Genomic DNA, 72,089 nt, shown 5'->3' with positions numbered 1-72,089 from the left:
TATTCTATTTGCTATAAGTTTAAGAAAAAGAATCTCTTGGAACAACAGTTCCATACTCCAGTCTCTTCTTAATACCTACTCTTATGGTTGGGAGACGATTAGCTAGTATTCCCATGCATTATATTTAACATTTATTTAATCCCTGACTTGTATAACATAATCATAATAAAATAAATGTATTGATTTTTTCCTTCTTCTAGCCCAATTTGATAAAGCTCAGAATTTTATAACATATTGAGAATACCAAAACAAATGCTAAATAATAACAGTTAATCTCTGTTCATTGGGACATACCCCAGAACAGATTCAAAGGATGGCCAAGCTCTGTTATCATCCTGAACAGCATGAAAATTAAAGATTTCTTTTAAGTACCTCTTCTGCCCTACAGACCCATTTTCATTTCCTAGCTAGTCCTCTTCTCTCATATGATCAAAAGTCCCATGACTTTTTACAGATGCAGATTAGCTATTCCCAACCTTTGTTCACTTAGAGGGAAAGATTGTGGACTATCCCAACATCTCTTTTAACAGGACCTAAAAACACTGAGGTTGCCACAGGTAATTCCAAGTTTTCCCTCATTTGTTCTCATTATACTGAAATGTAGGTTTCGAAAAGATGGGATATACAAACCCAATATTAACAATCAGCCTACAAGCGTTTTTGAGGTTATCTATGTAACATGTTCGTAACTAGTCCACAGAGAGCACAATACATTGTGTGTTAAATATGAGGAGTCTCCAACCTATAGGAGAAATAGTCAAAATGTGATAATCCTTGTTAAACTGTTGTAGGGTCACTCTCTTTCGGCAGCATTTTTGGACTTTGTGTTACGTAAGACATTATAGCAAGAAGTTATTCCCTCCCAGGTCATGCACTTTCTGTCCAACAGTGTGTGTTTCTTGTCCCACCATTGCCTGGTTTCCCATTCCCAAAAACTTGAAACAAATGTGGTCTGAGAGACTAAATTTCACTAGAATCAGTGGCTGGAAAAATCTCAAGGGGGAAACCACCCATCTTGTAAGCAGTAAAGTAGTAAGTCATGGCAACTCAAGCATTTTTTTTTTAAAGGAAGTGACACATGGTAGGCCTGTTTCTGTTGCATTTCTTCCTGCTTTTTGAAGTGTGTTAGACAACTCTAAAAATAGATATGGATATAAATCACCAGGCATTTGTAAAGGAGCCTGTTTGTGAATGCCAAAGAGATTTGAAGGTAGATACACTTTGAAACAAAGTTGAGCTGGAATACTTCCTTTTCCTTCATCCCATGGGTTGTTTGTGGGGATGCGACAGCAGAGCACATGTCCATACATGACAGCAATCCAGAGCAAAAGGTATGCAGCCAGTAGAAATGGTGCTGTTTCATAAAACATGTGCCACCATTTTCAATACAGAATTTTCCTCCAAAACACAAACACATTTTGGTGACGTTTCAATGCAGTGGTGTTTCAATGCTTATGAAAGCTATCAGTTGCAGATACTGGTATAGGCTGTCACAGCTTTCCTGAAGTCAGCAGAACTAAGAGAATTTTATAGTTCTCTATTTGTTCTGAAGAAGCAGAAGAAAGCATGCGCCTTGCTACCTTCTTTTGCCTCAGTTTGATCCCGATCTTCAGAAGTCACTGTCATGTTCCAGAAAGACAGTGGAAGTGCTTCTCTAGTTCCACTGTACTTGCTGCCCCTATGTCAATCAGCCCCTCAATTAAAGGCAGTAAACAGGGTTTGCCAGATCCTAAGCATTAAATGAAAGCATAGAGTTGTTCACAGTGGTTGTAGCTGATGTTGGCAGAGTTGCTTTAGCTTTAAAGTAACTAGCTTGTGTGCTGCTGATGGCATGGGAGCCAGAGCAGCTGAAGTGCAAAGTCTGCCTGTGAATACTTACGCAGTTAGGACATGCACACCTTGAAGTATGCCACAAATTGTGTAGTGTGAAGGGTTGCATAAATGACCAATGGGTAAGCAAGGCTTATGAGAGGGTTACTTCGTGTTCTTCACTACCATACTTTTGCTGGGATTGGGAAAATGATCATTCAATAGCCCCAAGCTGTGACCACTCATTTGCAGTGTGGAGAAGTGTACCACTTGGATCCCAGGCTGGTGATTCCCCTGCCAGGCCTGTTTGGTGACCTGAGACCTAGACTGACTCTGAACAAGCCTTTCACCACAACTGTGGTTAAGGAGCCTATGATCATTTTCATAAGTCACCAGATTATTTGATTCAAAGCCTCTAAATTAAAATTTTCAGTTGCAAGGCTTTTAGCATTATACCTCACAATGTACTTCATTCTCAGTTCTCAAAACAGGGAATAACTGCCACAGGAAAAAAAAAGAGAAAAGAGATGGCAAGGGAAAGGAAAGAAAATGCATTTCCAGTCAAGTTTATGCTTGTTGTATATGATGCTTCTTAAAATATATTGCAACAGCTTTCAAACTCATCTTTCTTGAAATAATTTTAGGCTCACTCTTTGGAAGATTTGTTCTTTGAAGATTTATAATGACCAAAAATGTTTAGTTTCTTAGTGAATTATGCGTTTCTTAAACAATAATAATTATGTGTACTTAGGTGTGAAACGTTTTTTGACACATCCCAAAACACCTTACAAAGGAGCACAGAGTGCAATTCAGCGTTGCACCATCACCGTGTCAGATGACTCAGGTTCTTTTTAAGTCATCAAAGGATATTTAAAACCAAATTCCATTGAATTTCAACTCTTTGCTGGGCTATCTCTGAACACTTACTAGCATGGCAGCCAATATTGTAATGAGTGTCTTGCCTATTTTGGAAAGGCAATTACCTCCAATTAGGAACTGTCGTCTTTTTGTGTGGTTAGCTTTAAAGGCAAAGACGCCTTGTGCAATCCGAATACAGTTTCTAAAATCCGAAAACCTCCACATGCGATTTTGCTTTTCTTCGAGCTGGGCAACAGTTGAGCTATCGAATTTTATTAAACTGTCCAAATAAACTATTACTCTTCTACTAGTGGTGTTGTATGCCAAATAGTAGCCTGAAGCAGAGCTGCTTGGCACTATTAAACCCCTGAACTAATAGGCTCATAATGAAAACAACAATTCAAACCAAACAGTAAGAAGCATGGAAGGGCCTATGCACCCCTCATAAGAATGAGCATGTTGTTTCATTACTGTTCCGTGGTAACAGCAGCAGTATTTCAACTCACCCTCAAAAGGATACACAATATTTGCACATACAACCTCTCCACGAAGAGATAGAGTGTTTATGAAGTGCTGCCCAACCTCTTCTTGCATGTTCCTAAACATAAGGGACAGGAAACAAGGAACAGGATGTAAATCTGTACTTGACTTGAGAGTGAAGAAAAGATAAAGATCTCACCTCAGTTCTATCTTGAAGGCTTAAATGGAAGAAAATTGCACAGGCCTCCCTCTGCATCAGGGCGGATGCTGTTCTAAAACGTAGCACAGTTTAGCATGCCCAACAGGGAACAGCAGTACACTGCTGAAAGAATCTGTTTCTTTGTAGGTCAGATACAGATACATGTCTTGACTCACTGATGACTAACAAGAACTTCAAATTCAGTTCTTTTTTTGTTGTTTTTTGTTTGTTTGTTTGTTTCCAGTATCCTGTTCCAGATGAATTAAAGAATTTCTTTCCACCCTGCTCTTTTACTGAATCATCTTATTTCCCAGATCATGATCTTCTCAACTCATATATATACAGAGATCTTTCCATCCAAATGTTTCAAACGCCCATCTCCCTCAAATTCATTTTAACACATATTTTCATAATGCTTCTGTATAATCTACAGAACATTTGTCCTAAAATGGAAACCTGAAGTACAGCTGACTCTTCCCTGTTCTCCTTGACTTTTGAAATGGGTCAGTCTTTGATTTTAGATGAATAATGCTATATCAGAAATGTCTCATTAGTAAAAACAGTAATGTAGTTGATGTTTTTGTCCTGACAGTGTAAGATCCATATATAAGATCCGATATTACTGTAAGCCGAAGAAAATGCATCATCACTGGACAATATTTTTGCCAGATGAAGGCTGTGACTTTGCCCTCTGAGGGTTGTCTGTAATACTGTTGAACTAGACAGAAGGATTTACAATGAAACTCTTTTTAATTATCATTCGTAACTCCAGGGAGCTTTTGAAAATGGTCTCTCTTTGAGTAATTTTAATATGTTTCCAAAAGACTTAAAGTGATATAGGTTCAGCAACAGAATAATATGTATGGCTAATTTTAAATGCTAGCGTAAAATCCCAGCTGCAAAGCTTTGTCTGTATTCATATTTTATTAATCAGTCCATTTTAATGTTCTCACTTCTTTCTCATTATCTTCCTCTAAGTCCCTGTCCAGCTGCTTCCCAGAGACCACTTTAAAATTAATTCTAATGATTTTAGGCACTTTTAATATGACTATCATCACAAGACTGTTCTCTTAGTGAACCAAGTTGTTAGCTGACAGTAGTATATTTGGGGACCTTGTCTCACTGTTTACCCCAAGCTGACAAGAGTCAGGCCAAATCCTCGGTCTAATCCTGTTTACTTATTTACAATTTAAATTAATTTAAATGAATATGCCACAGGATAATTGACTCCCTTAAAATATAATAGGAAAATAAAGAGGCTCTAAGCTCCAGCTGTTTTTCAGGGAGGGAGAAAACTCATTCCCTGCAACCAGAAAACCCTGCTACCATGAGGTATTTTTCTCTGGTCTGTTGGGCAGCTGGAGCAATTATCCCCTCTGTTTAATGATCAGGATGACTAACACCTTCAGATACTCCACTGAGCCTGAAAGAATTCTTGGCAGACCACTGATTTTAAGTGGGATCTAATGCTTATTTGGGTTAAACAGTCTGGATGGCAGCCTTTAGTGCCTTTCAACACAATAGTTATCAAGAAGGCTACTCAGGATTTGTGTACTTGACTAGTTAAACAAGAGCAGAAATATCTGATCTTATTGACAGTTGGAAGAAATGAGCAACTATGCTTCAAATATGTGCTTCCTTGAACTTTTGTTTTACTGTTGTTCTTCTGGATCACTATGTTATCTATCAAGAGTCAGTAACTTCAGTTTTGGCAATTTGCCTAAAATTGGTGCCTTGTAACAAAAAAATCCCTTAGTTGGCTTCTCTGCAGAAAGTCATTCTTGTCCCACTTCCTAAAAAATAGAAAGGTTGTGTTCATGCTTGTCATTTTCTCCTGAGCTCTGGTTCTTACATGGTGCTTTTCCATTCTAGTTGTACTGGCAAAACATTAATTCAATGGGGGTTGCACATTGGACTGTCTTCTGTGGAATTCTCAAAAAAATGAGACTGGTGAAAAGTAAAAGTAATTATAAGAATCACAAACTATGTTAAATCTCCATCAGCTTCTTTTCAGAGTTCAATTTTTCAGGGGGGTGGGGGCAAGTGCACATCTTCTTAGGATTTCAGTCTTGGTCCTTTCTGATGTTCCACAACAAAGAGTAGTAACAAGGGATGTCTGATAGCTGAGAAGAGAAGAAAATCTTCATACATAGCACATCTATATATATATGTTGCTACAGATCATGTAATTTCCCCTATACTACCTCTTATTACACCATAATCTATTTTTCTCTAACATAACACACCTGTTATTACACCATAACATAATTATCTCGTGAGACAATTTCAGGGAATATGAAAGTACTTTTTTTTTCCAACAAACTGGCTGCAGAAAAACAATAGCTATCTTATAGTAATAACTGCTTTTATGTCGCACTTTTCATCTTGTGAGTAAGATTTACACTTAAAGTAAATTGCATATACCTTCCCATTTTATCTAGGTGCCTAAGCATGAGGTATCATTTAACCTATATATTTTGTTGTCCCAGTGTGTCTGCAGGTATTGTTAAAAGTGTCAGTCAAAAAAAGACTTAGGCACACAGTTTACTTTCAAACCTTTAAAAGACTCAGTAGGAGTCAATGTCAGTACTCTTGGTGCATAATATTGAGTAGATATGTAAACACCTGCAGGATTGGGATCTTAGGTTGGCAGTTTCTTTGGGGCACATCATACTTCTGTTTCTATTAATGTAAAATACCATGTAAATGTATGGCAAAATATTCATGTTCGGTAAACACGCACAATATCCCAATGAATTTGGATAACAGTTTTCTACATAATAATAATAGACACAATTTTAAAAATTTAACCTGAAACCAACCAATCAAGCTTAGTATTCTGAAATACTCAAGATAGCAGATCCTTGGTACCATGTGAATTCTTCCAGAGCAATCAAGTTTTATAAGTTATCATGTTATTGTACATAAAGTCAGAAATATCTTCAATATCTTCTGAACAATGTCTCAAATGTGCACGTCTCAGATGGTTGAAATGAATACCTGTTATGTTATTGTTAGTTGTTGCTGGACTACTTCTTAAAAGTCTCCTTTTTTTCTGTTTTAGGAAGATAATAAATCCTCCAAAACTTTTCATTTTTTGCCCAGACACCCTGCAAACTGATTCTGTGATAGTGCTGGTCGTTTCTTAAATGTCCCATCATAAACAATGATTGTTTATGGAAACTTTTTTCCTTCTGGCTGTTAAAAATGATAGCAAAGATTATGCAATAGAGGATTGGCTTGGACAACATCATTTGCAGTCTGTCCATACACTCAAAGACACAAGCCCATTTCCTAAATAAAACTGTAGTTTAAGAGAAACCTGTGATAAATCTGAGAAGAATATCTTGATGAGCTGAGTCTGTAATGTGTCCTTTTCTCCTATCCTGCAGCAAAAAAAAATATCCAGTTTCTGTGAAAAGCATTATATGAAGCTATACCTCCTGTGATTTTGTGGGCTTCCAGGTGCAATTGTTTTGAGGGTCTGTAATACCATGGTAGTTCTGTTTGTTTATAAATATTTTGTAGTGTCACACTATTCATCACACTTATTAGTGATTATTACAATACTTATTTTAAGAGTATATTATTCAGAGGCATTAAGTTGTAGAGTTGTAACTTACCATATACTGGTATAATACATGTACATGACACATGTACATGTGTTTTCTATCTTGTTTCACCAGTCTGAGTGAAATCCATGACTCTCTGTGTAAGAGGTTAATAACAAGTTATCACTAATTATGTCATTCTACACAGAGAAACAGCTAATTTGTATTCATTCAGTAATGGTTTTCCTGGATGGAGCCACTTGCACCTTGCAACCACACCAAAACACAATGGTGTGTTTATAAATGTTTTGCCAGAGAAGGTGTTAAATATCCAAGTTCTCATGCAGGCATATTGAGCACCCTCACCTGTCATAGCTTAGGCCTGGAAGTCTGCAGAAACCTGTTTTGAATAGGGCTTTTCCATGACCAAGCTGTCTTTCTCTCCAGTAGTTCTGGCAGGAAGGGACTACTAATGGCAGAGGCTGGGAGGCCAGATCTCTTCTATTAAAGGCAGGTACGTCTGAGAAGTTCTTCTGATGCATGCAAGACAAAGACCTTCCAGCAACTGTCAATATTTTGTGCAGGTATATTTTTAAATTTTTGTGGGAGATGCTTGGTTTTTGAATTTTCAGTGAGTTTGTCTCTCTCTGAGCAATGGCACTGGAGACTGTTTGGTGCTTATGACTCATGGTGTAGCCATGTGCATCCCTGGGAGCCCTTGAAAAGCAGAGGTTGTTGTTATGTACAAGTTTTATATTTCCTCACAAATTTGAGGCCAAGAGAGATCATCAGAACATCTAGTCTGTTCTGCACATAGGTGGCTGTTAAATTTCTTATGTGTACAGCAAGGCTGAGACAATTCCTTTCATTAGCCCATAGTATTTTAGTCCTTAAAAAAAGCAAACTGTTATGTGTCTAAAGGAGCACCTGAGCACCTCCAATACTTGAGAACTGACTAGGCATGACATGAACAGACAATCACAGAAAAAATCCATATATAATATAATACTGGCATCCTTGCTAATATGAGCTATTAAAATCTCTACTGGTCACGGCCTGGGTTTAATTCAAACCCAAGCATCAAATGTCTAAGATAATTTTTTGTGTTGATTTGCTCTCTTCCTGGCTACATCAAGATAAATAATAGGTTCAAGGGAAGAGAAAAAGTTCTGCTGCAGAATGTATGAGGCCAAATACCTCTCAGAGGAGTAGGGAAGAGATTCTTCCTCTCTGCTGTAGGCAGCCAACTGGAGCTCTCAGGTATGGGATTTGATTATACTTATTACCCTAATGCCAACCTGATGATGTCTGAGTGTACCAGGTGCAATTCAAGCCATCTTTTTTCAGTCATAATGGAAGAAGTTGCACAGCTGCATTGTTCTAATGGATGTAGGGCTAGAGGGATCACCAGGGGATTTAGCCTGATGTGACCCTTCTTCTCTCCCTGAGTCTGCTCTGTACATTAGAAGTTCTCCCAGAAGTTGAAGCACAGCTGTATCTAGGAAAGACAGCCATTTTTTTAGGACAAGATAGAGCAGTGGTGAGTGCACCACCTCCCTTCATAAGCTCTCCCAGAGTTTAATTACCTTTACTGCTAGGAAATTGCATCTGATTTCAAGGTTGATTACATCTAACCTTAAACTTCCAGTCACTGGATTTAGTTGTGCTTTTGTCAGCAAGAGTGAGAAAGCTGTTAACTATTCCCTGTATCCTCTCAAGCTTTTCTTAAGTGGAATATGTCCAGCTATTTAAGCCTCCCATCTCAAGACTTGTACCAGACATGCAAAATATTTGGATTTTTTCCAATATTTTCTCATCTGCTCTAAAGTGCAGGCACCAGAACTGTGCTTGATATTCTGGAAACACGCAAGGACTCTGCTGAGTCCTTTCCACAGCAATGTACTGAAGACCTCATGTTAGGGATGATTTGGGTAATCACTTTTTATCATTCCACAGGTCTCTGCTCTCTGACACAGTGTCCATTCCTACAGTTTTGGACTGTAGTAAAATGGGTTTAGTGTGCTGCTTTTTGGACAGTGATCATTCAGGCAAATCAAATCACTGCAGAAGTAATATATCTTCTTTATTTACCATGCTAAAATTGTGCCATATGTAAGCCTCTAAAGCAAAGATTTTATCTCATGGCCTGAATTGCTGAAAATAATATAAAACAGTATTAGGTGAAGACTGTTTCTGATTCTGCTGGGAATGCTCCCCATATTGAATTAAATCTCCCCATTAAAAGGCTACATTTTGAAATTTGTCAGTGAGACACTTCTTAATCCTCACAATAGGTGACCTGTTAATTCCATGTAATGCAAGACTTGAAATCAAAATGTCATGTGGTATTAAGTTAACTGCTTTGCAGAAATCCAAGTACATCCTATCAATACAGCTGCTTTTCTCATGCAGACCTATAATCTTTTACCTATAAATCTTCAAAATAACCAAAAATTCTTCAACAAGTATATCTCACAAGACCCAACTTCCACTAACCAGTTTTGACCAGGGTTAAATATATTTATTCTCTGGTTCTTTTTCCAATATTCAAGTATCCCAGAAATGCATGCTATTTTGAGAGAAGACTAAAACCCAGTTTCCAGTAGTGGATTGCACACAGAAAAATATACTACTTATATTGTTCTCTAAATCAGAGTTAGGTGGTGTAGGAGCTGAACTAGTCGAGCTTATTTACAACCAATGTTTCTCTCTCAGAGTTAATGAATTACTGACAGTCTAAGGATCTTCTGTTACTTAAACCAGAAACTTTCCTCTATAATTCAGTTCATCTCTTCGCTACTTAGGAAAGGGACTAAGTGCAAGACCAGAGAGAGCTTTCAAAATTACAGAATCTGCCAAATACAGGAACACAGAAACCAGCGGTGTTCCTCTCTTGCAGGGAGTGTTTAATGCCCAGTCCTCAAAGCCTTGTGAGAGTAGCAGTGTTTATAAATCAAGATGGTCTGTGCATTGCCAGCACAGGGCTTAAGCAAGATTAGGAGACACAAAGAATTTTTACTGGCTCTCCCCAAAGATGACTTTTATTTATTATTAATCTTCTCAGGGCAAAATCTCATCACCTCTACACGCAGTAGCAGTACCTACGGGCTGAGAGGAGTATAAAGACTGTTGGTACCATCCAGCCTAGAGACGTAGGTATCTGATTTAGGAATGTGGCTATAGTTGAACACTGTGGTTTCTGTCGCTTTTAGTATTCCCAGGATGAAAAATGTAATGCTTTTTGCTTTTCTCGTGGCTCAACACAGACTACTGCTCTGAGACCTGCATGTGTCGTTCCTTGGAGTATGGAGTAATCCCAAGAAGAATGTGCTGCTGACATATCTTTGCACTGTTCTCTACATAAAAATCACACTCTGGCCCATGAACACAATATTCCCTCTAAACTCCTAAGCATATGCCACTAGAAGTAAGACCGTTGTGAGATTTAGTTCTTTAATGTACCTACATCTAGAATATTAATTTCATACCATTGCTGGCTATGAAAAGAATTGATGGTCTAGTAAAATGAATATTAGTCAATGGATAAAGAGGAGGTCACTCAATTTATCTCAGCAGTGAAAGAAGTGGCATTCTTTGCTGATTTTTGTACAAAGCTATTAGTATCTGGGAAGCTTAAAGGAATACACAGTAACAGATGAGTCTTTAATTTAGCAATTGAAATATTTTGTTAATGTTTATAAATTTGAAGGATCTAAACCTGTAAAGTCTTATTAGTATAAATAAGATTTACTCACAAAGTCTCACTGAATTATGTAGAGTTTTTTTGCATTACAAAAAAATATTTGTGTAAAGGTTGGTAATACTGAGTCCTAAGTATTTATAAACACCTCTCAAAATTATTTTATGAGAGAAACTGAAGAACTATCTGATATCCCCTGTTATTTTATGCTCCCTAATTTTAATAACTATATGTAGAAGTCAGCAAGTATTAGCATTTTCTTTCTTATCTGGGGGTAACCAAATCACCTTCTCCTTATCCTTTAAACTTATACTGCTTCCTAAAACAGGACTAATCCTTTCACTTCTGCTTATGTAAAATGGACATGCGATGCCAGTAAGCTAGTCAGCAAATCTGCTTGCTAGTGGATTTGTTCTAGGACCTAAGATTCTTCCACCTAGAATAATAATATAGTCTTTCTACTGCACCCAACAATCATGACATCAGCAGTATTTCAGTTCTTAAAAATCTCTGACATTTTTAACAGCAAGTAGCTGTGCATCCCTTTACAGTAATTTTCCTCCAGAAAAAGTACTTTCTTTCCATTTCAGAGATATACTGAACACCCATTAATTTCAACTGAAGCTGTAGATGCTTAGCTGCTCTCAGGAGTGAGTCTTTGAATACAAGCCTGCAAACCAGCTACTCATGGGCAGCTGCTCAAAAAACTTTTTATAAGGTGCGATTTCCACAACAAAAATAAGTATTTCTATCTTCATGTGGGGTTCTTTTTCCCTTGATACAAACAATCACACTCAAATCAATACGATGAATAACATCATGGCTAATGTGGTAAATTAAGTTATGCAAGCTAAGATCAGTTGTCTCTTACTGCTGTGATAATTAACTATGTTAACTATGCTCATTCCACAAACTACAACTAGAGGTTCAATTTTAAAGGGAAATTAGCACATTTTTATTCAATCTCCTTTTTTTTTGTTTGTTTGGTTGGTTGCTGTTGTTGCTGTTCTGTGGCTGTTGTTTTTTTTTACTGTTGAGCCAAATGAAAAGCAGATCTGCTAATTTTTTTTTTCATTAAAAAATACTTAAGAATAGTAAGTTGCTCCAAGGAGGTTTGCAATGCTTGTCATATGGTGTATTGCAGGGATGAGCACCATGCATCCATTTTGGGTGCTATACCCAGTTGTCAGATACCTATATACCGAATAGTATAAATATGAGCACAAACTTAATTTTAAGAAAGGGCTCCTGCACCTTAGATTTTGAATTTGGGTTCTCAGCAATGATTAATACTTTTCTGCTGCCTTAAAATGAATCTGAGTCGGTTTCAGCTAAAGGAGTAAAGCTCACAGAGCCTGAAAATTGTTTCCTGTTGCAAATAATACAAGGCTGGCAGTTCAGTCATGGCTTCTTCTGTCTGTCTTCACAGGCTTTGTGACACAATCCAACATACTGCACATAGAAATGCATGCTTATGTACTATGTTTTTATTTTTTAACTGATTAGGTCTTCAAAGCTGGGTTGAGTCAGTGAGAAAAGCGTAAGGAACTGATGAAAGCAATTTTTATCAAGTTTCTTTGCATTTTTTATTTCTTCTTACACTAATAAGAATGTAAAATGACAGGCATAGATGAAAGTGTTCATGAATCAATTTACAATTATTCTTAGGAGCAAAAAGAGCAGGGTTTGATATGATACAAAGGCCTGTTCCTGCATTATCTTGCTAATATGATTCAGACATATTACTCAGGGAGGTAAATATTTACTTATGTAAAGACTCACAGGACTGAGGTTTAATGATGGAAAATGGTATTTAGCAATGTATCAGTTTCAAGTTTTCCTCCCCCTCTCCCCTTCCAAAGACCACCTGTACATGGCCACAGCACAGGTTCTTCTGACCTAGCAGTTTCTTTTTAACAATGACCTATATGGAGATAAAACACTTTGTGTAGTTAGAGGTAAACCCAAACCAAACCAAACCAACAAACAAAACCAACAAAACAAAAACCCAAAACAAACAAACAAAAACCCCAAAACTAAAACAAACAGAGGAAATACAAGCCAATTAATTTTCTGTTCCATGCAGCATTTTAGGCAGCTTTCTCCTTAAAGCAAACCAGCTACCAAGCAAAAACGGATCTTTCTAAAACCCATCTACCCGGGTGCTTTCACCTGGAGACAGGCAACAAAATTCTTTGCTGCATGAGATGCATAGGAAGTTTATTTTGCAGAGCCAGAATAGAAAAGTGCACAACAGAGAATGCACGTTTGAGTGAGAGAGGCAACCAGCTGGTGATGTTTCTTCAAGTCTGTATTTTGACAGTCCATGCAACTTGTGCAGCACAGTACATTTCACAGAGGCACCTCTCAGAGAATGAAGTCACCCCGGCAAGAACCATGGTGAACCCAAAGCAGGGTCTGAATAATTGGATCAACGCAAAAAGTTGGTGAGGTTGGGCGCAGAGTAAGTTCAGCTATTGTAGGTGAACTGTGCTACAATACACAAGTCTGCCGAATCAAGGATTATACACTGGCAATGACAGCTGTTCATTCAGATTGGCAAAACAATTAACCTTATTAGTATTTTGCTGGGGAACCCGGCGGGCACAGGGGGGAGCAGAAGCACTCTCTTTAGGTACCCCGCGCCCGCCGCGGTGCTCCCGGGAGGCAGGGCTCTCTCCCCCTCAGCACCCCGCAGGAGAGAGCGCCTGTACGCGCGCAATGGCCTCCACCGGGCGGCCCCGACTCTGCCCACGGAGCTGGAGGGTGAGAGCCACCGTCAGCCCCAGCGAGGGACAGGCAGCATCACCCGCCCCGGCCAGCACCTCCCCGCTTTGCCGTGGGAGCGAGAGGGAGGTCTCTTCCTTCGCTCCCTCCCCGCCCCGCTCTCTCCTCCCTCCCTGCCCGCAGCCGCAGCGGAGGGGCAGGAGGGAGCGGCGGCGCGGCAGCACAGCCGCCCGGCGGAGGCAGCAGGGCAGGGCGGGCGGTGGCCGTGCCCGGGCCCCGCCGCCCCGGCCGCGCCGCCCGCAGGCTCCGCCCGTCGCTCCCATGGCGCGGCGGCCCCGCGCCAGGTGAGGCTGCGCTGCCTGTTGCGCCGAGCGGAGCGGAGCGGAGCCAGGCGGAGCAGCCGGGGGCAGCAGCCGGGAAGTTTTACGGAAAGGCGCCGCTCCGCGATGTGAGTTGCGGGGCCCCGCGGCCGCGCTGGGCGGGGAGGGGGAGCGGCAGCGCCGGGAGCAAACTCGACGAGGAGGGAGCGAGGGAGTAGGCGAGCAACGCTGCTGCAGCCGAGGGGCTGCCGCCGTGCCGTGCCGTGCCGTGCCGCCTTGCCTGGCACTGAACGGCGAGGGCCAGCGGAATGACTCTCTCCCCCTGCCCGTGCTGGCAAACCTCCGGTGCCTGTGAGTGCTAGGGGCTGACGGGTCGGAGCTCCGCCGAGGCAGCGGAGGATGGGGAGGGAATCAAGAGGCGGAGGCTGCGGGAAGGGAGCTGACACCCCCTCGCTTGGAAGCGAACGAGGGATTTGAGACCCGTGGCTCCCAGTCCCGTACCGGAGCGGCATCAGAAAGGGGGGAGGAAAAGAAAGCGCCCCCGCATATATCTCCGCTCCCGGGACGCCTGGCCGCTGCCCCCCTGCCGTGTGCGGGGCGCGCTGCCGGAGGTCGGTCGCGCCGATCAGTGTGCGGGCGGCGGCCCGGGGCGCGAAGCGGGGCTGGCGGGGAAAAGGCGGCGGTGGAGGTGGGGAGGGATGGGAAGACGGCGTGTGTGTTGCCGTAGGATTTTTCCACTTTGAGATCTACCAAGACCAGTTGCTACGGATCAGGCGGCTGTGGCTGCGATGGGGAGGAGAGGGCATCTCCCTCCGAACGCAAGCAACAAATGGGAGCAGCGGGCGGCAGCCGGGCTGCGGGGGCAGCGGCGGTGTCCGCTGCGCCCAGGTGAGCTGCGTCGCCCCCGCTGCCCGGCGAGGCTCCGGGCGGGACCGTAGCGGGTGGTGCTGGGGCTTCCCCGGGTGGCAAGTCCCGCCCAGGGGGGCGCAGCCGTGGCGGGGGCCGTGTTGCCCCCCGGCCCCGCGCAGGGACCGGCGGTCGGGGGTCCCGCTGCCGTCCCGGGGCCCCGAGCCGTTCACGGCCGCGACCTTAGAGCCCGGACAGAAATGTCACGATCGCTGGTAGCAACCGGGTGCTCGGTGTCTGTGGGAACCGCGGGCTCTTCCCGCGGCTTTCTGGCGAGCTACACAACCAGAATTTCCCTCGCCAAAAATTTGGAAAATGTCTCAGATGTGCCAATGAGAATTCTTCTTTCCTTTTTGGCTTCTGCCTTCATAAATTAGAAGATTTTAGAGTGCCTGTTAGAAAATGTCGAAGTGATTCAGGCTGCAGGTTATCACCCAGTCTTTCTGATTGTCCCTAGATAGCAGAAATGGTGTGATTACAGAATAAAAACAGCCAAATAACTTGAAGGCGTAAATAAATCTACTACTTAAAGACTCAGAATGAAAACCAGGCAAACAACATTTAGTGCTCTTCTCAAAGAAGTAATCTCAGAGGTATTTACATGTATATGAAAATGATAAAATAAACCAGTGCTTATGAGATTGTTGTAATTATTTTTAAAAAATTAATAGCTGTGAGAAAATGTTACAGATTTGGCAAGGAAGGGAAAATGACCTCTTTCCTAGGTGAAAACTCCAATGTGATAGGCTTTTCTGAAAACACCAAAAACAAATGAGAAAAAATGTCTTCTTGTAGTAATTTGTCTAATAATTTGCACATTTAAATTGCAAGGTGTGCGTCATACCTTACTGAAAGTGCTAGCTTGAAGGCTTTGATATAGAACACCACAATGTTCATACGGCTTACCCACTGATATTGTTCTTAGTAATTTAGTTAAAAAGGACAGGCACACAGTGGGCTTCTAGTTCGATTTAGAGGGAAAGAAAGTAAGCTGTAGAATGAATTTATTTGCAAAACCTTTTTTATGTTCAGAGTCTAATTTTCTAGTTTAGTTTCTAAATAGTAAAAATGCTTGGAATTATGACAGTGTGGTTGCTGCAGCCCTTACTTGTGCAAGTTGCTGTGGGTTTCTACGGGATTACTTCTACAGGTAATACCATAACCACTCAAAATAGACGGATCAGGCCCACTGTCAGAGAGTTCCAGTGCACGGCACAGAATGTGCTCATTGGTGCTAATGAGATGTCTTGGATTTTAGTAAGGGAAGAATGTGAGGTTAAGACCAGATCTCTTACATTTATTCAGCTGTTGCTGGTTGGGTCACTGAACCCTGATCTTACCTTCCCTGAGGTCTGCTATAAAATTTGCGCTGACTTCAGTCCAACTAAAATGAGCTTCTGCGTGTGATTGTAGTTTTCAATTGCCTTGGGAAGAGTTGAAGCTGCTCAGTATCTTGGAGACCAAGGCCCGAGTGAATGAGAAAAGAGGATTGTACCTGCAACTATCAAGAATCAATGAGAGATTGCCTCAAATGAGAGATTAATCAAAAAAGAAGTATAATTTAATAGGCATATAAGTCTGTGCTCTGGATCCAGTGCTGAGCTAATACAGTCCATGAGAGCTCTGCCATATATAAACTGAATAGCAAGACTTAAGGATACATTTGTGATTTGTCTCTTCCATGTACTTTATGGGCTCTATTTCAAATCTCTTGGGAGGTAGGAAATTCTTCCTCTTCACACTGAAACATTGTTAGAGTAACTAGAGTAACAGAGCAAGTGCATGATATGTCAGCTCAAGAAATATCCTCCTGGCAGGAGAACCAAAATTTATAAAATTCAGCTGTATTCAGAAGTGCTAACTCAGGTGTCTAAAGCTAGAGAAAATTTATTGCTTCATTACAAAAGCACCTTTAGATGTTCAGTTAAATAATAAGGTACTTCTGAGTCTTGCTTTTAAGGATATTTCCTGTCACTTCACTAGGAATATTTATGAAAGTAACACAAGGAATACATGGCTTACTGGCAGAAAGATTTTAAACTTTTTTATGAAGTGGGTGATTTAAGCAAGAAGGAATATGTGTAGAAATATTTGTTGTTGCCATTTCAGTTAATCAGAAGATGAGCTAAGGAAGGTACTTTTTCTCAGAGTGGAATATTACATTTGTGATGAATTAAAGGATTTGCACGTAACTACTGCCTTGTCATCTGCATACATGGTCTTTGGATCAGCCCTCATGAGAGAATGTAGATTAAATTAGTGTTCTGTGGCTAGCAAAAATGTGTAAATTTGTAAGTAAGCTTAGAGAAAACTCTTACGGAACAACTTAGAAACTTACAATAGTGTTAAACCAAACCTTATTTTAAAATGGCGGTATTTTGAGCCAAGAATAAATTATTCGAGTTCATGGAATATGTAGCGTTTACTTTGGCTTGTTTGGACAAGCATTTTAAAATTATATTTTATTTATTGCTAAAAGTAACCTCCAAAAAGTTCAATTTTAATAGAGCGCTTTGGTCTTGTATGTCTACAGAAAGTACAAGCAAAAACGATATAAGAATTTCTCAGCACATTCAGTAAGTATTTTTAAAGAGATTACAGTCTGTAAATACATGCATGAACAAGGTGTATCTTCTGCTATTAGATCCAATGTCCTATGGGTGAAGTAGCATCAGATTTAGGGTTGTTCTGGTGAATTTAATCTCTACTTCTAGTTTCAGTCCGGCTCTTTTCATAAGTAGTTTCTGTGCCTCCATCTTTCAGGTGAGTTTGTTAGTGTGGATGTACAGCATATTTGTGGGTGCATCCCAGAGGAAAAAAGAGTATAATGTGGTATCAGTTTTACTTGCTGCTTCATCAGAGCTCGTGGTTCAGATAAACAATTGCTGAACCCACTGTGGAGGAGGATCTCATTATTTCACAACAACTAAAGGTGTATGATTGAGCTTCATGGGGATTTCTGTGGGTAGCTGGTGGCTGTGTCTGTTCTTGCCATTGATGACCTGCACTGTTTACCCCTATAGACTTATCAGCATTTGTATCCAGCACTGGCTTGCTTTACACACTTGGTTTGAACTTTGAAATATAAAAGCAATGCTTGCTGTTACTGAACGAGAAAGTATCTTTTATTCCTCTCCCCCTGGATATTTAAATGCTCCATTGAGTACCTTCATCAAGCAGATCTTTTTAAAAAAATGGCTTATTTCTGACTGACTTCAACAATGAACATGGGGAAAACCTTTTACCATAAGGGTCAGCACAGCTCCTGGGTTCTGTTTTCCATCAGCAAGGAAAAGGCAGTGATTGCTGAATTAAAATGGTGTTTCTTTCTCTGGAGGGTATGAACTTTTGTAGGGATGAAAGAAAGAGAGGAGTCAAATGGGAACAGGTGAAAAAGGCCAGGTGCCCTCGAAATAGGGGAGAAGTAGAAGACAGCAAGGAGAAAGGCAGTGGCTGAACTGGGTAGTTTGAGTCTTGAAAGTTGGAGTGACTGGTGGGCTTGTACCATAGCCCTCTGGTTCAGCTCTGGCTGTGCCATCGGTTTGCCATGGGCCTTCAGAAAAGATGTTTTGGTTGATTTGAGTGGGACTAGAAGCCTTGATGAGGAATTGAATTTGGCTTCTTGTATCTCAACTCCGCAGACAGGTTGTAGCCAGGTGGGGGTTGGTCCCTTCTCCTGGGCAGCTATCAGTAGGACAAGAGGGCATGGTCTTAAGCTCTGCCAGGGGAGGTTTAGGTTAGATATTAAGAAGAAATTCTTTACAGAGAGGGTAATCAGGCATTGGAATGGGCTGCCCAGGAAGGCAGTGGATTCTCCGTCCCTGAAGGTTTTTAAGATGAGACTGGATGTGGCACTTAGTGCCATAGTCTAGTAACTGTGGCAGTGTTGGATCAAGGGTTGGACTTGATGATCTCAGAGGTCCTTTCCAACCTGGTTGATTCTATGATTCTATGAAAGGAGAAAAAAATGCCTCTTGAGGCAATGGGAATGGTAAAAGGCCTTTTCAGAGATACACTGACCTGAATAATTGGTCTTTTTACTTAAACAGAGATGAAAATTAGCACTACAGATCTTGATGTACTCGATTAAGACTTACCTTTGCTTTTCAGGGTCAATTCAGCTGGTTAGCATGTGTTTTAAAGAATTTGGCACTTCATTAATGACAGTTTCATCAAACTGGTAACTTACCCTTTGGGAAGAAGAAGAAATTTAATCTTTGCTTGCCAAATAGCACTATAAAGATATGCTAACAAGAGAAAATGAAAGATGACAGAAGTGAGTGATAGCACATAAATGGGATGCTACTCTGGCTTGGAAGCAGGAAAGCAAATGGAGCCTATTTAATTATTTAAGGAACAATAAATGAAAATTCCAGTTATAAAATGACAGTAAAAGGAGAGACAAACAGAATTTTAAAAAGTTAGAAAAGGGAAACAACGCATAAAAAAAGTAGAAGGTGGACAGGAAGGGATCAAAGGTCAGGGGATGGACTTAAATTTCCATGGAGTTTTCAATTGGAAAATATTATCTGTATGAATCTGTATATTGCGGTGCTTACATAACAACCAGTATTTTACTCAAATTGTGGAAGTCTGACACAGAGTGTTCTCCTGGGGGGGGTCACTTTGTGTTTCTGCTTCATCCTTTGGATGCACAACCTCAGTTAGTAGGGCATATACTTTTAAAGATGGCATGTCTTAGGTGGCAGGCTGTCTTAAGAGGTATACTTTGTGGATATTATTTTTTATGGTGTTATCGTTTACCTCTGTTAAAGTTGCTTTCTCCACCAAATCACGGCACTGATTTTAAAGGGAGTATTTTTTTGCAGTTTACCAAAACTCCGTTGTGTACTTTTGCAACTGTTCTAAGTAAAGTTACTTCATATGTAAAGATCGTGAGTATTCAGCAAGTCATTAGAGTGGTTGAATGACTGGGTGTTCAATATGCTTGCACTGGGAGTTAGTGGGACTTGTGAACAGTGTGTGAGGGCCGTTTCCCTCACCTAGATTACAGAGCACTTTGGCAGAATTTGCTTCATGCAAAGTATTCTTGTAATACTCACCTTTAAGAACAGAGGCAAATACTTCTTCCTCTTGAAAGGGGAACTGCAACAAAAATTGTATGTGAAGTTGCTTGCTAGGTCATATGTGGTTAAGCAAGCAGTGTTGGTTATATATCTTGTTGACGAAATTTCAGCTTATCAACATTAAAACCAAAATAAATTTAAGCTACTGGTGCTTTAATTCTTGACTTTTTAACCCATTTTTACTCTGTGTTTGATAACAAAAAATGGCACAATCTCTTTAGACTTCCATTTAAATTAATTTTATTTTTAAATCTTGTGGCGGTGTTTGTGTTTTGTTTTCAATACATTTTTACCTTAAAAAAAGGTAAAAGCTCCAGAAAACCTTTTCTCACACTTTTAAAAACAGATTCTGTAATGCTTCTTTTTACTCTGAAGATTCATTTTGAAATGGTAAAAAATTGTATTTGCCAAGAACAAAAATTGTAAAATTAGTATGTGCAAATTGTAGGAGCTCCAGAAGAGGGATGATAGGCAAAGGTGAGAGACTGTTCACAAGACTGGGAATAAGTAAATCCAGGGGTCATTCCTTATAGTAAGTCTAGCTAGAGTTGGGTTTGGTTTTGGGTTAGGGTTTTTTTCCCCTAGATGTGCTGCAAATGGTCTTTAAAATTTAGCTTGATTCCCATGTTTTATTAACATAATTTATTTTTATCAATCTCAAAAGAGAGAATGACCCTTAGTTCTTTTCTCCTGAAATGAACGTAACAGAGCACAACTGCCACTGCAACCTTCAGATAGTGTGTGTGTTTCTAAGAGTCCTTTTTGCCCTTATTTTCACCTTTGTTGACACCAAGTCATTGAGGTGAGAATTGGTGACTTTTGAACGGTCTATTTTTAACAAGGTTTGTAATGGAGTATTACTGTTTGCGAATATATGCAAGTCCCAATCTGCACAAGCACTTAAAGGGAAGGCATGTATCAGAGGTCTGCTTTTAAGTGCTTGTTTTCAGGTTTTGTGGTTCTCTGTGTGTGCCTGGTCCTGTTCTGTAGGTGGGAGTACCAATTTTCACTCTGCTGCTTCAAGGATATCCCCTCTTTTTTAAAGCCGAGAGATACCAAAGTGGAATTTTTTTCAAATAAATGATCCACATCAAGTTGTAAAATGAGATACAAGTGGGAAATTTATTGTTTTGTAGGATCTTTTAACTTAGAGTGAAAGAACTCCCCAAATTTTGGATCAGCGTATTTCTCAGACCTTTAAGTTGTCACTTCTCACACGCTGCGTGAAACCAAAGCACACCCATCCAAATAGAATAAGTACATCTCAGCTTTGACTGAAAAGCAGCACATGGATGACAGCCTGCAGTAAACAGGCAGTCCTCTCCCTGTGAGTGTGTATTGAGGCTGCAAAGCTGCCATGTCATGTTGGTACAGACCAGGTTGCTGATCCCATTCTTAGTTGTAAGCAAACTGTTGTCATTGAAAGGTTAATAATTTCTGTTGAGAAAATGTATTGGTCATGCTGTTTCCAGGGTATTTCACAGTTTTTGGCCTTTGACAGAAAATGTTGTATATGTATTCTGCTCATCATTTTCATCATTTACTTGGTATGCTTATTGGCAGCCCTGATGCATAGTGGATGTTAGGAATAATTTCTTTACTGAGAGGGTTATCAAGCATTTTAACAGCTGTTTGAGTCACCATCCCTGGAGGTATTTAGAAGATGTGTATATATGGCACTTAGGAGCATGGTTTAGTGGTGGACTTGGCAGTACTGATTTAATGGTTGGACCTGATGATCTTTTCCAACCTAAACAATTCTGTGATTCTATAAACAAGTATTTTGCTCAAGTAGGACTTGACAGGATTTAGATATGCAAGAAGCCTAAATCTTTGGCTCAGAAAACAATCCTGATGGATACAAATGGTATTTCAATAACTTTCGATCTAAAAATTTTTCTTGCAAAGCAGCATGACTGTTCTTCTTGCCAGTCATGGCAGGTGTTCCATCTGTACAAATAACACCTAATTTGAACGAGTCAAGCTTAACGGTTATTTTTTTTCCACTATCTGCCACATTTTCAACAATTTTTTTCTCAGTTCTTTAAACAAGTGTGAGGCAGCAGTGTGGAACAAAATTGACAGAGGCCAAACAAGTCCTTAATTATGGCAGACTTTTTTTTAAACACACTGAAAAACAACAGTCAACTGTACAGTGTCAGTAGCATTGCAACTGCCTTTGGTTGTGAGCAAAAACGAAAGAAAAATACATGAATCTGTTAAGAATTGAATGCATGCTGTTGTATTGTCTAATATCATCTCAGCCCTTCTCATTGTCATGCTGCATGAACAGCTATGAACATATCAGCTGTGTGCTGTTCTTTCAATTTGGTTTGTGCAGCAATAATTGATGTACCCTCTCTTATTCAGGCTTTGTTGTCTGAGAATGGTCCTTTCTCACAAGCTTGCCATAAGAATATTTGCCATTACACCTTTGTCATTGATTTCAGCTCACAAATGTGTATTTATTTTTTCCATACAAAGAGCTGTCATGCTGGGGATCTTTCTTGAGATGAAATCTGACCACAGGTCAGATCCAATAAAATATATTTTACATTACTTTCAGGACTAGTTTGTATAAAAATACCATTCTGATTTGGACTTTCTGTGTGGCTGTATCACCACAAACATACTTCTACAGACCTTGTCCGTTCTCCAGACAACTTAGTCTTACCTCAGAGAAACTCTCTCTATGCACTGTCATCTGAGTATTTTTTTCATTATGGCATGCGTGACTTGGCAAGCAATGCTTTGATGATATGTGAATTGCTTTAAAAAGTCATGGACATGTGAGTTAGCTGGGAAATCATTAGAAAAACGTGAGGTGAATGAGGACAGAACCTTTATTTTCCTCTTGCTGTGGAGTTGCAGAGCAGATAAACTCTCATGTTCTGTGGGCTGCCAAAAGGAGTCTTGTTGCCTGGAGTTAATGTGTCTTGGTTCTTGTTTCACTGAAGCACTTTTTAATCTGTGGGCTGATCCTGGTAGTTTTTAAATTCTGGTTCTAGAAGCTATGGAGTGCAGCTTTGAATACCGAGTAAACACTTGGGCATCTGCAAAGGGAGACTAAAATATTATCAGGCTTGCAGAGCAGTGCTTCATTAAGGTAAAGCACTGGGGGACTAGGGACTAGTTCTGTGACCACATGGGTTTTTCCATTCACTTAGCTACTCCAAGTAGCCTCCTCCATTTCCTATGCATCTATAGTTTCCTTAATTTATTTTTTTTAAGGAATATTATTACCTATCTTCTAAAACTGTTTAAGGCAAATGGGTTAAAAAAGATTGCTGAATTTAATAAATAGCTGTATTGTAGTAGAACTGACATTTTTGTAAATCCAGATGTGTGTATGAGGAGTTAATGTGACTCTGAAAGCATTTGGTCTCAGTTCTTCTGACATTTTTTCTTCATTTTGGACCAATCAGTTGCAGGTAAAGGGCGCTGACAGAGTAATGTTTTAGTGACCTTAAATACCACAGCTGACAGAGATTGAATTTTTAAGTATCAGCTATCAAGGAACTGCATTTCATTATTACCATCTAGAAAAAAAAATCATGTTTGTTTTTAATTACAGATATTGAGCTTGTGTTTAGTTGATCTAGAGGTGGGCTGACTGCAGAGGTGGAAAGTTTGTTGTAGTGAAAATTGGAGATTGGAGGGAGGTGGACTTCTTACTAACATTAACACTACTCAGGTTCACTGTTTTCACCCATACACCTGACTGTTCTTGGAGTTACCTAGTGGCATCTTGGATAGAAGAGTTGCTCCTGGAAACAGTTTCAATCTGAAAAATTAGCTATTAACTTTGACCCTTCTCTGGTATAACTTAGACTAGATGATTTTATTTGACAATTTAATAGTTGTACCTGAGCTGCTCTCTAAAAATATTTTGACCTTGGATTTTATTAGTCTTGAATATATTACTTTTTTGAAAGAATTTTTATATATCTTACTAAATAAAGAACGAACCTGGAAAAAGGAAATTAAAAGTGAGTGATCTGTGTCTTCACTTCCAAAACAAATGCAGTACAAATAATTGCATTATCTTTTCAACATTTTCACATCAGAACACGGAAGAAAAAAAGCTCCTCTTTTAAAACCTGTTTCCTGTGCTAAAGCCCGTATTTTTTCAGATTAGAGAGAAACACTGTATTCCTCAGGTGCCGTAAGGAGAATATTACTATTCAATGACTGTGCTAACAAGCAAAGAAAACACTGGGCTGAACATCAGCTGCCCCACTGCCTGACAGCAGCAGTGGGGCTGCTGTCTCTCTGTTAATGTTGTAGAAGGATGTAGGTGTCTGCAGGTTCCCTGTGAGCCTCCTCATTGCAAGGACGTGTCGTACCTACAGCCACATCAGACTGCAGCTTTGGGGCATGCCTCTTTACTTCGGGGGCTCTGTGGGACATTGTGAAGTTCACATTGCCTCCTTATGGTGTTGTAGGTCCCTGTAATGGTGAAAAGCCTTTAATTTTTCATTAGGAGTTTGACCCTTGGCTCGTTTAAAGGGTGAACTTGATTTCCTTGCCCATATAGAAAAAAATCCAAACAAACAAACCAAGCAAAAGCACCGGCCTCTGTCAGCACTAATTCATCAGATGTGGCAGGGGTTTGGGGTTGCGTGTCAGGCTTGGGGAATGGCATGAGAGGGAAGTGCTGTCTATAAAGAGCTGGCAGGGATGTTCCAGGTGAAATACCCATGTAAGAAGGCTCATCTGAAGAGATGAAGGGCAGAAAGATCAGAACATGCTGAAACATTTCCTGTAAGATTTGTGCTTTTGGTGAGAGGTAGAAGATAAAACATGCTGCTAATACTAAAGCATGTCCTTGCTAAGCCTATATCTACTTTCTTGGCAACCCTGATGGCAGAATTTTGCTGGGCCCTGAAAAAATGGGTTTCCTGGATGTGCACAGGACATAAGGATTTGTCAAGGCTGAGACATGGACACTGGTTCAAAGGGCAAGTCATGGAGCTCCTAATGCATCCCGAGAAGCATCTTGGACAGCAGCTCAGTCTCTGGGCATCTGTGTGACAGGCTTACAACTCTTAGCAGTAATAGGCTTCCCTTAAAAGTCTGTTCCAGAGCTGGGCTCTCCTACAAAAGAGGAGTTTCTTTATAGAATGGGTGGCTGGTCCAGGGTGTAAAAAGAATGATGGCAAGTTTTTCATACCTGCTGCTGCCAAATTTAGTTATGCTTACTGCACTCTGAAATGCCACTGTTTGATTACTTTTTTAAACATTGTTAATGTGAGTTGAGGGTATTATTAATTGCTGTGGTTTTCATAAAGCTTTCAAGGTAGTGATTCAGGACTACAGAAGGGCTTTTCCAAAACTGTACTGAGAAAAAAATACTCAGTTCTTCTTCCTTAGTGAGTGGCATGGCTTAGGGGAGGGTGAGTAGGTGAGATTTCAATGTTCTCAGCAATGGGGGAGTCCCATGTGGCATTTTGCAATGTAGTTTTAACATGTCTAACTTGCCAGACATTTCTCCCGCTCCCCCTTTTTTTTTTTTTGTTCCTCAGTACTTTTAAAACCTTGTTATCTTTGAAGAAGCTTAGGAGGTCTGAAATGGGAGCTGCATAGGTTTTTCCTTTCTCAGGGGAAAATGGTCGTTCTGAATAAGAAGGTAAAGTGTTCTCAGGTGGTAGAAAAGTCTTAAAAAGCCTTAAACATGTACAGCATCTCTGCATTTCTCAGTCAAGAGTGGAGAGATGTTTTATTATAGCATAGCACTGTAATGAGTTAATAAGAAGTAAACTTCATGTAATTTTCCATGCAAATATTTGGATACTAATGAGAATGTTTACAGTCCCTAAACTTTTTACTGTTTTCTTTTTATCTTACTGTCTTTCTTCCTTTTTCATTGCTTCTGCTTTCAGAAAAAGTTAGCTTAGCTGTCAGCTGCAGAGGACTCTTCCCTTGCACCAGCTTAACTCTTCATGTGGCTGAGGGTTACATGGAACAGGGCACCAAAAGACTTCCAATGAAGGTGCCTGAAGCTGGTCCAGGGAGAAGAAACCATGGGAATGTGCATAAGTTCAGACCTGAGATCGGGGTTGTACTGAGGTTGTGATTAGGTAGGTATTTGCTTTGGAGACATCAGTATTGTGGATTTTTTTTTTTTTTTTGCTTGAGAATCCTCATATTTAAAGACTTGAGGTAAACCCGCATCTAAGCTTGGTGAATTTGCTGTGATTTATGTGGGTGTAAGCCATAGTAGATTTACGTCCATAATGTGTGTTCTGTCTCAGTTTGTTACAGACTTATGCAAAATCGTAATGAAAACACCTTAAGAATGGATCTTATACATACTGATTTGAACACAGCATATTTCCACAGATGGGAAGTGAGGTATTATTCCTAACTTGCGGTACAAAAACACTTGAAATAACTGTTTCTGGGACTTCAGTATTATCTGTTGAATTCATATCTACCCTTGTCATCTGACAGGGTACTAAAACAAGATTCTGTTCAAAATGATAGAAGTGGCAGTCATACAATGCATTTCATTCCTGCTGAATCCTGTTATGTAGTTATTTTGGGGAGATTGGGATCTCGCTTCAGTCATTCAAAGGACAGTCCCTTGAAAAGGATTTGCAGAATTTGTAATTGTGCCCATAAATCTCCCTGTGCCCATAAAACCCCTTGCAAATAGGGTAAAATTTCTGTTACAACCTACCGTGTTGGGGAAGCAGCATTTTTTTATCATTTTTCTTTGCTCGTTCCCTCTTTTTTAAATCCCAGCAGCTGCGGTGAATTCCCTTTGGCGCTGCCACAGGACGTGCTTTCCTTCCTCTGCAGTGTTGTTATGGAGAATTGCTTCTGTGTTCTGTCAGCGTTTGACCCCTTACAGCTGGCAGTGAATCGAAGAAATCAGATGTACAGAGACCCAAACTCTGCCCTTAGCTACGCTTGTGAAAACCTGCGGCATTATACAGTTGTCTTGGCGAGGCTTAAGAAATCCCGTGAGATCCACTCCGCTGAAAGTTGCTCTGTAAATGTTATAGAGGGCTGTTGTTTTTGCGCTCGTACATTTTACTTTGAAGCTGTACCTGAGCTGCGGTTGATGATACTGTTTCATAACATCGAAATAAAGGGACAGATCTGGAGGATGAGATGTGCTGTGCTGTCAGTGGAGTTTGTCACTAAAGCTGTCTGAGGCGCCGTGAAAGTGTCTGTGCTGTGAGAAAGACGTGCTCAGTGGCCTTCTGGTTCCTGGCAGCGTTTAAGCCACTGCGACCATCCTCCTCAATAGCCTGATCTCTTCTGGGGAGGAGCCTGGCCCATCTGCTAGGAGGGTTGAGCAGCAGTAATGCCCAGCATCCTGGGTGCATCTTGGTGAGTCCCAGGCAGCAGAGGAGTTTGTCCTTCCCGGACCAAGAAAACCCTGTTTAGGTCTGACACGTTCCTACGACCATCCAGTATGGAGCAAGCACAGGGCTGAGGCTTGCTCTGGGGAAGCTCTGGGGTCTGGCCCGTGGTGTAGCTGACTGTTCTGAGACTGTCAAACATAGTGTACATACATCTCCATGTATGTTGGTGTATGGACAGGCCTATTGATCTTTTTGCTTCAATTTTAGTGCAGAACCACAGGAAATAATGTTCAGCCTGAAGACAGATACTGTACTGATCATAGCGTCTTTGACTCGTACTGATCTCTGTGAGTGTGAAGGATGCTTCATGAAGCTGGTCCACGAATAACCAAAGACCTGAATAGTTGTATAATTCTTCTTTTAAAAAGTGTTGCAGTGATAGACCTGCGCAGATTGAAGTTGCAGTCAAAAAAGCCCTACCCCGAATAATTTACTGTAATTCTTGGTTTCTGTGTCTTGTGATTGTATGGAGACAAGAAAACAAATTATGAGACATGAGGAAGTAAAGCAGAAGATATGAAGAGAGGTATTATACACACCACTAGTCCAATTGATGGGTATTTTTATCGACTTCTAATTTTTGGAAAATTTTCAAAAATAAGAGGTTTGTGTATTTTTTCCCAACTGAATGGAAATTTTTCCATTGGTTAATGTAGAAAGGAAGTTGGAAATATCAGAATTACATGTGACTTATTAATGTGTCCAATTTGCTGTGGTGAACGGAGGAACAAGGAATTAAATGCTGTGGATTTTATTGCACCAACTGTAGTTGTACTTGCAGGCCATACAGCCTCCGGAGGGTGACCTAGTGCCATGCAGTCTAAGGACACTTCTGGAATGGAGGAGGAAATGTGCCAAAACGCTCACTGCTGAGTGGTGAGGTTGCATCTAGATATTTTTTTCATGTTACTGGGGTAAAGTGATGTTTTTCCTTCAAGTCCTGAAGATTTATGTTTCTTCTGTCCAGAACAGAAAAAAGAATAGAACAAAAGTTATGATTCTGTAGTACTACATCTTCACATTTTTATTCTGTGCTTCCTATATTCAAGGGATTTCCTAGCAAGAATAGAAACATCTGCAATAACAGCTCCTATTTATGTTAATCTTTTCCAATCAGCATGCAGTCTGAAATAATTACAATAAATGCACCGTCTGCTCCAAACACTCACAACTTGCATTTATTTCAGGCTTCTTGGCTTCAGAAGTCTGAGAACATAATCCCTCATTCTGCTCTGCTTCATCTCCTTTGCATGAAGTTATTCAACAGTTCCTTTTGTGAACTTCATTAACAATGGTCACGCCATAATAAATTATATAAATTGAGAAGTTTTTAATTAAATACTTTAACCAAAAAAAAACCCCACAAAGCATAATAAACTTAATTAGGTAACATTTTCCTGTAATAAGTTTGCACACGAAGTGTGTAATGAAGTAGGCTAGAGTAAAATCTGTAATCTGAAGCTTTTTAGACTTCATAGCTGAAGAAATATTTTTATTTCTTTTTTTAAAAAATGCATTAAAAGATCATGTGTTAAACATATCTTGTTGTGCAAAGGATTATGCAAACTTGGCAGAAAAACAGTAGTTACTGTCAAAGGCATGACTAAGAGTATGTTTGAACCGAAGAAGACACATCTTCCAGTCTTTCTTCTGTTTCTACTAGAGCTGCTCACCCAAGTCAGGGTCATTTTCTCCAACTTGGCAGTGGTGCTTTAGCTCTGTTAATTTTTTTTTGTGCTGGGCAGAATTAATGGGTATTTTTGGTCAAATTGACCAAATTATGTGGTATAAAGAGCACATTTAGAGCTGAGTCTCCATGTCGGTGCTGTGTGCATTTAGCTTGGCTGCTTGCCCAGGCATGTGGGAAGGAAAAGTAAGATCAGCCTTGGCTCATGAGTGCAGTGCCATGGAGTGACTCCTCAGGTGTCCCTTGCAGCTAACGGCACCTGCCGTTGCTTCCTCTTTCCTAAACTTGCATCCAAAAATATTAAGATTGTTATGCCCTTAATATTAAAATTGTTATCCCCTGCCTGCTATTCTCTTACATAGCTCAGCCAGGCTGCTTTCTCATTGGCCATTAATGTACCCATCTTAGGAACTTGATTCAAAAACAAGATGTTCAGGATATGCAGCTTTGTGACAGTAAATGGTGCTCTGATTTTTGATGGTGAGACCACGAAGGGATTGAACAAAAAGCCGTAGGAGAGGATATAGAAAGGAAATCTTTAAAATTATGAATATTGGTTTGTGTTTTTCCCAGACTCTGCAGAGTCACAGAGAGCAGTGCAAAGAGAGTACACTGATACATCACATTCATTGTTTTGCTTTGGTGATGCATAAAGTCAGAGTAATGTTTTGTAATTGTCTTTCACAAGTGCAAATGACTGTGTATTGAAGGCTCTGAAAAATAATTACCAGAATTTATTATCTCTGTGAAGCATCTTTCCTTTTGATATTTTAATTTAGGGCTGATTTAGAGAGACAAGTTTGATGTCAGCGACATTAGTTTACAGTTTCGAATGGTTTTCTGGTTTTTGGGGCCCACTCGTTATTCTATGTATCATGAAACTCAAACCAGGGAATAAGAATTTTGGACATTCTATAAAAAAAACACAGCACCAGATCATTTGATTTGTGTGTGCATACAGATGGGGTTACAGGATGAGAAAAATATGTATGACGAGGGAGATAAGGTAAAAACAGCTGGGTCAGACTTTGACAATACAGCTTGTAGTGGCATTGACAGTGCTGCACCTCCACCCTCTCCCTAGTTACTGGTTCCTCATCTTGGGTCATTGCAGGGGTAGTGTCTGTTGCATTTTAATACGGAGTCTGCCAATATGATTCTGCTTTCTACAAGATTTATGAAATATTTAGCCAGGTGAGGTCTGTTGGGCAGATGAAACTGCTGTGTAACTTCTAAAATTCACCAGCAAGGTCGCAACGTTGTGACCTGGTGGATCTCTTACAGTTCTCTGGCTCACAGACTACAGTTAATTGTCCACCAGAAGATATTATAAAACATTTCAGTGTGTCCATATATCCTGTCTCTGTCCCTGCCTTTTTACAAGTGAGAGAGAAGCTGTTGTAATTCTAGGGAAGGTAGGAGGGCATAAAGTTTATGTAGCAAAAGCACATCTATTTTACAGAAAATACTCGACTTAAATTTTAGAGTTCTACCTGAACAGTTACCACACAGCACCCCTAGAGTTGTAAAGTATTGGACAGAAGTCATGACTGTAGTGCTTTGCAGAATTTGAGATGACTTCGTAGCATGCATGGTAGTCTGGTAGTAAAGGAAAAGAGGGACACATGGATCTGGAAAGCGAAACCAAAGAGTTAATAGGAATACAAGAGTAGGGGGAAAAACTGATGCACAGAAAAAGAGGGGAGAAACTAGTCAAGAAATGATAGGAATTAAAATACTAAGTGTTGGCTGAGAAAAGCAGCTCATTAGCAGTCACTTGCTGGGATGAGAACATAGTATGTCCAAGAAGAGACTCAAGCAGACCTTCCTCAGAGGTTTGGGAATCTTCCATTGTGAAGGACTTTGGGATGAGCAGGAAGACACTTTCCCTCTTGAAGTGTTACAAATTAGATAGCTGAGGCAGAGAAATTTTTAAATAGTATCTGGGAAAGAAGATATTAGAAATTAAGGTCTTGATGACAGGAGTGTGTCAAATTAATGCATGGTGTATTTTTGGAATTATACAATGTGTCATAAGCCAATTTTGTTCCAGAGGAAATGTGACATCTTCTCCCTTGTGAACGAGGTTTCCAAAGGGCTGAAAAGCAAGGAAAACCTGAAGTCAGATGGAGAAGAAAGGCATTGACTGTGCTATTTAAACTGTGTAAATCAGTGGTGATGTCTCCTGCCTCTCAGCCCCTTCTGATAGCTCTGTGTTTAGGCTGCTAGATCTGTTTTCCATTTTCTGTACATTTCAGAACAATAGATTTTTACCTTGACCTGTAAAGGCGGTCATACCCTTTTACATAGCAGTGACTTCCCAGGAAGCAGAAACATAAATATACACTGTTTCCACAAGGTACATGCTGTGCCTCACAGCAGATCTGGTTTTTAACTCACAAGAACAAGGATTTTGCTGGGCTGCTGAAAATATTTGAACTGCAGTTTTACATACTGAATTCTTGTTTCTTCTGCTTCCAGAATCTGTGCAATTTAGAAAGGAAATGTAGAGTAACATCTGCAGTCTGACATGGTCTTCCTTTTCAGAAAAATTCTGTTTCTGGCATTCATGTTGGGCAAGGGGAGCCATCCTTTCCAAGACATTAGGTATAGTTAAGAAAATATTCAAAGAGCTGACAGTTAATTATTATTCACTGCTTTGCTTCTAGTATCAGTGAACATATTTTTGGAGTAGAATTAAATCCAAGTCTCTCTAGGGGCTATTGGTATTTTGCTAATGCTAAACTAAAGTGTGCCATGTGCTGGGCACTAGAGGTGGTCAGTAGAGGCTTGACAGAACTTAATTGTGTGTGTGGCAGGGGTGCTCTGGGTAACTGCGTGGTAGGTGTGATGCAGCCACAATCTGGTGGGAAGACAGTCTTTCACAGCCCCTTGTGTTTTCATGAGCAGGAAGGAGACATTCCCAATCTGCTTTCCATCCTGCCCGCAGATGAGGTGGTTCATCTCCTGGAGTGGTTATCCTGCACAGACAGGTTTTGTTCCTTCTGCTCATCATCTATCCCTTTACTTTTTCTATTCCCAAACTGTGAGTACTTAAAATAGGAAATAAGCTAATTAGAAGCCATGAAACAGAGATGGAAAGTGAGCTACCTTAAAAAATCAGTAAGTGAAGAAGCAGCTTCAGACTGGAGAAGAAGACTTGTAGTCTTAATAATCTTCAAAATTATCTTGTTATTAGGTTGTTGAATCATGGGTTTGGAGGTATCAAAATAAAAATTTAGTAGTATTCCCTCTTTGGAATATGCTGGCATATGTTGCAAGTCCTTAAATGGCATATCATCCTGTACTGCCCTGTTTTGAGCACTCATCCTTTTAATACATTTTTGGTATTATTTTTCTTGGTAAGGTCCTCACCTTTCTCAGCCAGGTACTTAGAGCATGTTTGTGCTGCCCAGACTGATACAGTCAGTGCACCGTATGTTGCAGTGTGTCTGGGCTAAAGTGTTAGTAGGAAGAGAACCACCAAAATTAAACCTGTGAATCTTGCACCTGAGCCAGCAGTCACCATGTGGGAAAGTTTCCTGAAGAGCAGAGCTGAAGGCCCTATTCCCAGGCTCTCCTTCTTCCTGCTCTCTTTTCTGTCTCTCACAGAGGGCTAAACTGGCTCAGCCGATTGTGCAGTGGCTGTGGATAGGGTTTTCAGGAGAGTGGTAGGCATGATCTCTGTATGATGCAGTAACTTAGGGGGTAATTATTGGATGCAGTGGTCAGTGAGGTATAGGTGCAGGTGAAGGTTTTGGGGGAAAATACCCCTGATGTGTACTGCACCTACAGCGATCCTCAGTGCTGCTTTGGAGCAGGGAAGAAGGAACTGTGGTTGCAACCCAGTGCAGCTGCAGTGGCTGGTTAGGTGGAGGCAGAGCAGAAGAGTTCAGGAAGAGAGCAAAACATCTGAGGATTCATAGGGCTAGCTGTTTGGGAATTACTGTGTGGAGTGGTGGCATTTTGTTAGTTTATTTTGTAATCTGTGATGGCAGTAGCTGAATATTGAACAGCTTAAATCTAAGCAACTGTCATTTCATGCTTTGGTGAAGAGAGGGTGGGTGAGATAGTAGGGGTAAATTGTGAATAGGAGTGAAACCAATATGTGCAGCTTTTTCTGAACCTGCCCACCTCTTTCTTTGTGTAATATCAAGCAGCTGGGACTGTGCTATCTCAGCTTATCATCACTAATCAGGCTAGAGATCTCTGGGGACATGTTTTGCTTTCAGTTGCTTTGGTAGAAATTTAAACTTATTACCTAGATTATTTGCATTTAGACCAGCAAAACTGCATAGACAGATTTTGAGCGTTTTTTAGCCAGTGTGGTTCGTGGGACATACTCTCATTTTATGAGATTGCTGTCTTTGTTTAGTCAAAGAAGAAACCACTTGAACACAAAATGAGAAAGCATTTGCACTATTGTTTTTTTTCTTCTGTGAGGAAAACTTTACTGATCTTAGTAAAGTGCAAAACTGATGGAGTTCACTATAAATTAATTAGAATTACTTATTTTGTGTAAAAAATAAATTTTCCTGCTCCATAATCTTTATGCCAACCTGCAAGAACATAGGACACAAGACTTGACGAGGTTAGTTACAGAGGTGTATGCTGCTGTAATTGAATTTCTTCAACTGCTTCAAACGTTTTTTCAGGGAGATTTCTCCCCTCCATTGAGTTCCATGGAGTTTTTCTCGGAAGTGTCCCCCTGGATTCCCTACATGCTTTTTTATGCTGGGCTAGGCAGGTATGTTTATGAGTTGCCATCCTAGGGTGCTTTCTCCAGAGCTGTAATTTAGAACCTGGTGTTTCATTCATTACTATTCCTACCTTGGTCTGAATCTATGATTCTGTCTGTTGTTTAACTTGCAGACTGATGACTCATTCATTTGCTTCATGGGATAGCTGCACACAATCTTATCCCACTCTGAAATGAGCTTTGGGAGTGAGCTAACAAGAAATGTTTACAGCATTCAGCATAAATCACAATTCCACAGAGAACCTTATTTTGCAAAAAAAAAGAGTTTTTATAACTAGTAGGTGTTTCTATGTCTAAGGGAGTTGGTTTGTTCTCCCAGGTAACAAGTGATAGGACCAGAGGAAATGGCTACATGTTGCATCAGAGGAGGTTTAGATTGGGTATTAGGAAAAATTTCTTCACTGAAATCGTGGTCAGGCTTTGGAATAGACTGCCTAGGGAAGTGGTGGAATCATGATCCCTGAAAGTGTTCAAAAGGTGAGTGGATGTGACACTTGGAGACATGGGTTAGTGATGTACATGGTTGTGGACAGGTTAATGGTTGGACTCAATGATCTTAGAGGTCTCTTCCAACTTTAATGAATCTGTAATTCTAAACCAATATTTTTTATAATTTCTCTGTTTAATTATGGCTCACAGTATATTCAAAGGATGTAAGACTATGCTCTCTGCCCCCTTCTAACCTTCATGAGAAAAGTCAGGGTATGCAGAAGCAGATTGGTGTTCGCATTCAGGAACAGGGCGTAGTAAAACCACCTGTGGGAATCCCCATAAAGAAAGATATCTTAGTGGGATGTCCATTATATTTGCAAGAGTTTTCTGTAGAAGAGCAGTTTCCTGCATGACATGTCCCCACATGACTTAGCAGCATCCTGTAGGTGTGAATGCCTGTCTCTGCAGAGCAGAATATGCAGAAGATGAAAAGATGGGTGGTGGAGGTAGACAGGGTGACTAACTCTTTATTCCTGGAAGTGTACCCTCCGCATGGAGGACAGCATTAAGTATGTCCCAGATAGGCTTCTCACACTGCATCATTACTGTACCATTTTCCCCGTGGATTCTGTACTTGGCAGAAAACTCTACAGGAAGTGGTAGTGTGCCTCCAGATTTAAACATATTCAAAAATCAACACTTGCATAATACGTTTATTCTATTTTTTTTTTTTTTTTACCTTTTTTGTCTGTTCTGTGGCACGGGCTTCAAATACTGCACATGCTGATTTTGCTCCTTCTGCCATGTGGTCCCAGCACATGGTAAAGGAAGGACATTCAGACTTGGATTATCTTGCAGAATCTAGAAGTTTTACAATGTCACTTCACTTTGTTTTCTTCACGTAACTTTTCTGGTATTTTTATTTAATTTTTAAAATATCAAACATTGAGTTTAGATTGTTACCTCAAAAGTGGTTGTTCCTGTTCATGACTAAAGATGATTAGAGAACAGCAACCAAAAGAATTATCAGGTTGTAATTTGCCTTTTTTGGGGGGTGAGGGAGGAATTTGCTTACATCAATCTTTTCTTCTTTGCTAGATCTGTGAAGACTGCGAAGTTTCATTTCTCTAGGTAATTCTGACTTGTTCATGCTGATTTTGAATGAGGGGGAATTTGCAATAAAGATTTGCCATGAAATTTTAGGAGTACCTTTATGCTTAAGTAAATAAATAATCTCTTTCCACATTTTGGTAAAAGTCTCAGCCAGCCTCTTGCTGATGGTATCCTTTAGAACTAACCTGGGCTATTGTATTGTGCAGAGTGCAACAATGAAGTGACACCAGGCAATGTTTTAGTGGTTCTCTGCTTGTAAGGGATGCTCTTATGGTAGTTAAAGGCAGCATAGAGTTTACGCTGGACATGTTCAACCTGTCTTGCAAATGCTGTGTTCATCCTCCTTTGCTGTTAGCCACCTGGGACCTGTTTTCACCTAGTAAATGCTTCTTCTGGCCATTTGGAGGGTCTGCATGACCATAGCCCACAAAACCTTTCTTCAGCCTGGCTGCCAAACCGTGCTTGCACAAGTTAGAAGCCATTTGGTAAGGGTCAAAACTTGAATTTCTCTAAAGTCTGTGAATTAGGTTCCTTCAGAGCACAGGAAAAACAACCTTGCATTCAACTGGATGGTCGAGTATAACATACAAACACTTTGCTTCTCTGTTTAGTTTAATAGCCTGGCTGTTGTTGAGCTTTTGCAAGTGTGAAGTCAGTTGGATTCTTCTGTACCAGATTCTGCAGAAAAATTTTTGGCCAATGGTGACTGATATGAAAGAGAAACATGGACTAATTCTGTTTAACAGCTTGTGCAAAATATATGTGGGAGTGTAAGGAGGAAACTGTCACTACTGAATCTCAGAAGAAGTAAATGTAAGAAAAATGTTTATAATTTAGGGAGGAAGGAGAAAGTGATGTGCACGGATTGAACATGAAGCATCAAGTTCCTGTTCAAAAAGGGAAGCTATCGAAAGGCAGCTTGGGAAATGTGGGTAGTTTTCAGAGAGAATATTCTATTGTGTCTTGCTACAAATTAGCAAGTCTGTAAGTTTTTTGTATGTATCATAGTTTTACTACATGCCACTACAGCTTGCTGACTAAGGCTAGTGAAATTTGTTTTTGCTGAGGATGAGTATCCTCATAGGACATGCGCAAAGAGGTTGGCTGATTGTATTCTTCACCATTTGAGAGGGCTACAACATTCATTGCAAACAACTTGTAAAAAAGCAAAGAGCATTTCATCGATAGTGTTATGTGAACACAAATTTCTTCTGTCCTTTTATATAAAGCAAACAAAAAATAAGCACAGCAGTTCACAAGCAACGCCTAAAGAAAGGCTTTGGAAAAAAAAGACCCCACGTATTTGGCTTCTATCAACATAGCAAAATATTTGCTTAAATGACTGTGACTTCCATTTGATGTTGTAATGGAAAATATGTTTATATTTAATTTCTTCTCTTTGCCATAGTGTTTAATCTTACTTACTTTATGTAGCCATGCTAGAACATACTGTATTAAGTAGGGGGGTTTTTTTGAGTTACATTTGAATTTCTTATGCGTGGTCCTTTTCCACCATGAGAAGATCTGTAAGCAGTGGTTGCCAGTGCTCAGAATTAGTTACTAGGGGCAATGTGGTGGGGTGTCTTTTTTAGGCTTGGTGCCTAAGGGAGCTTCTCTTCAGCATAAAACAGAAAAAGAACTTAAACTTGTTGCCTTGAAATGGGAAACCAAATTGTTCAGGGCATTTAAAAGGAATTTGTCTGCTATCAGTGCTATCAGTCCATGAATTTCAAAGGTATTTCTGTTACTGTGAACTTGAAAATTAAGATGGTGCTTTTTTTTTTAAGGCATGAACTACATGATCCCATGATGTAGTCCCTTTACTTGTATGTAGAGGTGATCTTCATGGTTGACTCCTTCCATGGATTTGGAAAAAAGCTGGTAAGCAGAAGTGCTCCCATTCTCACCTGCAGATTGTGTGGACCTGTAGAAGTATTGAGCAGATGTGGTATGCCTTGCTTCTTTGGTGTCATGTGGTGCTCGAACTTTCCTTCAGAGCCTGGGCTTTTAGAAGCCCCTGGGATTTCTGGGTTAAGCAAATAGCCTGATAGAATGTTTGAGTGATACCAGGAGATGAAAATAGTTGTGCTGGCTCTGCTTTAAGGTAGCAAAAGAAAGCTGTGTGAATGCAATCACAAGATACCAAGCAGATCTAGGGGCTCTTGGTTTGGCAAGGTGGGAACCAGCATAATAATAGCCCTTTTTCCTTTCAAGGCTACAAAATCCAGTAAGAGGCTTCAGGGGAAGCCATGGTGGCTTATTCCTGCAGAGTTGGTTTTTTTTTTTGCTTTGGCACATGTCGCATCTGTGTAGAGGGACGTGAATTGGCCTCAGATTTTCTAAGATGGGATTGTAAATGAGGGATGGAAAAATGTATTTTGCATTACAAACCATTTGACTGATATTTTAAAATTAATAACAGAAGGTGGAATTTTAGAAAACTTGCTCTATCGTGGCTCAGTTCAGCTCTTTCTGAAATCACTGGAATAGTACTTCAGTAAGGAGAAAGTTCAGTGGGTTGGGTTTGCTTTCTTTTGAAGTCTTGTAGCTACACTTAGCAGGACCATCTTATGTAATTTGGGTGCAGAAAACAGAATGAAATTTTCCCCTTGTTTTCTTGCCAGCTTTTGCTGCCCAAAAGCATTAAAAAAAAAGGTTGAACTTTTTTTGTGTTTGGTGTTTTTGTTTTCTTTTGTTTTAATTGTTTTAAGGGCAGTACTTTTAAAACAGCTTGTATGAAAGTAGGCATCCAAGTTAGTGTTTGATGCATTGAATTCAGTTAATCACTTAATTGGTCCATTAGGTACTTAGGAATTTGTTTACCAAAATAAATTGACTGTGTGTTACTTGTTGTCATTTAAAAATCTTCTCCTTTCAAGAGTTTCCAAATAAGTTTATGCATATTATTGAGGATATTGTCATGCTATCTATTCAGTAATTCAATTTGTTGACTTCAGTTGCAAAATTGAATAGATATTTGAAATTTTGGTCCTTTGCTTTTGGATGTTAGTATGAATTAAAAAAAGGGAATACTGTTTTGATTTAGTATCAGAGCAATACAATAATTGTGTCTCTTCAGTGTTACTTTGTTAATATAACCATTTCTCAGGAAGTATTGTTCTTGTGGAAAGGAGTATGATTTCAATTAATGTTTTACACTGTGTCTTAGAATTAGTATTTTTAAAACAGAACATCCATAATTGCATCTGCTTACCTCATGTAGTCATAGTGGAAACTGCCCATCACCAGTAGCATTAACCTCCTATTGACTAGTAGAGTAGAGAGAGATGCACTGCTGTGGCCACCAAACCATACAGTGGTATAGCCTTTCCCCGTACTTACAGCCAGATTCTGGTTTGAGATAGGTTTATTACTCCCTGTTGCAAGTGAAGGACCCCACAAAGTGCATCTCTTCTTGACAGGCAATACAGATTGTACAGCCATGTTTAACATGAGCAGGAAATAAAAATGTACTTCACTGCCCCTGACCTGCTGGCGATGCTCTCTCTAATGTAGCCCATGATGCTGCTTCCTACTCTTGCCCCGAAGGTACCTTTCTGGCTTATGTTCAACTTTGAGTCTGTCAGGACCTTATGCCATTCTCTGCCAACCTGCTTTCAAGTTGGACAGGCCCCAGCATGCAGTGGTGTGTGGAGTTATGCATACCCAGGTGCAGGACTTGGAATTCCCCTTTGTTGAACTTTATGAGGTTCCTGTCAGCATGTTTCTCCAGCCAGTTCAGGTCCTTCTGGATGGCAGCACACCCTTCTGGTTTATTAACTGCTCCTCCCAGTTCTGTATTATCAGCCAGCTCGCTGGGGACTCTCTCCCATCCTCTAGGTCAATCGTGAAAATGTTAAAATTATTTGGCCCTGGTACTGACTCCTGGAGTACTCCACTGATGAGTAACCTCTATCTGGACTTTGTGCTGCTGTGCACAGCCTTTTGAGCCAAGCAGTTCAGTCAGTTTTCTGTCCACCTCGGTATTTACTCATTTAGTCAGTACTTCATCAGTCTGTCAATGAGGATGTTATGGGAGACAGCATCAAGAGCTTTGCTGAAGTTAGGATAAATAACATCCACTTCTCTCTCACCTCAGTGAGAAGAGCCAGGCATCTCATTGCAGAAAACTATCAGGTTGGTCAGATGTGATTTGTACCTTCATAAATCCATGGCGACTACTCCCAATCATTTAATTTTACTCTTTATGTTAAGGAAATTGTTCCCAGATTTATTTGCTTATCACCTTCCCAGGGTTGGAGGTGAAACTGACCTGCCTCTATTTTATGGGATCCTCTTTCCTGAAAATAGGACTGGCTTTCATGCAGTCCTCAAGAATTTCCTCTGATCCCCATGATCTTTCAACAACAGTTGAGAATAGCCTCCCATTAACATCAGCCAATTCCCTTAGCCCTCTGGATCCGTGGGCTTGTGTATGTCCATTTTTTTTAAATATTCCTTAACTGGATCCTCCTCTGCTGATGGGAAGTCTTCATGTCTCCAGGCTTTATCACTGGTTGCAGGGGTCTGAGATTTCTGAAAACAGAATATTGAAGGAATAAATAGCTTTTTAATTGATAGCCTTTTTTCTGGTAGCAGTCTACCCTTCTAGCTATCTAACGTGCTTTAAACACAAACCAGTTCTGTGCAGAATGTGTGTATTAAATAAATTTAGACTCTGTTAATATACCTGTATTTAAAGCTACACTATTAATGTCTTTTCATGGTTACACTGAAAAAGAAAAATTCTGTTGCACAGAGCAATATGAATCTACCAAAAAGGTGCAAGCTTTTTCTGTGTGCTTCTCCTGTGTGTTGGCCTGGCTGAGTGCTGACTGCGCAGAGATGTGTAACAGGAGTGACTGCAAACAGTGCTGTGATTTCAGAGATGGTTTTCATGTGTCAGAACAGCAAGGTGAATTAGTCTGCAGTCACATTCATGTTGCCATCGAGAGCTGTCGTCTATGCCTGAGTGAGGTTGCTTTAAGCTTGCAGGGCTGTAACAGTCCTAATCTACAAGTGTTTATGTGCAGTTGTCAAATGGGGAAAAAGAAAGAAGAAAAAAAAAAAGTGAAGCTGCTGCCTCTCAGGTGCAGCCATCAGTGGGAGGCAGGATTCTGCCTCCTGGCTTCTTCTGAGCTCCAAGCCCAGCCACAGCTTAGGTATCTCACCACTTATGGGGGTGCAAAGCACAGATCATCCCTTTCCTGCTGAGCCATCAGTGGGGAGCATAGGTTAGTCAGCCCTGCCCTCCAAAGAGACACTGGACAACCCCACTGAATAGAGGCAGAGCTGAGGAGCCACCCGTCTTTGGCAGTGTTCATCTACACTTCCAGCATGGCTCTGCCAGTTTTAAGTCATTAACAGCCTTGAAGAGCCAGTGACTCTCTGGGGTTTACACAGCACTGAGAACTCAGCATAGCATCACATGGAAGTCTACCAGAGTTGCTCCTTATCCTGCACCCAGGTCAGAATGGCTCTACATGGGAACTTTTGTACCACCTTAAAACTAGTGGGAGGCTACAGGGGTTGAAACAATTATTCCCAAGAGTAGCTGTACCAACTTTTGGGCTGCTTTCTGCTGGCACTGTTACACAAAAAAGGTCATTTATTTTTCTCAGCATATCTTCTGTTTGTCATCAGATCTTGTTAAGTCAGAGTTACAATGTGTGTGTCTGTTCATGGTAGACCATTCATAACATACCTCATATTTAGGTGTCTTGTCTTAAGAGCATGTTGTATGATCTCACCACAACCATCTGAGCTTCTACTTCAGATCACTGAGATCCTGAGCATGAGCCCAACCAAGCTGCATTCAGTGGGGCCACTTTTTCACCTGTTCATGAAAGGCTCTAACCTTTAGTGCACTAAAGAAGCACCTTCTTTTAGTTTTGAAGAGAGCTGACCATGAAAGCTCCAAATGGAAGAACAGCTGAAGAAAAAAATACCATCTTTTTAGAAAGACAGAAAAATGCCAACATTATTTAAATTTTGTATTTTGATTGAAAATTTTCATATTGCATAATGTTTTACCATTTACTATTTTTAAAAAGTTTTTCAAGTTACTTAAAAGTAATATTTTATAAAAATGATTTTCATAGAATCGAAGAACATGTATGTCCCAATAACCTTAAAAGGTTATCCATTAAAGTTTTAGTAATGCATTTGACACAAGTGCTATGAAAAACGAAACAGAAATAAGAAATTACTTAAATGCCACTGTTTAGGGAGCAATATTAAAATTTTTTCTCTCTTTTTTTCTTCATCCACCATCCAGCTTTGAGTAATGTCCTATTTTAATGAGTAAAGGTAGGATATAGAATTATGTCTGGGAAATACTTCAATAACTTTAATTAAAATAATTATTTGCAGGTTATAAACAGAATCTTTCTTCTCTCATCTTACTACTAACATTGATTCTAAGAGAAAGCTAGTATTTCTTTGGTTATGAATAAATGATTACCTTATTAAGGCCGATGCTAAAACCAAATATGGAGAATTAATTGCTCATTCTTAATGAAGTTTTTTTATACAACTGTGAAAGTAGCATCATGATACAAAATGATGATCTGGTGGGTTAATATTGTAGTTGAAGTTGTAATACACCTTCTGGGTTGACGACAGACTTGCTCATTTCTTCCTGTTTGCAGAGGTGCTTGCCGAAGTACATTTTAGTGTGCGACTCTGAAGAATTCTAGAATGGTTATTTGCAAGATGACAGTTTTTCAGTGGAAAGAGAAAGGAGAGATTGTATATCCTAATGAAAAGGAAAGCAGGTGAGCTGACTTTCCAGGGCTGTTAAGGCTTGTGCCTCAAGGAACCGCTGGCTTGCCAGCCTGTGGTCTCCTGGCTTACCATAGGGCAGCTGTGCTGTGGTCAGTAGCACACACTGTGCATCCTCTGGGATGTCTGTGAAAGTCAGAAGACTACCTCTGTTTATCTCTTCACACTCAGTGTGGTGCATGTCACTCACTCTAGCCTTCCTTTCACAAGGTGCCTTGGACACTCTGGATGATCATGGGAAAAAGTGGTTTTAACCTCAGAGTTCATTACTGAGGAGTGTTCCCCCCAGAACTGTGACCGTACGCTTTCATGCTAAAGAGACATGTCCTTGTGCCCCTTCTCAATAACATCCAGTGGATAACATCCACTGGTTTCTGCAAACGTAGTTTCTTTTTCCTGTCTTTACTGACAGTTTCTTCTGATGTTTTGAAAGCAGCAAGGAGGCCAGTAGCAAGAAGCTGAGGACTGAACAGGATGGCACAGGCGTGGGGCTGACGTCTGCTGCAGTCCTGTTGATGAGGACACGTCCATTGTGGTGACGACATGGAGGGACTACTGATGACATGGCTGTGAGTGTCTGTCTCTTTTGTGTTCTGGTGAGACACTTTGGAGCACAAAGCACTGTGAGAGCCCTGGTGGTGCAGTAACATGTGGCTATTGCCATGTAAACGCCTAGTGCTTACACTCTCTCATCTTCCATGGAGCTGCTTGAATATGGGTTGACAGCACTGAGTTGACTGAGGTTTAACATTGGTCTGCTCCTCAGGCTTGCAGAGGATGCAAGGTTTGAAATGCAGGATTACAAGGATAGGCTCCTCCTTGCAGCTGAAAAAGAAGGAAAATCTGTTATTTTCAGGAAGCATCCTTTTGGGATGCAGGCAAACTGTCCTTGGACCAAAACAAGTGGCACTGAAGCAAGTGGCACCAGAACGAGTGGCAGCCCTTCATTATGGAAGTTTAATCTGTTTTGTTGTGCATGAACTAGTCTGCTATCCTCACTGTCCAGTGAGATGGGGAGAATGGAACTTGGAAGATACCTTTGCCTGACTGAAAGCAAGAAGGGAAGCAGGGAGTGCTTAGATGTGAAGGTGGCTGCTTCACATATGGAGGTGGCTGCTTGTTGCTGCAGCACTGTGGCACTGCATCTATGGCAACTAAGGAAAGGAGAATGAGTAACATAATGTTTCCCGTGATGGGAAGCATGAGGAAAAGGGTTTGAAAATTCTGCTCTCAAGTGATACAGTTTGTTTTGCCATTCTTCATAATATATAGTCTGGGACTTGGTAACAGTGTTGCAGAGGCCATTTGGTCTTCTTTGGGTGTCCTGGACTCTTGACTTGTATTCAGATATGGGATTTGAATGCATAAAAGAGGTAAAGGTGCCTTTGAAAGGAGGAGGGCACTTAACTGGGTGCTTTTCATTATTTTCTCTCTCATTGTGAAGATGTGTGAATATGGGGAAAGACTGCCACTGTATGTTTTGGTGGCCACAGCAGTGAATCTCTCTCTACCTTATGTCAACAGGACATTAATGCTGCTGATGGTGGGCAGTTTCATGGTTTGTCATGTAACTCCCAGAGAGACAGTGTAATTTATAGAATTTGTTAAGGCTAGGCAATTTCACGGGGCTCCAGGTTGTAAGGAGTTCACCCATCAGCTTGTGAGCCAATGTGGTCTCTCATGTGAAACTCCCACATCTGGCTTCCTCCCTTCACAGTGAGAGCACAGGCATAATTTCTAGTTCTCCTTCTTCTTTGTTCTTCGTGCAATTCCACAGGCTTTTCTGACAACCTTGAACATTCCTGTAGGTATCACTGCTCTTCTAGCCTCTGTCTTTTTGTCCTTGAATTAGTAGTCTTGCCAGTGAGACAAAGACTTTGATTGTACCTGAGCCATCTCTTTAAAAAGCCCCTAAATCCTAAGGTTTGTTTCTGACAGAGGAGAAGAGTGAGTGACTTCGGATTCCTATGCTTTTATTTAGGGCAAACAAAACAGCAAACCGAAGAAACAAACACCATCACTACCCCCTCCCCCCCCCCCCAAAAAAAAAAAAAAAATAAAAAAGAGGCAAGTGACAAATAAAATAAACAGGTAGAAAATTGTCTTAATTTCAGAGCAATATCCATTAATTATTTACCACTATATTTCATTACTTCTCCCTTACTTTTTTGGACGTAATTGTTTTAGGAGAGGAAATAGAAGTCTCATTTTACCTGCCAATGCCCAGACCATTTTGGGGAAGTGTAGGACACAACTGACACTTACTGGCAGATAAAGCTGCCAGTGTGCTCAACAGATCTCACCAAGAGTAGCTGTTGCTTCAGGAACCGGAGGAGAAGAAGAGGAGAAGGAGAGTTTATGTATGTCATGCTCCATGCACAGACTCCCTTTGCTCTGATTGGACTTTTATACGTCTTGTTTGAAATTAGCGGATTAGTGACTGGGCAGGGATTGCAGGTGACACAGTGAGGCTTGGCATACCAAAGAAAACCTGAGGCCACTTGGGGTCTTGTACTGAGTGAAAAAATTCAGCTTTGTGGCTCTCCTGGAGTTAGACTGAAATGAGACTGGTAGTAAACAACTTCTGTGCTAATAGCAGGGTACCTTAGCGTGCAGGTGGTTTGGAACAGAAGTGAGTGCCTTTAAGCATTATTTTATGATGTTGTGCATTTCAGACTGAAAAATGGCCACAAGCTTTATTACTTTAATATTAACACTTTTTCATTACTCTCTCTCTCTCCCCTTCCTGCAGACTTCTGCCTTCATCCATTATATAGTGGCTCTTTCTTTTTTTCCCCTTCACCTGGTGTTTTTCGCAGTGTGAGAAACGTGGGTGGCAGGGGAGACATTTGAGGACATAATGGCCCTGCATCTGTCACCAAATGAAACCAAAGACCAGGTTGCCACCGGATAACCTGTTGAGGTAACTTGCAAAGTCCTCAAAGATGGCAGTATTCCTCTTGCCGTTGCTGCTGCTTTCTAGTGACCTGCAAGGGCACTGCATCTCCTATTAGACCTTCTCCTATTAGGTTTTTCCATCCTCCCTCCTGCGCCTTGATGGCAGGTGCTTTGCAGCGCAGGTGTTGGTTTTCATCCCTTCCCAGTGCTCGTGATCAGGTATTTCACTGCGTTTGCCACAGAGGGCTGTGTGCCAGGGTGTTTTAATATCGGAAAACAAGCAACAGTGATTCACAGGACCGAATTTGCCCTACTTTCCTCTGCAATTTAGAAAAATGCTGTTAAAAAGTTTTTTTAAATAAATCCTATTCTTGTATTCTCTTTCCCATTCCAAGTATGTCAAGTTAAGTTTATGTCGGTGCCAGTACCGACTGTGACCAGAGTTAAATTAGACCTCGTGCTAGCTCTGCTTGGTTTTCACTTTTCAACAAGCCTTAGTAAAATAAATCATGTCCCACGTGTCTTTAAATTTCATTATCATGACCTAACTTAATTTGCTATAAATTATTTCTACCTGAGCTTCTTTGGCTGTGAACTTGCAGCCTCCAGTGTCTTGCTTATTGGATCATTGCCCAGCTAATCAAGAATTTTTTTTCCTTTGCAACTCCTGCTTTTTGTATCAGCTAGCTCTGCCAAATTCAACTTGTCTGTATAACATCAGAGGGGACACACAAAGTCTGGTGTATTCTTGTCTTTAAAATAAGGGTTTTATTGAACCGAGTTTCAGTCTTTTCCTGTCGTGCTCTAGTGCTTCTGATAAAGACCTCTTTTCCTTTAGAATAAATGTGACCTCAGTGGTTTGTTCTCATCTTGGAGGCAGCCATTGCAATACTTTCTTTTGACTCTTGATTTTTTTCTTTTCTCCTTGGGTAGAATGACTGACTGACTGGAAAATCTCTGCACACTCAGTATCGAGTAGCTGTGCCTTGGTTTTGGTTTTTTTGCACATCTAAATTTCATGTCTGATAAAGACTAGTGTTTAGTTCCACTGAGAAATGCAGATTTTTTTTTTCTTTACAGCTATTCCTTTTATTTAGCAAGTGTTGATAAACAGTTTTTATTTCAGCCCCCTGAACACTGAAGGCTCGCCTCTCACCAAGCTGCTGAACTGCAAACAGGGTAAAGATTTTTGCTGAGTAAGGGTTAGAGAACCCTTAAAGGATTTCAGCCTGCTACATCAAGTTGTAATAACAACCTGCTATCATCTTATGTCCTCAGAAGAGGAACTTACACAGTGAATTTTTTTTAAGACTTTGGAAAAGTACTCTGTGTTTAAAAAAAAATAAATAAATAAATTACCTGACTTCCTGGTAAGCCTTGGGGATGCTCCAGAGTAGTTATTTCAAAATGAAAATGTGTTGATTGTTGTTTAGATGTAACACATGTAATTTGCAAAGTCATTTAATGGCAGCTGAAAGTCTGATGTAACTCACCAGCACATTAAAAAATAGCAAGTTTTTCTAACTCTCATTTGGAGACAAGTGGTAAACTCTAACTGTTTATGATGAACAGTGTAGCATTATCTTTCAGTATAGCTTTTCTTTTGAAAACAGAGGCTCTTGTTTGGTGTCTAGATCCTGGTGGAACAGGTACATCTGCTGGAATAGTTTAACTATTTTAATATAGTAGTTTAGAGCCCCTGGTGGTCTAGTGGTAAAGGCGCCGCGCTATCACCGCGGAGACCCGGGTTCGATTCCCGGTCAGGGCCACTCCCGGGCAGGTGGGGCTCGTTAGCCCTTAAAGGCAACCCACCTACGTCCTAAGGACCTCGCTGCCACCGTCCAAGCTCGCTTGGCCCAGGCAGATGAACCTTAGGATTAAAGGGTGGGCTCAGTTCTGCGCACACTGTGTCTCACCTAAAAAAATCCAATGCGCAGGCTGGAAGGTGTAAAGACCTTCCCCGGATCTTCGCTCGCGAAGACTGACCATTAAAAATTAATAGTAGTTTAACTATTATGGTGGATGTTGACACAGGTTGGTGCAAGAACAGTGGGTACAAAAGGTACTGCCTTGCACATGGCATTCTCCTCAGTTCTCATATGCTTCAGTCTGACCTAAATTATTGGGCTCAATATGAGGTTTACTGGTAAGATGACACGTCATGTAGTAGGCAGGGGGTCAGATTAGATGATCTAATGGCTCCATCTGGCCTTAAACTCTTAATTAGGGAAATGCTGCCAGAACAGTATGGCATTGAAGCTTTATGCTGCTAGATTTCACTTGCTTGGGGGATCCTCATCTGAAGAAGGGCTACAGAAGTTGTACTTGGGCTTATCTTTTCCTCAGCTTCTAATGGCAGTAGCATCCAGCAGAGCTAAAAGCGGGTCCTGATGGGAACCTGGCAATCTTGCTGTCATGATACAAGAGCCCTGTATCTGACTTATTTCAGTCTACCACATGTTGAGCTTTTAGAGTTATAATGATATGTAAATATAGAAAGAAAATCTATTATTATCCTGGTATTGTGGCATTCAGTGACAGAAAGAACAGGAAAAAAAGGTAAATTTTTTTTGGCAAGCTGATGAAAAAGAAATTACAGTTATTTGGAGCTTGCTCATGGATTAAAATATTAAAAGTGAGAATGTGGTTTTAGTGGTGAGTGGTTAGGTACAGTAAACATTTATGATACCTTTGCTTGACACCGTTGGTGAGAAATGGGAAGTACATTGTGTGTTGTAGATGTGCTCTTTGCTCTCTCAGCTATGCTGGTGGCAGTGTGCAGGTCTGATAACCATTGACACAGCAAAACCAGCATCACTGATCAGCCAGTTTCTTTGGCAAGCCCAAGTGGCTTGTAGTTAACTCAGTGTGTCTGGATTCTGGAAGGTCACTTAAATGTCTTTTAGAGTTGCTTAATTGCTTATCGATCTCATAATTATTCCATACTTGCTGTCTCTTTTGCTATTTTCTGAAATGCATTGATAAGTCACAATTTTAATTTCTTTAATAGAAGATTGTGGTTTTGTGGTGTTGAGCATTCGCTTTTAAGTTTAGAGCTTTTAATTGGAAGTTTCAAACTTTTTTGGTTTATTTTATATGAGGTTACACATTTTATTTTTCTTGCATTTTTCTAAATGAGTTACTCCTGCAAGCCTCTTAAAGGTCCTGTTTTTACACAGCTAGCGTATTTCAAAGCACAAGGAGATGAATTAGTAAGTGCTGAGGTACTCTATTTTAAGTGCTGTCCCCTTTTGCTAATTTATCTTGTGGGGTTTTTTCAACCCCCTTAATATTTTTTCATAAAGAGTAATTGCTCTGGAAGTATGTTCTTTTTCTTTATAGTCCTATCTTCTGTATATTATTCAGTTTGCTTCATTTTAGTAGTAGCTTCTACTGGCTTCTTTCCTTGAAAATTCCTTGTGCTGTGGATTATTGTTCTTGTGTTTCTATCACTGGGCAGTTGTGCATGGAGAGAACCAGCCTTGGTTTCCTGGGGTTTAACACAATAGGATGATCTAAATCCCGCTGAAAAGCAAGAGTTTGTGAAGCTGGATGCTAGACTGCCACTGGGGCACTTCCTCTGCTTGCATCTGTATTTCCTTTTAAGCCATCTAACCCAGGAAATGTGTCTCATCTGTTGTGACCCCTTGCAGTTCCTGGCAACCTGCTCTGTGACAGAGGGTCAGCTGGAAAAAGCAACTTTTGGTCAAGCAACTTTCTTCATTCTCCTCCTCCCTTGTCTTACTTTGGGGTCTGTAACACATCTCTTCTAGGACTCCCCAGTGCCCAGCTATCTGCTGCCAGCAGCTGTCTTGCTGGCTGCTTTGTGCAATGGTTGTCAACTCTACAAAACCACTAACATGTTCCTTGCTGAACGGTCCCTTCAGGTTTGCATGCTTATTTCTGCCTTGCTGACTTTATTACCAGCACAGCTTCCCCAGCCTAATTACAACTTCTCTCTGCCTACTAAGTTACGGGAACATTTGGATGAACCTCAAATGAGACTGAAGATTGAAGTACACAGAACCAAATAAACCCCCTTAAAAGTGGAAGAAAGGTATCTAGGTGGTCTGAATCTTATCTTTGCTAGGCAGTTCCTTGAAGGCCTATCAGTTTCTGATAAGCTTTTGTTACCACAGGTTAGATTTACACTTTGCAAAATAAGAATGAGATTTTCAATTGGACAAGGACACCATCTGCAGTCACCAGATGCAGTTATCAAGATTGAATTGCAAGACTTGCCACTGATTATGCTGGTAATCATTGAGGTGATCAGTGTAATTAACTTGAGATCAAGATGACATTTTCTCTGATCTGATACTGGAGAGTTAAGCTGAAGGAGCATCCATCATTAGCTACTGGATAGAATCTGGGTATGGCTCCAACTGGGCACTTGTCTGTTTCACTTTGGTTATGGGGTTTTGTAATATGGGAGAAAAACATCAGCAAATATTGTGAAATTGCCATTTTGCATTGAAAACATTTTCTGTTGGATTATATCAGATTTATTGAAAACCTACTGCAATCATGAAAGGTGACTAGGTATTCTGTTCATAACCAGTCTTTAGAACAGACTTTAATCTGGGTCTCTCTACCCAAGGAAGACAAAGTATTTCCACTTCAGGTTATTTTAAGCTTTCAGAGTATATTTTTTTTCTAGTATAGATCATATGGAGGATTGACTCAGCTGCTGCTGGAAAGAGTTTTCTTGCTAAACAGAATGCTTGTTGATGTTGTCTCTGAAAATGAGACTGAGACTTGATAGAATATAATCCCAAACTCTTAAAAATGTTTCTTACTCTAATGCACATTAATAATTAATCTAGAAACAACTTACATGACTTTGGAGAACTCCTCACAAGTAGTCATTTGTGTGCGTTGGAGCATTTTCCTTAGCATCTGTAATGTGGTTCTTCATGTTCTTATATAGTGGTAAAAAAATCATTTTGCAGATACGTTTGCTGAGAAGTAACTGGCATATCTCGAGCCAGTTCGAGTGCATTCCTCTATAGATTGCCAAGACAATTTCTCCCAAATATAGTGATAAATGATGTTGAAGATTATGATGTATCTTACATCTTATGCCTTTCATTTTTAACTTACTTTATGTTGCCACTACATATGCGCTGTAACTGTATGTAAGGTTTTCTTTTCTTATTCAATTGGCATAGATTTGCATACAAAACCTTGTTTATATCTCCCATCAGGAAGGGACTGGAGCCTTTTGTAGTCTACATCATATGAAGAGGGTGCAGGAGATAAGTGGGAAAAGTGGGCAACACTGAATACCTTTTTAAAAGCACATGATTCAATCTTTGTTAAGGCTTGAAAGAATAAGGCCTAAGAGCATCCCCTACAGCTGTTTCTTTAATTTTCAGCAAGGATATAAAATTTCATTCCAAGAAACGTGTTGCCACAGAAGAGTTCCAAGAGCAAAGCACCATAGGAAAGTTCGGAGATGATTGGTAATACTTTCCTGTCATTGATCTGTTATCATATCTGCTAAGCTTCACACAAGTATTTATCAGCTGAGTTATGAAATAATTCCTGACTTGACGTGAAAAGGGAGAAAAGTCGAATACATTCTTTAACATGAACTCAACCCATCAGTCTTAAAGTGCTGATTCATTTGCCCACACAGTATAATTAAGCTGTTAATCTGTAATAAGGAGTGATACATTCAGTGATCTCACAATCAGAAAGTAATTATAGTTTAAAATGTTCATTTGGCTCTCCTCAGCCATTTTATTACTCTGTGACTGTTAAGAGAGGGCATTCATGGCTTAGGATCTATAAAATTTTACCTACACAGTTTTCTTCTGCAACTGGAAGTGTCTTATACATAGATGTCTATACTGGAAGTTTTTTGGGAACAAAATGTCAACTAGCATTCTGAGTCCTGTCTTAGGGGAGAATATTATAGTTTGAGTACATTTGGTGTGTTTCATTAGATAATGAATCCATTATGCAATTGAAGTTCAGGCTCACACTGATTAATCATGACATTTCAATTATTCATAGAATCGGTGATCTTTTGCACTCCTTTTTTCCCCCACCTTGTTTGCCGTTGACTTCTATTAATTTCTCTTCTTCCTTCTTTAGGACTTCATCTTGCCCTATTGTGAAATCCTGAAAATCTTCCACTGCTAGAGACTTTGTTCTGGGAATTTAAATCACCTGGCACCTTGCAAGCAGCTCATGGCATCTCTCTGGTGTGGTGCTTCATAGCATTTTAACTGTCTACCTTCAAGGTAGCTGAGCTTTGAAGCAGCCAGGCAGCCACACCAACACATCTGAGGAGTGACAGAGAGAGGGGCATGAAAGACAGAGGTTGTCCTGAGACTCGAAACCAGATTCTTGTTTCATCTGTTAAATTAAATCTCCTCATGTAGTCCTGGAGCCATGGAGAACGTTGAGTTGCCTGACTCAGTGTCCGTCTGCGCAGCTAGTGAGATTGCCCTTAGCTGTGGTGTGCTGACAGTACACAAGTGGTATTGTTTTGAAAAATTGTGTTATTTGTTTAAAGGAATTTACTTGGTGCCATGAAATTTGTTGTTCTGTATTGCACAGACAGCACAGAGATCGGAAGGGGCTTCTGTGCAGCTCCAGCTTTCAAGTGTCATCATTTTCCAGCTCAGTAACCCTTCAGTCTGTCACGTTGCCATGGTGTAGTTTTATCGTATGTCCATAGGGAAGTAGGGAAAAAAAAAAACAACAAAACTTCGTGGGTTTTTTAAATGTTTTAATTTTTGTTATTTTGATACTATCACTTTTGAGCCATCATTGAAATCTTGAAACAGAATTTGGAGTAGGATATGAAAGGAGGAGGCTCAGCATTTTTACATCAATTTTCTTGTGTTTTTAAAAAGTTGTGGGCAAATTCAGCCTGCAGATATTGGTGGAACCAGGCATGATTTCATGGAGGTTTTTCCCCAGTGTGCAGAGATTCTATTAGCCTCCAGAGGTTCTGCTATTCTCAAGCGTGGAACACAAGTGCACAGGAAAACCCAATGTGTAGCTTACTAGAAGGTCTGTATTTACCAATAGTATAAGATTGATTAAGGGTAGGATGTATATAAATAGTTCTTTCCATAGATATCTTCTCTGTTTTAATTCTTCATAAATATGCCATTAGTAATTGTTAGGGAGTAGTGGTGGCAAATCTCTTTCTTTGGGTTCAGGTAAAATTGTCCTGTCCTCAGTCCTCTAGCAAACTGGACTTTTCAGGTTGGATAATCACCCACTAACTTTAGCCTATAGTCTCCATCTTATGGCTGTCTTGTCAATACTAATTGCAAGGGAACTTTTCTAGAGATAAAGTAGTATATGGCATTTTATCACAATGGGAAAAAAAAAAAAGAAAAAGGAGTATGAAGTCATAAAATATAGCTCTGTGTGGATGTGGATAACAAGGAAGGTGCTTGTGTGTGTTTTGTGACAAGCAGACTGGCATTACAGGAAGCAGAACTCAAGGAAAACAATGTATTAAAAAAGGGAGTATTTTCTACTTCAGTTGGTACTTTGCTAAACTCGATGTAAACCAAAAATATTAAATATGGCAAAGTTAAAGCCTGTTTTAATAGAGAATAGAAAAATAGGTTTATCAATGAGCATCTTTTCTATAAACTAACATAGTCAATGTCTTGAAGAGAGGGGAAAAGTTATAATAATGTCAGGTCTTTGAAAACTATAAAACATCTCAGTAATTTTCTAGAAGTCAGATAAAACAATGATCTTTTTATAGTGTTCCCTTTTAATGGATTTTTAGTTATAAAATTTTAATATTTATTCAAAGTGCAAGTTTGCTTTAAAGGATGTCTAAAAAAAGAGCCCTGTAGGAGTCTTATTTCCTGGACTTTTCTAATTCTATATTAAACTTCTGATGCTGTTACTCTGAAGGGTAGGACTTTACTTAGACCAGGCTTGAAGAGTTGAGCTGGTTTTTTTTTAAGGGATCTCTTGAAGTCTTACTGGGAGCTGAGTGTTTCCTTTGAAGGCAGTATTGCTGCCCACAGAAATAGGAACAGTTTATAGATACATATGTGAGTTGTATGGGCTATATGTGAGGAGGATGGGAGGCACCTCGACATGTGCAGTGCATCCCTGGTGTGCAGGGCCAGCAGTTGTTCCCAGGGATTCCTTTGGTATTAACTGAGGAAATTGATGTTTGTTGTGGACTCCTGTGATCCCAAGGAGTGTGAAGCTCTACAATGCCATTTGGCATCCATTTCCAGATGAGGATTTCTCTGGGTACTGTGCCTTTAGTTAGTAGCAGGTCATTTAAGTTTTATAGGTGTACATCATCAGAAGCATGGTAAGCCTAGGTAGGTGAATTGTTCATCATCATCCCCTACGATCCCTGTTCTTGGGAAGTGGAGTTGCACATATTTTTTTCCAATTTTTCTGGTGGTTGAAAAGTGACAGACCAGACAGATTGAGTACAGTCATGGTGCAGCCAACTGCCCACCCCCTGTGGTTGATCTGTTGGCTTCTTCCTTTTACCTCCTCTAATCTTTCCTGCTCGTTTGAGCACATAAGCTACAGTATCAAGAAATTCCTCTCTAATCATGGTGCCTTCAAGTAACTTTAAGTACAAACTGTGTGTGCAAATGCTGAGCATCAGTAGTTGGCTGTGACCCCTTCGACATTGCTGGAGTAACAGATGCAATCTTTTCCATCAGGGGATGCAGCCTTGAAGAGGAGACATTATTCTAGTACCTTACATTATTGATAGGAAAAATGGAGTTACTCTCCCTTCATTTCCTTCACAGTGAGACGTGTGCTGTGCACCTCTTTTTTTTTTTTTGCACTGCAAGATGATGGTGTAGTTGCTCAAATGCCAGTGAAGGCATAATTTACCGTATGGGATCTGCACCAGTTATCATGCATGAGATGGAAATACCACTCAGCATAAGGGATCAGCAGTGAAAACCCTTTGTAGCCAGACTTTCTGACCCTAGAAGCCACATAAAATTCTGTAGGTGACTACCAGCTGTGCTCACTTTCATACTGTTTCCCTCAGACTCAGCTCAAGCTTGCCTTGTTCATGTGCCCTCACTATTTCCCTTGGGATCCCAGTGCTACTGCAGTTGCCTTTAGCATAGGCTGTGGTTTGGGACACAGCTGCAGCTCCCTCTTCATCTGCTAGACACCTTGCATACTTTTGTATCACGGGTGGGGTTCGGCCCCGTGATCGACCCTAGCGCACATCTTGTATAGGGAAGAGCCCCCCAGATAGGTGACTCACAAAATGGCTCTTTATTAACACAAGGTTTCAGTTTATATAGAGGGTACATAGAAGGGTCCCGAACAAGGGTGGGATTCTTGCCAGAGGCACGAATCCGGAGGGTCAGAGATAAGGGAAGATGGAGGGATTGGCTGCAGGGATATGTCCAGCCATATAGGGAGATTTGGGAGTTAGGGAAGGAGGGGAAGGAATGGCAAGGGGGGCACAGATAGGGGGGTCCTGCGGGGGTCTGTGGAAGCGGCGTCTTATCGTTGGATCTCAGACGCTTCCTGCAGTTGCAGCTGTCAGAGCACCTCTAGATCGATTTCTTCCTCCGAGGTTTCTTCGTAGCCTTTCTGCATCTGTCTCCATTCTCTGCAGGCCTCTGCTGGTCCACTCCCGACATCTCCCCCTTTCCTGTTTTTGAGGACTGGGAAAGCTTGGGAAAAACTTTTAGTCATGGATTTTTTAACACAAAAAATTAGACAGGGAAAGAAGACAAGGATGGAAAAAGTGATAATTAGAAATAAAGCGATTCCTTTAAGAACCTTGTTGACCCAGTCAGAAAGGGAAGGAAAGTGGAGCCAGCTAAAGAGACCTGAAAAACCCTTGTCTTGGTTTATGGTGATGTCACTAACAAGTTGTTTCAGAGTGTGGATGCTTTGGTACACACTCTCAGAGTGGTCTGAGAAGTTCAGACAACACAGCCCTTCAAATTCTTTGCAACCGTGGCCGTGGGCAAGAAGTAAAAAGTCAATGGCTGCTCTATTCTGGAGGGTAGCTTCCTTGATTTTCAAGGTGTCTGCTAGTAGGTTTTCAATGGCAAGAGAAGTGGCATTGGCTTCTTTGGCCATCCAGCAGGCCATGTGGGCTAGAGTGGAGAGGGCTTTGGCTGTACCAATGTTGGCAAAAGGGAAGCTGGCCCAAAATCTCTGAGTGTGGGACCAAATTTGAAATTTGGGGTCACAATCTGGTGGGACATGGATGTTTAGTTCATCCACCTTTGCTGGATTGTTTTGAGGGGCCTTGCGTGCCGGTGGTTTAGCGTCCTCATCGATTGGGAGTGGTCTAGGTTTGGTGCGCATTAAGATAAAGGATCTTTTACTTCGAATGGGTTTGGGTTTGTCAGAAATTTGGTTCCTGATTATTTGCAATTTAGCTGGGTTGTACAGAGTAAGTTTTCCAATGGTACATGGCCCTCCCACTGGGTTTTTTGGGATGCCTTGCCATGTTCTATCGCCACAGATAAGAAAGTAGGTGGAAGGCAGTTTTGTGGGTTTAGAGAAACGTTCAGTAGGAAGAGGGTAAGGTTTGGAGTTATTGCACCATGCGGTGGTGTTAGTATAGATGGAGGAGATGGGGGATAGGTTAGGTGTTAGGTTAAGGCGACTAGTAGTAGGTTTGAATCTAAGGCAAATGGTAGTTACAGATGAGCCTAAAAGGTCTAATTCTTGGGGATCAGTGTCTAGGGCACCTAGACGCAGGAGGGTTTGGGAAATAGTGTTTGGAGAAGGAAGGAGATTATCTACGAGGGAAGTGTTTTGGATAAACCTGTACCAGTCAGGAATACCCACGAGACAGCTTTTAAATGGATGACTCACGCTGTCGAGGGAAAGGCACATTGTATCACTGTTGGTGGCTTTGGCTAGGGTAATCCAGACGTTTTCTGCTGGTCGCTGCATCCAGTCTGGAATTGAGTAGATTGAGGCAGTCTATGGTGGAACAAAGAGGATGAGAAACAGGAGGGTCTGGAGTCTTCTAGGAAGGGTTTGATCCTTCTTGAGGGGACCCATCTTGGACTGTTCCTGTTGTAGAATTGGCCCAATAGTGCGAAAGGGTGAGTGGATCCTCTCATGAGCTTCCACAAGTTGATGTGTCACATCTGTCCATTGTCCTGATGCTTGCTTGGTGTTGTCGGGTGCTGTGTTACTTTGTATGACAGCACCTGTGACTGTAATGATTGTGGTAAATGTTGCACGTTGCTTTATAGATGCAGAACTTGGTGCTTGGTTCTCTGAAGGGGTTGTTTTCAAGCTTTTGGTAGATGTAGAAATTGTCTTTTTAAGAGTAGTCTGGTTTTTGTTATTTACTGTTTCAGTTTGTGTGGTTGAAGCAGCTGCAGGTGTTTCTTTCTGTGTCTCTGTAGAGGTCTGCTGCTTGGAGGCAGGCTGTTTGACTTCAGTTTGCAGTTGTGTCTGTATTTGAGGCAGGCTAGGAAACAGTGTTTGATACTGAGAACTGTCTGATGATGCAAGAGGCATTGCAGCTGAGACTGGAATATCTATAGGTTGAATCGGTGTTGTTGCCACTGATGTTTCATGGGCGCGGCCATGATTGTCGATGTCATGTGACGGAGGGGCGGAGGGAGCCCCCCCTGAGTCACTTGAGAAGGCTGGAGCTTCTGGGACTGAGTTACTCACGTCCCGTAGGGAGGAGGAGTTTTCCAGGGTGTACGAAGGAGGCGTGTATAAGCTGTCTGCGACCGCCCACTCTCTCTCCCCTCCCTTTTTGTAAAGTTCAGAAAAGTTTTCGTGCGGTTTGAATGTTTCTTTGTTCTGTTTTTTGCCATCTTGGCTGCCCCGGGACATCGTCCCGCCGTCTGTCTCTTTGTTCTCCCCCCACGGTCCGTCCCCGGTTCCCGCTGTCTCTGCCTTGTTCTCCCCCCACGGTCCGTTCCCGGGTCCCGCCGTGTCTGCCGTGCTGGGAAAGGCTTGGGGTGGGGGTTGCTCCATTGCCGGGGCTGAGGGGGTTTGTGGGGGGTCGTTTTCATTCCTGCCGTGGCTCCTGCCTTTGTTAGTGTCCACGGCTCGGGGGGGCTCTGCGGGCTCTGCTGTCGGTGTGAGTCCCGGTTCAGCGGGGGAGGGAGGGGGATTGCTCCTCTCGGGCTCCTCCGCTGGGTGCGCGGGGCGAGCGGGGGAGGGAAGGTCGTTTGTAGGCAGGTTTGTCGGCTGTGGCTTGTTAGGAGGGTTGATATCAGATTTTAAAGTATTTTGTGCTTCTAAGGCTTTTGTTGTTTCCGGCTTTTTAGGCTGTGGCTTGTGCCTTTCTTTTTGTAAGACTGTGAAAATAAGCCTCCAAGCTATTAATGCTTCAATAGCTAAGGAATCACCTCTCTCGCCTATTTTCCAAAGGTGATTTCCAATTTTTTTCCAGGTTTCATAATTTAGGTTCTCTGGAACAAAAGACTGATTTTCTTGGAGCCACTGAGTTAAAGCTTTTAGAGAGTTTTTGTCACATATATGTACTTCAAGTTCAAATACAGCTCTGATTTTCTTATAGATTTCTTTTTGTGGCTCATTTAATGTAGTTTCGAATTGATGCCATTGTTGGTAAGGTAATAATTGTGGCGAGAAAAGTTTGCTTTTGAAACTACATTTTGTTAAAGTTTTGAGGGATTTTTGATGTTTCGAGCTAGAAGATTTGTTTCCCATTATTAAAATAAAAAAGTTTTGGGTACCTCACCCGCTATCTCACGGGGTGCTCTGGTCGCAGTCGGACTGGAGCGGGGCTGCAGCTGCGTCTCCCAGGACGGGGTGGCGGTGGTCCGAGCACGGGTGGAGCGGGGCGCGTCCGCGGCGCTGGGTGCAGGGTCGGCGACCGGCGGTTTCAGCGGCGGCGGCGGCGGCGGCGGCGGCAGCTCCAAGCGGGGGGGTCGTTCGGACCGGGGGTTTTTTCTCGCAGCAGCAGCGACGTGAGACTGAGTGGACCGGGGGTCCACGGACCGCTTGAGTGAGGCAGGGTCGTGGGGTGGGTTTGACTCCGGAAATCAAACGGCACCAGTAGCTCAGGTGAATCAGAGACCTTTCTTAATATAAGAAAGAGGAGTTCTGACCACGTTGAGCGCCATTTATCACGGGTGGGGTTCGGCCCCGTGATCGACCCTAGCGCACATCTTGTATAGGAAACGAGCCCCCAGATAGGTGACTCACAAAATGGCTCTTTATTAACACAAGGTTTCAGTTTATATAGAGGGTACATAGAAGGGTCCCGAACAAGGGTGGGATTCTTGCCAGAGGCACGAATCCGAAGGGTCAGAGATAAGGGAAAATGGAGGGATTGGCCGCAGGGATATGTCCAGCCATATAGGGAGATTTGGGAGTTAGGGAAGGAGGGGGAGGAATGGTGAGGGGGGCACAGATAGGGGAATTCTGCAGGGGTCTGTGGAAGCGGCGTCTTATCGCTGGATCTCAGGCGCTTCCTGCAGTTGCAGCTGTCAGAGCACCTCTAGATCGATTTCTTCCTCCGAGGTTTCTTCGTAGCTTTTCTGCATCTGTCTCCATTCTCTGCAGGCCTCTGCTGGTCCACTTCCGACACTTTTGCCTTTGGGTTTTTTGAAACTCATTGTGTGCCATGGCTCTGTAGTCCCCTGCAATCTCTGAACCTAACCAGAGGCATAAAAACTTCTTGTGCAGCTGGGACTGTACTCTGCCCATTGTCAGGGCTTCACTCTCCCATTGTTGGGGCTGGGCTTGGAGCGGGCTGACCCGGTCAGTTATGTATCAAATAGCTGTGATCAGTCCCCGAAATGGAAAGAGGGAAAAGAGAGAGAACACTGTGGAGTGGGTAGGGACAGGAACATGGTGGGAAGAAGAATGCCTCCTGATGGACACTGTACTAAAAAGGAGACAATGCTTTAGCTGCAGCTTGATGCCATAGCCCCTTCAGTCTTTTTTCCTTGGCATCCCATGACATTGCGTCCCAAAGAAAGAGAACATTCCAAAATACCTGCAATATTTATCTAGTTGCTATGGCTAGAAAGGGTGCATTCTGCACAGTGCCTGTGCTTGTAGGCTTATATTTTCTAGGATGATATCTTTTTCCATTTGTGCTTGTTTGTGAATTAAAACAACAAAAAATAAAATATTCTCCCCCATCTCTTGTCACTGAGAAGTACTTACAACCTGTGATCTGGTGAAGGGCAGTGGGGTAGTGACAGCAGAGAGTTGATGGTTATTCTTCCCATCAGTGTTTGATCACAGGCAAGATGAGCAGTGATGCTGTGTATGAGTCTGTTGTGTTTTACGTTGGTGTGTACATGTGTGATCCTGCTTTACAGACTTAATTTGTGGCCCTCATTCTGTGATTTACAACAGGAATCAATCAATAAAGGTATTTACATTGGACTGTGGTTTTGTCTTCAACATCGATCAGGAAAAGGGTGGTGTTCTTGGTCTTTCCTCAACAGAAATGTTTGGGAATTCACCTGAAACTGTCCGAGAATTCAGGTGAAATTCTAAGTGTAAGTGTTATCCTATTGTAGTGACTTGAACAACGATATTTGATTGTCGCAGGTAATTTTTGTAGTGCTAGAAAGGAATCTTTGAAGGACCCTACTGAAATGTAGATACACAACATGTGGAGAGGGCATCTCATGAACAAGTAGGGAGTAAATCCCTCTCTCACATCTGGAAGATAAAAACTTCCAGGAAGAAAGTCGTCAACGAGTGGCTCTGCTGATTTCGCCTGATGGCTGAGGGGATTGTGTGTGTGTGTGTGTGTGTGTGTGTGTGTGTGTGTGTGTTCAAAATACTATAGGCAGAATACCTCTTAAGGTTGATTTTAGTTTATGCTTTTGAATCCTCTGATGGCAGTGGCTGGCACTCAAGTACAAGGGTCTGAAGCTCCTCCACTCTCACTTTTTATGAAGGTTGTGTGGAGGGAGGAACCAGTGAGGAATTAACTACTCATACATGTGTGAGTACTTGAGTAATGACTAAAGCTGCCATGTGGACTCTGAAAGTCTCTACACCAGAGTAGAAACCCCTTCCCCTAGCTGGACATCTTTTACTATATATAGGTTTGATTCTCTTTTTATGCATCTTTTGTTGTCTTAGTATTGTTCTAAACAACAAAAGGTCTCAGTCTGTGTTATTTTTAGGCTGTTCTGTGTGATAGTTGTAGGATTTCCTTTCATCCTATATCTTGCCCTGATGACAAAATATGAATTAATATAGCAGGCAGTCTTGTTCCTGGACTGTCTGTGTGACTTGGCTAAGTCTGTGGGCCCTTTTTCCATGTTGGTAGTTGGAGGCACTAATGCTTCTTTACATCATTAGTTTCTTGTGGGGAGAAGTTATTAATCAAACAGATAATTTAGTAGTATTTCATTCAGGAGCTAAGATACAGTCTCTGCACCTTTTTTGCCGTAAAGTACCTGACACCTGGAGCTCAGTAGAAATCTCTCTATCTATTAAAAGCAGTGTGCTTTCCCTGAGGATTTCAGGATTTGTACATTCTGCTACGCTTTTGGATGTTTGTGTTGAGCGAATGGTCTTGGGGGAGCATGAGAAGAGGAAAGCTTGAAAACCCATTTAAATTACAAGACTATAAAGAACTCTTTTGTGCAATCTTCTGTTTGCAGTTTTATTGCCCTGCAATATTTGACTTGTATGTTAGGTTTTCTGTGTTTGTATTTGTATTTTAGAAATGTACACAAAAAACCTTTTTATAACATGCTGATACCAGTGCTCATTGGATTGCTGTCACTTCCCTGTGCCTTTGTTTACTTTTTAATTTAGTTTTAGTTTTGTTCTTTATTTGCAGATTTATAATTAATTCATATATTTATTTTAATTCTGTGTCTTCCATCCCTTTCTCTGTAGTCCTTAGTGTTTCTGTCTCTTGTATCAGTTCCAACTTTGCTACCTTCTTTATTTATTGTGTTCCAAGCAGAGAAAATTAGATGGATGTTCAAGAAACCATAAATATCCCTATTGGCATTAAAAATGTTTAGATCCTAGTTTTCTTTTCTCTTCTTGCAGTGATAAGGAGTAAAGAAAGTTCCTTCTGTAAGTTTATTGTTGAAACCCAAACCTCAGATATCCCTTGGATCAGATATTCTGATTATGGAAGCAAACAAAGCTTTGTTTACCCTGACTGATGCTCAGTCCCCTTGCATGTCTTCCAGTTCATTTACTGAGAATTTGCTGATCTTTGTTCTTGTTTAGCTAGGTTTTGTTGACTGTGTTGTTCATTATGGGTTTAAACTTGTATTTTCTCTTTCTAACAACTTAAAACATTGGGAGTTTTTTCCCCCTTTGTATCCATTTACTTAGTTATGTCTTTTGAAGAGGTGTTGCTTCATTAAACATTTTCCTGCTTAGTCTGTAATGATCCTACTACTTCCACTCTAAACACATCATTACATTAAATAGTTTCATTTGTCTTCAGTGGGATGAAGATGTTGCACATTGTCTTTGGTTCTTGAGGCCTCTTTGATACGTGATCTTCAGTGGTGTAACTGCACTGTGGAAGACTCAGCTGGGTCTATGCCAGTCTTCCTATGCAGGGTTTTTTAGCCTGTAATGGAGCAAATATGATATCACACTGGTGACAACAGTATGATTATGCTTCTACAAAATTAAGCATCTGAGACTGCTTTAGGTCTTGTCTCTTTCACCCCTGTCTATTCCTGCAGTAGGACTCCAGTGTGTATGAGTAGATGACATGATGCTCGTTCTGTGGTGATGAACTGGACCACTTACCTGCTCTTTTGGTGCAGCCTGGTGGTGAGATACGTAAACACAAAGGGAGAAGACAATAGGTGTCTGTTTTTCCAGGGGACGGGGCTGTTTTTCCACTACACCCAGGGCTGCTGGAGGGAGAAGCAGATTGCCAGCTCAGAATGCCAGGGGAAACAGCTGCCAGCTCCAGCTTGGCCTCCAAATGGGCTTCACATTTTAGCAAGTACTTAGCGCTTTTGGGCAGGCTGGGAAAAAACAACTTCTGGAACTTACCTCCTTCTGTAGCAGATTTCTGTCTGGTCTGAAGACCAGGCAGTGCACTGACCAAGGAGCCAAAGGGAGAAATGGAAAGGATGCACCCAGTGCAATGGGGTTCTTTCACATTAACCCTGTTTCTTCCACAGAGGTCACGAAGGACTCCATTGGTTGGGGAGGTGCTACCTCACCTCTCTCTCCTGAAAGGGAGCTTTTCATGCTCTGCTTACTTTCCTTCTTAATGGTTTCACGTTTTCAGGGTTAACATCACAACTTCTCATTGCTAACACTCTTTTTAGTTTTAGAGTAGAAGTTTTATGGAGTCCAGGTGTAACTTTCTGTTTAGGTTCTTAGGCAATCTCTGACTTGAACAATAGGTAAGTTGAGGATTAGTGGTAATACACTACTCTCTCCAGTAGTTTCAGTGAGTGTGCGCTGAGCTTTTGCCATTCCTGAGCAGTGGAGTAATCACACATAATGTACATGCTATTAAGCTGGGTTTGAATTGTTTTATTTTTTTCCTGTGGGATTACTGAATACTGTGCTTCAGCAAAATGGATTAAATAAAACTTGAGCTATGGGTTTGAAATTCTGCATGAAACATCTGATCCATATTGCTGCAATGTGCCAGAAGCTGCAGTTGGTATGTCAGTTCTGCAAGCAAAAAATGATTGCAATGCAATTTCTTCTTTTTCATGTAAAATCACACGTATCCTCCCTGCAGGGATTTTCTTGTTCAGTGGACTGCAGTGTGGATTTGGAAAAAACCCCGTAATTCATTTATATGTAAATACAACCTCAAGGCTGCAAATATCCAAGCTTCTACAAAGACAGAGGCCATGTACATGAAAACAAATGGACCTGTTGTTGTTAGAAATTCATAGTTTACCATAATAGGGGTGGGGGAAAAGGCTGTGTTTGAAACCATATAGGTCAGCATTTCCGACTTCTGTGTTTGTGTTCCAATTAAAGGAAAAAATGGAAAAGCTTCTGGATATTTACTATTTTTAGGCCAACTTGAGAGGGGAAAAGCAGAAACAATATTTTTCATATGTTCTATTAGCAAAATATATGCCACAAATAAGATATTTTCGTGTTTGGCTCATACGTAGGTTTGTGTGAGTTTCATTTGGTTTGGAAGTGGGGTGTGTGAATTTTTGGCAGTTGTTTCATTTCTTTTTTTCTATGTTAAATGCAAATAAATTTATTTTTCAAGATAACTGGAAGTAGAAATTATGTCTGTGGGTCTCACAAAATGCAGGGAATTACAGAAAGTCCAGCATTTGAAAGCAGAAGAGAAGGAGGGGGGAGAGAAACAAGGAGATGGTGGATGTTTGTGGTGTCTTGCAGCAGCATTTCGTTTACCTAATTTTTGTTCCTTGATATAGTAAAAATATTTCTTTGCTAAAGTATTCTGATTTGGACTTATAACAGCATAAATTATTTTGGATATAAGTTCACATTAACCAGCACAAATTCCTCACTTACCTCTTACTGTTGCTGGGGATACAACTTCTGGCTCCTATTAATGCATCTTCTAGTTCAGCAAGGGAAAATGCAATTTAGTTTTATACCTGTTTTAGAAAAATCTATGATAAAAATGAACCAGTGTCTTCTCTAATAAGTATTAAAGACCAAACCTGTGCATTTGTAGTAAGTGCAGTCTATCCTCTTAAAAATGTCCTGGGTATATATGCACTAAACTCAAGATTAATAGGAGTTACCTAAGATAATAGGTCATTTATTTAGTGTTGCATTTCACTTCAACTTCTTTTTATTTCTGGGGTTTTTTTATGAAAACAAAGTTAATGTTGGAGTTTATGGTATAAAGAACTTTATTTCCTTCCTCTCTGTAGGCATTCTTCGAAGAAGAGCATTGACCATGAGGAAGTCCTTGTGTTAGTTGGATTTTACTAATCCCACTGAAGAAAATGGAGCCACGTTTCGGCTTTGCCAAACCTTTTTCCACCACAGTTGGCTGAAAGTGTAATGGTCATGTGATTATGCTGACACCCCAGCATGCATTTGGTAGACCTGTGGTTAACTCGTTCCCTCTCCATGTGTCTGCTCTTACAAAGTTTTGTCCTCATGATACTGTGCTTTCATTCTGCCAGTATGTGCCCAAAAGGCTGCCTCTGTTCCCACTCTGGAGGTCTAAATGTCAGCTGTAGCAATGCAAACCTCAAGGAAATACCCAGAGATCTTCCTCCAGAAACAGTCTTACTTTATTTGGACTCCAATCAGATAACATCTATCCCCAACGAAATTTTTAAGGACTTGCACCAACTGAGAGTCCTCAATTTATCAAAAAATGGGATTGAATTTATAGATGAACATGCCTTTAAAGGGGTGGCAGAAACCTTGCAGACTCTGGATTTGTCCGACAACCGGATTAAAAGCGTGCACAAAAACGCTTTCAACAACTTAAAGGCCAGAGCCAGGATTGCAAACAATCCCTGGCACTGTGACTGCACACTGCAGCAGGTGTTGCGGAGCATGGCCTCCAACCACGAGACAGCCAACAACGTCATCTGCAAGACTTCTGTGCTGGACGAGCACGCAGGGAGACCGTTCCTCAACGCTGCCAATGATGCTGACCTCTGCAACCTTCCTAAAAAGACTACTGATTACGCCATGCTGGTCACCATGTTTGGCTGGTTCACCATGGTGATCTCCTATGTAGTTTATTACGTCCGACAGAACCAGGAGGATGCGAGGAGGCACCTTGAGTACTTGAAATCCCTGCCAAGCAGGCAAAAGAAACCAGACGAAGCTGATGACATTAGCACTGTGGTATAGTATTCTGAATACAATGACTGCCTTTGTGATGGGAACTAGAATTGGATGACACTAAAACCAGAGGTTTACTTCTAACACTTGTTGTAAACATTAAGACTTTTGGGGTTGTTTTTTTTTTCCTGTTTAACTGAATTACGCCACTGTTGAGCTTTCTAAGGGAAAGTTTTGTCTGGGCGGTATACTTCAATTATTTCTCTGGTGGTATCCTAAAGCAAGTGAATTAATATGTAAACATTAGTTTAGTCCCATTCCACTATTTAATAACGAAATTTATTTTTTTAATTTAAAAACCAAATAAAAGCTTAAATTTGAACCATGTAAAGCAGAGTAATTTATTGATCAGAAACCTGTGCAGTGCCAGAACACACATTTGGTTTCTTCAGAGGAACAATGATGAAGAGGTCCAGAAGTGAAGGGTCCCTGAAGGGCAATTCTCACCCACGGGTGCAAAGTAAAAAACTGGTGAATGATAGCCTGTCTGGGGGGCTGCCCACCAGGATGGGAGAGGGGTGCAGTGTGAGGAGAGCAGATTGCTCTGACTCCAAGTGTAAGGGACTGATGCTTGGTTAAGACCTCAGAAGGCATCTTGGCAGGGAGGAGAAAACGTAAAGGAGCTGCATTTCAGGACATCAAAGAGAGGTAAGTTGAGGGTATGTGATGGATTTTCATCTTACACTTGCTTACTGCCTTGCATGAGCTTCATGCAGGTGTCCTCAGCACTGGGGAATACAGCAAGGCAAGAGCAAACTTAGTATACTGTTCAAACTGGAGTACCACTAGTGATGATTGAAATAAAACCTAATAAAACTGATTTTTTTTTAATCTGTATATAATCTGTTCATAACTAAAAGTGACTTTATTTTTTAGGGTGTAGTCTTTTTTTAAAAAATGAAGGAAATAAATGAATATATAGGCTAGACATATTCTGTTATGTGATAGGAAATACATGTTTTTGTATGATTTCATGGCTAAATATTTGGGAAGATATAAAGCCCACATGCAGTTAAACTCAGTGTTGCATATGAAATGGATATTTTAAATCTCTGCTGTCTTTGAAAATATGATGGTTTTCTCTTTTCATAGATAAACTTTTCAAAGGGAACAAATTGACAAGAATGTATTCCTCTTGTTCTTTATTACCATAATAAAATGATGTTTGTATCTGGGTCCCTGTAGATCCAGTCTAACTGACATTGGAATATGTATTATGGAAGGGTGGGTAAAAAAATGTATAAAATGCTGCTTTGCTAGAACAAGTGTTAAAGGACAGCCTTAACAATTAAAAAAACCAAAACTCTGGAGTAATTTCTACTATTAGGTTATCTGTTATTTCTGTTACAGTTATACTCTTTTATATTTTAGAGGGCACAAGCTTGTTTACTTCATTTCTTTCAGAACATTGTTGAAAGAAGAGCTAAAAGTTGTTTCAAAGCCAGTGAGAGAGCAGGAAAAAAATTTTTTTTTTTTTTTTTAATATGCGTGGAGTCAACTTTTATGTAATCTTTGTAGGCTAAGTCCTACCTGAGTTCTTGTGACCAACGTAGCTGTTTGCATTGCTTTATCTCCATGAACAGTTTTTGGCAAATCAAGAGAGTGTTAATGTTTGTAAAGGGCACAGTCTATCCGGGAAATATCTGCTGTCTGATACTTCTGTCCCTGAAACTACCTCCCTCAAGTAAAAATTTTATTTTCTAAGCTGAAAAGGCTCCTTAGTTTGCATTTTATACTTCCCTTTCTCGAAGCTCTATCTGGCTAGCTACTCAGCCCCCCGAGCTCTGCATAGGCTCCTGCGGGAGCCAAAAGCAGTAGGGTTAAGTACACATAGGAATCTGAAGAGAGCATATAAAATATTATACTCTACTGGTAATATAACAAACCCTACTGAATGGGATGTGTAGTGCCTCTGTATAGGCTGAGCCAAATTTGTTCCTGATGTAATTCTCCTAATTTCTCTAAAATTTCCTTCAGAGTGAAATTGGTTTGGTTTCTATCACTGTGTTCCCCAAGTGATATTTAGGATCCAGCTAGTATGCTACTTTTGGAAAAAGCAGGGGGGACTAGCTAAAAGAAGGGGACTGAGCTGGAGGTACCAATATAATCAAGAATTCAGTATTTATTCACAGCTGAATGCAGAAATTTCTCCACAAAATTTGGACAAAATTATTTAAACAGCAATGTTTACAAAATTCTGGATAGTCTTAAAATGTTTTTTAAACACTTGCGGTTTTAAAAATTATATTTCAAGCAACATTTTAAAAAAAGAGCCCTCTTCCCAAAACTGACTGACAAAAATGTAAAGAATGTATCTTTAGTTTTTTGGTTTTCCATTTTAGTACTTGATCCGCAAGACAGGATATGGAGCTGGTATAGATTTACCAAAGGTGAATTTCTGACTCTACATCTTTAAATCCAGACCAAAATTAATTTAAACCAAGTTAAGCATTACTCTGTAGAAATGCTTTGGAAGGATAGTTTTCAGTCAGTTCTCCAGGTCTACTGATTTTCTTTAACTGATCTCTATCAAACGTCTCTCCTCACAAAGGTTTTCCTTTGAAGTCCGTACTGAAATCTCTTTTTTAAAGTGTTAGAATCAAGGCAATACTTGGACAACCAAGAGATGCAAACTCATCAAGCTGAATTTAGCTGATGAGGAAAATTAATTAAATCACTGTTCCTCAGCTATGTGGACCTGACAGTGCTAGTTTTCCTGTCAGCTCAAATACTTGAGCTATATTTCTTTGTTTCATTGAAAAGGAACTGAAAAGAAAGATAAAAACTTTTAGCATAAAAAGATGTGAGTTTTTTTCATGTTTACTACACACCTTTCTGTCTAAAGCTACCCTGGAGAAAAACCTACACTCTGCCCTTTGAAGTCAATGGAACAAGTTTTTAAACTCTGATAAAGTTTAACACTTCAAGGAGTTATTTACAAAACCAGTTTTGCTCAAAAATTAGTAAATTGCTGTATTTTTTGCTGTGATACCTTAGCATGTAAATACAGATGAAATTGATGTTTTCTTATTCACAGGAGATAGCATGTGGCAGAAAATGAGGGACATACATAACACAGTGATTTTTTATTTTTGTTTTCAATTAAGATAATTCAGGAAATGTAGAGCTGGGGCTTAATAACTTAAATGTCATTAATTTCTCTACCCTGATTTTCTTAAAAAAAAAAACTTCCATAGTTTTTGTTTCAAAATGGTAAATGATGACTCTCTCAACCTTGGATTTTTTCTTAAAGGTAATGGTGATTTTTCTCTGTTAATTTTGTAGTGTTATTATGATCTGTGAGTAAGATCTGTGATAGTGCATTTGGTCTGTGTGTATTTAGGCTCAGACTTTATGTTTTTTATTTTTTTCTTAGCTTGGTACAGAATTAGATACAGATATCTTGATTGTTAACAGACACTGGGGTTTCAAGTCTTTGTAAGAGCAAGATTTTGCACTGCAATTGCCATAAATTTCAGGGTCTGAGTAGGGACAGAAAGTGTGGTGATCCAGGTTCTCGTCTTCCCAGGGAGGAAAGAAGATAATAGAATCCTAGTTTACCAAAGAGATGCCATGCAGAAAATCTACCACATTGTTTTTCAGCTTGAAAGGGGAAAATTGTAGGTATTAGGAAGCAAAAAAGGAAAGTAAAAGGAAGAGATGGAGACTTAAACACTTGAAGGTGTCATGGAGTTTTGCAGCATATTTAGATGTGCAGTGGGGTCACGGAGTTTTGAAAAGGGTGTCCCTCAAATTCCACACCTGGAAAAAGAGCTAAACTAAACAAGAGTAAATGAGATTTTCATGAGTTAAAACCATAGTCTTTAAATTGTAAGAGAGAAATCCAGAGAAGGAAAATGGGATATGAATTCTAGTGGGGTTGGATGTAAAGCCATAGTGTGACCAAAACAAATGGGAACTTTTTTTTTCCTAAGCAAATCAGCAAGGGCCAAGAGTTAATTGGGTATTAAGGGAGCACTGTGGGTAGATAGGACAAATGTTCTGAAAGAAACTAGGCTAGCATGTGAGAAGGGGGAAAAGTCATCCCATGAGTTAGTTACTGGTTAAAAGATAAGAAACAAAAGTAAGAAGAAATTGTCCATTTTCTTGAAGGAGAGTGGTTAATTAAATTCCTGAGAAGGTGTCCCAGAGATCTCAGAATAGGAACGATGCTGTACAGTGTATTTCTGGGTGATGTGGACAAGGGAGCTGATAACATTTATGGATTGTAAATGGTTATGCAGGGCAGTCCAACCTATAGTTAATTGTGAAGAAATACAGAAGGTTTTCACATTTCTGTGTTGGCAGGTGATGATAAAATGAAGGTTGGATTTGGTTTGAATAACTATGAAGTACTGCAGATGGCACATCCGTAGCTCTGAACACAAGGATATTCTCTAAATTGGCTATAATCAAATGGAAAAAAACATTTTGGAGGCACCGTGGGAAGCTCTTCAATGACAAATACTAGAAATTATTAGGGGGGAAATAGTTAAACAGCATGGTGGAATGACACGAAAAACCACTGAATAAAATCTGTTATGAATCCACATCTAGAACATTGTGTTCAGTTCAGATTCTCCTTGTCATCCAGAAAGATGAACTTATATCTGAATTACTGTGTAGAGAAAGACAATAAGATCATGAAGGATATGAAGTTGTTTCCATAGGGGAAGACATCTAACATCCCCAAGCCTGGGGGCAAGATACCATAAGAACTCATGATAGTAACTGGAGTAGTACACAAAAGGTAACTTCAGAAAGTCTGATCTCTGTTTCTTGCAACAGAAGATAGAGCAGTTCTGATTAGACAGTGTCAGGCAATGGGTGTTGGGTTTTTCTTAAAATACTTTTTGTAGAGAGCATGCATTTAAATGATAAAGTACAGGGTACTGTAGAGAAGAAAACACAAATTCAAAGTTAGGACTCCAGAAATTCTTGGAAGTCAAGGTTGTTAGCAGTTGACAATACTAAAATTACGTAGATAAAATTGTCAACAAGGAAGGTCTCTACTCAGCCCAGAAAGCAGGGATGGTTTCCCTAGGAAAGGCTCACAAGTCTGTGCTTCTCTTACTCTGTCTGAGATGCTGCTGTGGGTGTTTGTAGAAGAAAAGGTGGGCTTGATTTGTATGACTCGGATGCTCTCATACATCCAGCGGGATGCAAATCATGTTACCAACCTGTGAGGCTTGAAAGGGTATTTGTTGTGTGGACAAGGAGGTTTCACATGCATGGAGTGGGAATGAAGTCCAGGAAAAGTAAAATCACTTTTAAATGTTGGCATCTCCTCGCGGTGAATTGCAGTATGAACTGCTGGGCAGGGTTCAGGCGCTCAGTGCAGAGTCGTGCCAAGATCGTGTTAACTAAAGGAGTGACGGCTTTCCACTGGGGACGTGGGGGAAAGTTATTCAAAGACCTTGTCTGACATACCAAGTTGCATTGATACTATTACAGCTCACCTGGTGGTTCATCTAGAAAGGATGGGAATTTCCCTACAGATTCTTCATTAGAACAAGGCTGAAGACTTGTTTTTCACAAAGAAATCCCTTCATCCTTGTTTCTTCAAGTGAGAACTGATGTGAGGACTTATTGAAAGTGTAAGTACTTCACAGTGCCACTTATGACAGGCAAATACCCTGGAAGCTGTGGTTTTGTTTTGCCCAAGTCAGTTAATCTGAGGAGTTCAACCAACAAGCATTAAATACAGCTTACACGTGCTGTACTATAGCAACATATAAAGTAGGTGGTTTTTGCATGCCAGTAGATACATGAGGAGCCCCTGGTGGTCTAGCGGTAAAGGCGCCGCGCTATCACCGCGGAGACCCGGGTTCGATTCCCGGTCAGGGCCACTCCCGGGCAGGTGGGGCTCGTTAGCCCTTAAAGGCAACCCACCTACGTCCTAAGGACCTCGCTGCCACCGTCCAAGCTCGCTTGGCCCCGGCAGATGAACCTTAGGATTAAAGGGTGGGCTCAGTTCCGCGCACACTGTGTCTCACCTAAAAAATCCAATGCGCAGGCTGGAAGGTGGAAAGACCTTCCCCGGATCTTCGCTCGCGAAGACTGGCCATTATTTTTTTTTTTATTTTTTTTTTAGATACATGAGTATGTATGTGTGCAGGTCATCCATACATCTCTTAAATTTACTCATTTCTCTGCTGTTAGGCATGTGCATGACTTTACCAGATACATGTATATACATACGCACACAGATAAAACAGGAACTCCTTTGGATGCTTTGATTTCCCCTATTTAATCATGAAATATGTTGCTGTGCTGCTTCAAAGCCATGATTCATGCTGCCTCTAAGCCAAGTACACCTCCGTCCTCAGCCTTTAGCAACGTTCCCTGGTCCAAGTACCAGCTGCACGCGATGTGGAAGAAAATGTGACACTGGCACAGCTCATCCTCTTTCTGAGATCCTTAGTCACATCCATGGGTTACCATATAAAGCTATTACAGACCTTTGTGTACAACCTTTTGTTTTCCTTCTGGCTCAGAAAGTAGTACAATTTTCTAGAAAGCAGAATAGTTGGGTGGATGATGTAAGGTCTTCTAGCTCATAAGGAACAGTCCCGTGTGTAAAAACCAGAGTGCAAGTGCAGCTAGTGTCCCTGAATCTGTTCTCTTCTGCACTTGTTAATGAGTAGTTTCTTGGCATTACAAGTGTGTTTGGCTGTGTTTTTCTCCTAGGAGATAGTTATGGCCCTTGGAGGAGATTTCTTGAGATGCTTGTGAGTCTGAATGCAGCTGTTAATTCCAAAAACAAACTCCAGAATGAAAAATGAGATGGTTTTAAGCTTTTCCTACTGCAAGGAAACTTGAGAAACAGTTAATTATTTGGGAAATCAAACATCTGTATTTTTCTTAATGCTGTTGTGAGGTTTCAAAAGCACATTGTTAGCATCCTGCAGCTTTGGTGGGGCAGTCTGCAAGCAGATTTCATAATGACGCAGCAATCTCCCAATTGAGATCAAACTGGACATTCAGGGGAAGACAAACAAACTAAAAAACCTCAACTAACCAACCAAAAAAAAAAACAAAACCCACACAACAAAGAATGTCCATCTTCATCCTTCATAATTATTAGTTACTGCCTCATAGTCAAAGAGTTTGTGATCTCTAGACTTCTTCATAGCTCCATCTTAATTTGGAAAAATAGGTCTTTTTAACTACATCTGCCCCAATACTGGTACTATATGACCTGACAGTACTCATATTTAAATGGAGATTAGCTAAATCTTGTCTGCACTGAGGTCTGTTTTGTATGCTTGTCTGCATATCTGTAAAAAGATCTTTAGGTATATATTAGAAAAATATACATTTTCTTTATGTAGGTGTGGCTATAAAACCACGCTCTTTCAGATATGCTCTGAAAGTTTTTAATGGAAAGAATTGGAAAGGAAAAACAGAGTCCAGAACTTTCAAGTTGTTTTCAGACATCAAAGCTAGACAAAAAGGAGAGAAAAAAAAAAACACTATCAGGACCTATTCTTGTTTCTTCCTTTGAGGATTAGCTTTGTGCTCAATGCTGCATTTCATGGTTTACCAATTTTTTATTTCTGTACCTAAGCCAGATTAACTGGTTTTTTTCAGCAAAGTCTTTTATAAATGGAGTTCTTAGCCACAGAGAATACTGAGGCATACCAGGTTGGCTGAAAATAACCTGTGAC

The 72,089-nt window shown here is 40.7% G+C and overlaps 1 protein-coding gene across 5 annotated transcripts; it reads left to right on the top strand.

The window, feature by feature from the left end:
• The first annotated feature begins 13,624 nt into the window (after positions 1 to 13,624).
• Positions 13,625 to 64,750, top strand: LRRC3B (leucine rich repeat containing 3B). 5 transcript variants are annotated; one of them, XM_050319242.1, is made up of 3 exons: positions 41,691 to 41,780; positions 42,224 to 42,356; positions 63,486 to 64,750. In XM_050319242.1, the coding sequence occupies exon 3, from the start codon at positions 63,649 to 63,651 to the stop codon at positions 64,426 to 64,428; it is 780 nt and encodes a 259-aa protein (XP_050175199.1). In that variant the 5' UTR covers positions 41,691 to 41,780; positions 42,224 to 42,356; positions 63,486 to 63,648; the 3' UTR covers positions 64,429 to 64,750. The 5 variants fall into 5 exon arrangements, with proteins under 5 accessions (XP_050175206.1, XP_050175212.1, XP_050175211.1 ...); XM_050319249.1 differs by lacking the exons at positions 41,691 to 41,780; positions 42,224 to 42,356 and adding an exon at positions 13,625 to 13,772; XM_050319255.1 differs by lacking the exons at positions 41,691 to 41,780; positions 42,224 to 42,356 and adding an exon at positions 13,866 to 13,995.
• Positions 64,751 to 72,089: the final 7,339 nt, after the last annotated feature.

The sequence above is a fragment of the Myiozetetes cayanensis genome, unplaced genomic scaffold (assembly GCF_022539395.1).
Source record: "Myiozetetes cayanensis isolate MyiCay16 unplaced genomic scaffold, myiCay2020 scf1, whole genome shotgun sequence".
NCBI lineage: Eukaryota > Metazoa > Chordata > Aves > Passeriformes > Tyrannidae > Myiozetetes > Myiozetetes cayanensis.
Note: the sequence above shows the minus strand (reverse complement) of the source record. Positions and strands in the feature narration are given on the sequence as shown.

Bases quoted from the DNA above. Each gene is read 5' to 3' on its own strand.
- LRRC3B (XM_050319249.1), top strand. From the start codon at position 63,649: ATGCATTTGGTAGACCTGTGGTTAACTCGTTCCCTCTCCATGTGTCTG.